At 46.2% G+C, this 72,089-nt stretch overlaps 2 protein-coding genes across 2 annotated transcripts; both read left to right on the top strand.

The window, feature by feature from the left end:
• The first annotated feature begins 14,956 nt into the window (after positions 1-14,956).
• LOC311227987 (E3 SUMO-protein ligase ZBED1-like) lies at positions 14,957-23,099 on the top strand. Its single transcript, XM_084313872.1, has 2 exons — positions 14,957-15,141; positions 20,950-23,099. Exon 2 carries the CDS (start codon positions 20,976-20,978, stop codon positions 23,037-23,039), a length of 2,064 nt encoding a protein of 687 aa, XP_084169998.1. The 5' UTR covers positions 14,957-15,141; positions 20,950-20,975; the 3' UTR covers positions 23,040-23,099.
• Positions 23,100-24,442: 1,343 nt separating this feature from the next.
• Positions 24,443-60,033, top strand: dhrsx (dehydrogenase/reductase (SDR family) X-linked). The gene is made up of 6 exons (XM_084313885.1): positions 24,443-24,689; positions 26,157-26,225; positions 29,247-29,348; positions 31,247-31,454; positions 55,192-55,399; positions 59,702-60,033. Exons 1-6 carry the CDS (start codon positions 24,503-24,505, stop codon positions 59,882-59,884), a joined length of 957 nt encoding a protein of 318 aa, XP_084170011.1. The 5' UTR covers positions 24,443-24,502; the 3' UTR covers positions 59,885-60,033.
• The last annotated feature ends 12,056 nt before the right edge of the window (positions 60,034-72,089 follow it).

The following is a 72,089-nucleotide window of genomic DNA, read 5'->3' as shown; positions in this document are numbered from 1 at the left end:
ATAACAATTTTCTGTCATTGCTGGGGTCAACTTGAGATGTTTGAATTTGTGAGAAAAAGATATATGCAATACGTCTGGCATATATGACCTTGTGCTCATCTCATATTGCAACGAAAAACTCCAATAAACAAAGTTTTTAAAAAAATTATAAAAAAACATATAGGTTTTTTTCACGGATCTAGCGTCTTTTCCTCTTAACACTTTCACTTCACGTATATACGTTATTGGGCGCCAACGTTAACAGCCAAAAACTTATATACTTTTGGATCGTTTTCCCTTTTTTTAGATTTTAATAATCTATTCAATGTCAGGGACCTGTATGTATGCCGTTAAAAGGCATACTGGGACGCGTGTAGCTTATTCCCAGCGGAAGAGTACGTTGCGTGCTTCTGCGTTTTCTCTGATTGGCCATGACGCCCATGTGACCACGGCAGCGCGAGAGAGCTGCAGCGCGGAAATAGGCTGTCTATTGCCATTCTCTAAGACAAACTCTAACCTTAACCAGCTCCTTAACAGCGCCTAAACTTAACCCTTCTAACCATAACCAACTCCGAAACAATGCCTAACCTTAACCTTAACCTTAACCATGCCTAACCTTAACCATAACCAACTCCGAAAGAATATTGCCATTCTCTAAGACAAACTCTAACCTTAACCAGCTCCTTAACAGCGCCTAAACTTAACCCTTCTAACCTTAACCAACTCCGAAACAATGCCTAACCTTAACCTTAACCTTAATGCCTAAACTTAACCGACGAAAGAATGCACGTTAAAAAAAAATTAAAGAAATTTAAGGGATTCGAACTTGTCACCAACGGACCGCAGCGCTGCCAGTTGAGCTAAGCTTCGAATGAAAATCATCTGGGATTACGGCTACATAATGCCGCAAGCTCTGCCGCTCCGCTCCGCGGCAGAGCTCCGCTCTGCGGCTGCCGCGCCTGCCGCAGGGCGTGTTGCAGCCAATCAGGGAAAACGCGGAAGCACTCGGGCGTACTCTTCCTCTGGGAATAAGCAATAAGCTACTGGGACTCCGAAGGTGCAGTACCGGCCAGATCCTGCTAGTAGGCAGTATCGAGAGTGCAGTAAACCCTGTTCCAGACCGGGTATAACACTCAAATGTCTCCGGACAGACTTTTCTAGTAATGGGAAACCATAGGTATTCACTCGATCGCATTGAATCATTTTCGGGACCCCCGATCCATATGTTGTGGTGGGTTATGTCATGGACCAGATGGGCATAGGATGGACCAGATAGCAATCAAATAATTGGAATATTATTTTTGGAATACCACCAACCACAGTTAAGGACAATCTGACGTCAATTTCAGCTTTATCGTGCATGGTTTTCATACCCATCCCCCTGATCGGCGTGTGTTGTGGTAATAATGAATGCCGTTATTGGCAATCAATTAATCAGAAACGACCCCCCCCTTCATGCATTCATGATGAAACATAATACCAATCATATGCATTTGATTTGAAAATAATGGCGTGTCCAGGGACGAAACGCCAATGGATTTAGTAGAATTCACGTTGCGCCCTAAAGCCAGTCTCCCAGGAATTAGCCCGGATCATTCCGAAATTATACTCATATTCACCACGGAATAACGCGTGAACGTATTCATGAGAACATTTATAATTTTTTGCATCTTGAACGGAAGATAGTTGCTGTCAAATGACCATGGTATTGTATCCATAGCTATAATATACAATATAGATTTAGCTCTACAAACAACGTGACCCACGCACAGTGAAACTATGTAATGAAAACGTGGCCGTGCTATAGCTAGATGGGGAAATCGAATGGCCCCGAATGTGTTAAAGTGCACCAGATTGATGTATTTAAATGTTAAATGCATGTACACTACTAAGGTACCCATGTACATGTCAAAATACTTCCCAAAGGTCAGTGAATACCACAACCACAACACCAGAGGGAGCTCCACAAATCATGTTAAACCCAGATTCGGCTCAAACAAGGGATTAAACACGTTTCGCAATTATGCCACATCAATGTGGAACGCCCTACCCACAGATGTAAAGGAATGTGAATCACTACCCACTTTCAAAACCACTCTCAAAGAGCACCTACGGGAGACTGCAACTTGAAACTGGCCCCTGTAAATGTCCAAACCCAACCCCCTCTGTAACTGAGGGGTACAATTCCCTGACTGTATTGATAAGTATGGTATCATTAAACCACTACCTGCTTTATGTACTTTAACTACTGGCCACACAGTACATGATATAGATATGATGAACACTTTCCCACCTGATGAAACGAAGTCCACACAAATGTATAAATCGAATATTTTATATAGCAAAGGGTATATACAACGTTCACTTAATGACATTTATGATTTGAATGCACTTGTAAGGCAAATGAGTATTCGTAGGCAAATCAACATTGAATGTCCAATCTCTGGTTACGCAGGGAGCAAGTATACAACCTGGTTCTTTAGGGAACTATAGCGATGGTACTTAAATGATTATAGCTGGATACACTAAAGGGGGGTCCCGCTGGTTGTAAGTCAGTAGGGGGGGGGTTTAGGAGAGCCGCTGGCGATATCCCATCTGGCCAACGATTTCTTGGGAGAATTCAGAGTGCTGAACACGGTGCCCACAGAACCTCGGTCCACAGATGAATACAGCTGGGCCCTCTTGTAGACGGTAGCTGCCGGTCCACAACGAAGAGACGTGAGGCGACCTCACTCGGGGTAGAGCGCCGTCTCACCTGGACTCCTCTCGGGGGGTAGTTCCAACACTCAGCAGTGTTGGCTGTTATCCATGGCATAATCAAAGCACCCAAAGCAAGTAGATAATCCAAGCCGTGTAGGGCTCGCCGTCGTCCGGGTAAAGTAATCCAATGTGCAGGTCCACTCGTCCTGGCCCAGAACTCCTCGGATGAAAGCACCACACGTGGTCTGCCCAGCCTGGTTAAGACTCTAGATAACGCCAGGAACGATGGGGGGTACTGCTCACTTTATAACTCTAACCGAACGATGAACCATACATAATAGACTATTATTAACTTAATAGAAATACGTCCCACTCGACGGTATAGTGCCAAACTATGACAATTCAACTATTAATCCACACGATGTCTCAATGCCTATTCTGAGGCCAAGTAGGCCATACTGCACCACACGTGGGTCGTGGGTGAGGCTTCACGTCTGTTACTAGGTTGGAGGGTAAAGGACTAATGGACTAAAAGAAAGTTCTACTTTACTTGCGCCATATATATATGCGCTGTGAACAAATAGTACCATTCGTATTTCGCCAGACGTATTCCTACGCGGAACCGGGCTTGTAACGACATGTTCGTCGGCACGATTGAACTTGAACCAAGGGGCTTGGCTGCTGGCGCCAGGTTCTTGTCCAATGGTAGAATGAAACTATTATGGGCTGTTAGTAGACTAAAGGGATATTCAGTGTATATGTACAAGGAATATACAAGGGATATCAAATGATATACAAATACTATTAAATATATATCCATAAGTAAATATATATATTCGGTTTAATCTGATCCTTCACAACAGCCGCCCCCTAATTAGTCCCACCTAATTAGCTAAGCAGAGACAGATTAACCGCACTGTCTACCACTCAAGGTCCGCTGTAAGGGTCAGTCAACTCACAAAGTCGTGGGGTCATGGTCGTCATCGATAGTGTCTGGGAGTCTGGGCAGTTCTATTAGCCTCGCCACGGGTCGTGTGTAAGTTCGCCCTTGGACGAGCACCTCGGCTGCTCGGACCTTGCCATCGGCACCGGTGATCACTTTGCTTACGCGGCCAGCCGGCCACATAGCTCTGGGTAGTGACTGGTCGATAATCATGACGACTGTTCCTTCTGTCAAATTGTCTCTCTCTTTTACCCACTTCTGGCGGGTCTGTAGAGACGGTAGGTAGTGGAGTAGAAAGCTGTTCCAAAACTTGTCAGCTAGTACTTGACTGTACCTCCACATTCTTCGGCCGTTCGCTTCTTCAGGCCTGTACATTGTCTGGGGTAGCGCGGGGTCCAGCCGCCCCATCAAGAGTGTGTTGGGGGTGACTGGGTCGACATCTGTTACATCACTGGAGACGTAGCCGAGGGGCTTGGAGTTCAATACTCCCTCGATCTCCGTGAGGACTGTCATTAGGACTTCTTCCGCCACAGTCTGGGCCCCAAGCACGGCGTACAGGGCTGTCTTTATAGAACGTACTTCTCGTTCCCAGGTTCCACCGAAGTGGGGTGCGTTCGGGGGATTAAACTGGAAGTCAATCTGGGATGGAGCGAGGTGGGTCTTAAGTTCTGGGCCCATAGCTTGGAAGCTCTCTCTCAGCTCTCTTTCTCCGCCTTTGAAGTTTGTCCCATGATCAGACAACAATGTAGACGGTTTTCCTTTCCGTGATGTGAATCTTCGGAAGGCCATAAGGAATGAGTCTGTGCTCATGGTCGGAAGGAGTTCGATATGTATCGCTCTGGTGGTCATGCATTTGAATACAATACCCCACCGCTTCTCGGTTCCTCTTCCTTTCTTTATGTACAACGGGCCAAAACAGTCCATGCCTGTGGAGTGGAATGGCTTGTCGCCGAGTCGGAGGCGACAGGGAGGTAGGTCAGCCATCCGGGGTATGCTGGGCTGCGCGCGCCACTTTCGGCAGTCTAGACAGGTTCGCTGGAAGCGTCGCACTGCTTCTCTTCCTTGAAGTATCCAATAGCGACGTCTGATCTCCGCGAAGACTCTCTCTGCTCCTGCGTGGTGTACATCCTCGTCGTATTTCTTTATGATCAGCTCCGTGACCTTGTGTCGGCTGTTCAAGAGTATCGGGTACTTAACGTCATCCGGTAGATTGGGGGCTCTCCGCAGACGACCACCCACTCTGATGAGATTATGGGCGTCGCTCTCGGGTGCCAGGTGGAGCAGTCTGCTGTCTGATGGGACAGGCTTTCCTCCCTGTAGACAGTCTAGCTCATCGGGGAACGAGTCTCTCTGGGCTCGTTGTAGTAGAAGAAGTTCTGGTTCTTCGTAGTCAGCTGCTGAAATGTCGGCAGTGGGCTGAATCTCTGGGTGGTGCCGCAGAAATGTCTTTAGCTGCGCACTCTGTAGGGTAATGCAATCATCTATGTTGGGGTCTGTGGAGGCGACTGTGCTCAGTCCACAGAACATAGGTTTCTTGTTCTCAGCCTCTTTACTCGCTTCCCGTGGGGTGGGCGTAGGCCACTCTTCTTCCGGGAGCTTGAGGAACTCTGGTCCGTCACTGTAGATGTTGCGACGGGTGAGGTCATCTAGGGACATTCCCCGGGTGATGACGTCAGCTGGGTTGTGTTTGGTGTCCACATACCGCCAGCTCGCTGCTTCTGTTAACTCTTGAATCTCGGTGACTCTGACTCCCACGAAGACCTTGTATCTGCATGAATCAGACTTGATCCATGTGAGTACTGTCGTGGAATCTGACCACAAGATTGTTCTGTGCACCGGAATGGTGAGTTCACGTTGGATTAACGTGGCTAGATGCGCTCCTGCTAGGGCTGCGCAGAGCTCTAGACGCGGGATATATTGTTGCTTTCGTGGGGCTATTCTTGAGCGAGCCAGGATGAAAGCAGTGTGTATCTCTCCTCCCTTCTCTTGGGCACGCAAGTAGGCCACCGATCCATAGGCTACTTCGGAGGCGTCACTGAAGACGTGTAGATCCATCTTGCATGTCTCTGGCCTCACTGTGGGTGGGAAGTAGCTGCGGCGTATATTGACGCCTGGGAGTGAGCGGAGCTCCGTCTCCCACTCTCTCCATGTGGAGGCAAGGGGTGCGGGTATTGGGTCGTCCCAGCCCTGGTCCTTGTCCCATAGTGCTCGTACAATCATATTTGCCCTGGTGGTGTAAGGTAGAATACATCCCAACGGGTCATATTGTCTGGCGAGTGTTCTGTACACACTCCGTCTGGTGGTCGGTATCGCCGTCGACCTTCCCTGCTCCGTGGTCAGGGGTTTGTGTCTATAGTGGAGCGAGTCTGTTTTGAAGCGCCAGACTAGTCCTAGTGTCATTTCTTGGGCTTCTCCTGGGATTGTCGCCATCCAGGTCTCGCTGCTGGCAGCCTTGTCCGCGGGGGAGAGGCTGCGCAATACGTGCGGGTCGCTGCTGGCCCACTGCCTGAGATCAAAGCCGCCTTTGATCAGGGAGGCGCGTAGCTTGAGTAGGAGAACCTCGGCTTCTTCTTGGGTCGAAACGCTTTGTAAACAGTTGTCCACGTAGAAACTGTTCGTCACACTGTGTCGGACCTCTTCATCTGCTGCTGGGTCCTCTGCGACCTCCGGGTTGAGGTTGCGCAATACTGGGGGGTCGCTGCTGGCCCGCTGCCGGAGATCAAAGCCATCTTTGATCAGGGAGGCGCGGAGCAGCGCACGACGTCGCCAGTCAATTTTCTTCTCGACATGCTGCAGGAGTGTGGTGTCTCCTTCTGTCGCTCTGGAGTGGAGGCAGCTAGTGGCTGCTGTTCGGTTGAGAGATTTAGCGAGGGGGCCTTGTAGTGTCCATCCTAGGCGGGTCTCGACTGCTGCAGGACAGCCTCTGGGTCCTGTATGGACCCGGTCTATCGGGACTATGAGGTCTGCATGGTCGGAGCCTATCAGCAGGGTCGGGGTGGCGCCGTCTATGAGCGGGATCGGTAGTTGACGCAGGTGCACATATTTATCCATCAGCTTGGCGATGGGGTAGGTGTACTGTGATAGTCCTATTTCTTGGCTGGTGAACGCATTTGTAATCCTATACCGTCGCTCTGGCTGCCCGCTTGCTGCGATAGTGAAGGAGACATTCTCGCCCTTTATCGTCTTTAAATCTCTTCTTATTGTCCGAATCGTCATTTGGTTCTCGCTCCCCCGCAGTCCCAGCTGGGCCGCAGCGGACGCGAGCAGAAGGGTCTTCTCTGACCCGTCATCAAGGACGGCGTAAGTGTCCATGACTTTATCTTGGTAGCTCAATGTTACACGGACTACCTTTAAGAGCACTTGGGCGCCGCTGCTGCTGGCGGGGTCAATGTACATGACACTTGCCTTGGTGCTGCTCGATGGTGCAGGTGCAGGCTTTCTTCTGTTACTGTCGTGTAGTACATCTAGATGGGCTCCGTCACACCGACTGCACCTCTTCTTTAGGCGGCATTCGGCTGCCATGTGACTGCGCGCACATCGGTAACAGCGCCTGTTGGACTTTATCCATTGACTCACTTCTTCTGCATTCATCTTTGTGAACAGGTCACATTGTGACAGCCAGTGTTCCTTCTCGCAGTACGGGCACACCATATTCCACTTCTCTTTTCTCGAGGGGGTACTGTGGTTCTTACTGCTCGGTACTGATTCTGATTGGTGCATGACAGTCACCGATCTTCTTCCATCGTTTATTCTCCTGGGTCCCTCTCTGGAGCTTGGTGTGCTCCGCACGAACGTATCCAGTCGTAAGCTGCTGACTTCTCTCGCCAGGAAGTCGGCTAGATCGAGGAGGGATGGTTCGGGACCGTTAGGATCACGGTGGTCTCTCTGCCGCCTGAAGCGCTCTTGTCTGGTGGGTGGCAGCTTCTCTAAAATCCTCTCGACGTTAGAGTTGGCGTATAGCTCGTGCATACCCTTTTCTCGTTGCGCTCCCAGCATCCCTACCAGGGACTGCACTTTTATAGACAGGTCGTCTAATGAGCGATTGTCTGTTGCTGGGGGTAGGCGATCAATATGCCTTATCTCTTGGATTACGTAATCCCATATACGTCCATATCTCTGGTCCAGCGCTGCTAGAGCCGCGGTGTATGGGGTCGTAGAGGTGGCATAGGCTAGCGCTATATTGTGCGCTCGCGGTACTTTCAGGTGCTTCAGTAATATTGCATACTTGTGGCGTTCATCAGCGACATCCACCATCATTGTCTCTAAGCACATCCGGAGCTCCGTGTACTGTGCTCGATTCTCATAGGTGAAGTCTGGAAACGTCGGCGTGGCAATGTATGACGCCGTGGATGGCTGATACATCGGCGAGCGTTGGGGGAGAGACCTCCTAGGCGAGTCTCCTCTTGCGCCTCTCTGTGGGCTGGTACCGGCAGGGTACCATGGCCCGCTGGTCCAGGTGCTATTCCTCGGGGCTGGTCGTGCGTCGTGCTCACCCGTGAATAGAGTCGGGGGTCTGTAGCGCAGCGCCGCGGGGGTATAGCCTGGGCTGTACTGGACCTCCTGGTCCGGTGGAGTACTGTGCTGTCGTCGGGCTTGGTTCTCCTCCTCTCCCTCTTCTTCTTCTATCAGGTCCTCTAGATCCTGTAGTCGTTTATTTAGCTTCTCCGCAGTGTATGCCGCTCCTTCCTTGTAGCTGGGTCTCGCTTGGACCGGTCTGGGAAGGGGGTCTGCGGGGGGTATAGGCTTGGTCTGTTGGTCAAGTTCAGGGTCGCTTGCTCGGTTAGGAGACGCTGCCCTTGACTGTTGTCTCGACGAGTTCCTTGAACCCCTGGCGGAGGGAGAGGGTGTTGCCTTGAGGATCAGCTGCTCCATTAGCTGCGCTTGTAGTCTGTCGCGCTCGGCTTCGCGCTTGGTGAGATCTGCTTCTCTTTGGGCACCGGCAGCGGCGCGCTGGGCGTCGGCCCGGTCTCTTGCCATATTCTCTTCCGTCTGAAGGCGTCTCATCTCCAGGCGTATGCGCTCTTCTTCGCTCCGTTGCTGCGCTTGGAGTTGTTCGCGCTCGCTAAGCGTCTGTGCTTGGAGTCGATCGCGTTCACCCTGAAGTCGATCGCGTTCACCCTGAAGTCGATCGCGTTCGGTAGAGGCTGTCAGGCTGGCGAGGAACGCCTGTGATAGCATCCTCTCCGCTTCGCTGGGGGAAGACAGTTGTAGAGGTGAGCCGCTCCTGGCTGTACTCGTTGGGGAGTCCTGGAGCTCTATTTCCTCGGCGCTCTCCTCCTCTTCTTCCGTGCAGAGTTCTCTCTCTGTAGGGTTGTCTTCCTCCCGGGGCTGGTCGGGGACTACTTCTTCGGTATTGGCGGGGGGTAAAGGCATGTCAGCTCCCTCCTGGTCCCCACCGTGAGCTTGGTCAGTTACATTAGAACCCACTAGGGCCTCTGTGGTCGGGGTAACCTGGTCGTTAAGGTCAGACATAATTTTACTTTCTACTTTTACCGCGTTTACCGTTTGTCGAAGGCTAGGTAGTTGACTGACAGCGTAATCCTCTAAGTACTGAGGTGTCTGTCGTCTGCGCTGCGGGCGTTCTACGTTAGGAGGACCGTTTCGTGGAGTGTTCATCATAGGCCATTTCAATATTAATAACACTATATTAATATTACACTAGTTACCCTCCGGCTCGAAGGACCAATTGTAACTGAGGGGTACAATTCCCTGACTGTATTGATAAGTATGGTATCATTAAACCACTACCTGCTTTATGTACTTTAACTACTGGCCACACAGTACATGATATAGATATGATGAACACTTTCCCACCTGATGAAACGAAGTCCACACAAATGTATAAATCGAATATTTTATATAGCAAAGGGTATATACAACGTTCACTTAATGACATTTATGATTTGAATGCACTTGTAAGGCAAATGAGTATTCGTAGGCAAATCAACATTGAATGTCCAATCTCTGGTTACGCAGGGAGCAAGTATACAACCTGGTTCTTTAGGGAACTATAGCGATGGTACTTAAATGATTATAGCTGGATACACTAAAGGGGGGTCCCGCTGGTTGTAAGTCAGTAGGGGGGGGGTTTAGGAGAGCCGCTGGCGATATCCCATCTGGCCAACGATTTCTTGGGAGAATTCAGAGTGCTGAACACGGTGCCCACAGAACCTCGGTCCACAGATGAATACAGCTGGGCCCTCTTGTAGACGGTAGCTGCCGGTCCACAACGAAGAGACGTGAGGCGACCTCACTCGGGGTAGAGCGCCGTCTCACCTGGACTCCTCTCGGGGGGTAGTTCCAACACTCAGCAGTGTTGGCTGTTATCCATGGCATAATCAAAGCACCCAAAGCAAGTAGATAATCCAAGCCGTGTAGGGCTCGCCGTCGTCCGGGTAAAGTAATCCAATGTGCAGGTCCACTCGTCCTGGCCCAGAACTCCTCGGATGAAAGCACCACACGTGGTCTGCCCAGCCTGGTTAAGACTCTAGATAACGCCAGGAACGATAGGGGGTACTGCTCACTTTATAACTCTAACCGAACGATGCACCATACATAATAGACTATTATTAACTTAATAGAAATACGTCCCACTCGACGGTATAGTGCCAAACTATGACAATTCAACTATTAATCCACACGATGTCTCAATGCCTATTCTGAGGCCAAGTAGGCCATACTGCACCACACGTGGGTCGTGGGTGAGGCTTCACGTCTGTTACTAGGTTGGAGGGTAAAGGACTAATGGACTAAAAGAAAGTTCTACTTTACTTGCGCCATATATATATGCGCTGTGAACAAATAGTACCATTCGTATTTCGCCAGACGTATTCCTACGCGGAACCGGGCTTGTAACGACATGTTCGTCGGCACGATTGAACTTGAACCAAGGGGCTTGGCTGCTGGCGCCAGGTTCTTGTCCAATGGTAGAATGAAACTATTATGGGCTGTTAGTAGACTAAAGGGATATTCAGTGTATATGTACAAGGAATATACAAGGGATATCAAACGATATACAAATACTATTAAATATATATCCATAAGTAAATATATATATTCGGTTTAATCTGATCCTTCACAACACCCTCCAATGTACAGTAAATGACCAAGTATGGTTGTCAATATTCCAATGTACAGTTTTGCTTGTACAGTTGTACAGTTTCCCCCCCCCCCCCCACCCCTCCTGCCCAACCCCCCCCCCCCCCCCCCCCACCCCACCCCACCCCACCTACCCAACCTCCCCCAATGTACAGTTTTTACGTCAAATGTATATACTCTTTTCTGGACTCTTTTTGTATCACAAACAGTACTGTATTTTCAAATCTGGTATGTCATAAATGTATAGATGTAGCAGTACTGTATATCTGTATGTCATATATGTCCTGATGAATTGAAAATGGGGGACCCTGATGTAAACAAGATGAAAGTCTTTCTCTGGTCTGCATCCCCTTAACAATTGTGTGTATTGAGCTGTACTGTATTGTACCCATTCTGCAATCTGTTAATAAAGTTTTCAATCAATCAATCAATCAATGTGTCAGGCCTTGATTGAAGAGATATGTGACGCGGTGATCAATATCCTCCTGCTCCTTTAGCCCCTTTTGTGATCACAGTCACGAAAGGGGCTATACCTGCTCCTATGACATTGCGACACTGAATGATGTTTCCTGCAGTGATCTAATATATACTAGACTAGCGTTTCGTTTTCTCAAGATCTCGAGAAAATTATCCCGTTATCACGAGAAAACAAATTAAATTAACTCGTTATCACAGGAAAACGGAGTAAATAAAATGTATGAATGTACGGCCTCTTAGGGCTACCGTAGTATTGTACCCATTCTGCAATCTGTTAATACAATTTCCAATCAATCAATCAATCAAACCTTAAAGGGGAGATGAAGCAGTGAACAATGTGATCCTAGTTTGTTTGTTGTGTACCTTGTGTAAGACAGGGTCCTATAATAAAATGTGAAATCCTGCTTATTTGTCTGAAAAATCAAATATAATTTCCCTGTTTTCGCCATGGGCGCGGCCATTTTGTTGCTGACGTCATGGGGCTGGTTTGGTGTATACACTGCTGGTTAGCTGCCTATAGTGAATGGGTCAGTCAGTAAATAAAATGTTGCCTACAAAACAACGGGACCGCGGTGGTTCTGTTTGTATTGCTCCTGGCTGTTCAAACTAATTTTACCGTGTGAAAGAGAGGAAAGTTGGTTAATTTCCACAAACTACCAGTGAAAAAAACAGTGTTGTTGGCACGTTGGCTCAGGCTGGCTGCACTCAGGCGGCGCGACCAGCCTGTTGGACAGGGAAGGAGGATCTGCAGCGAACACTTCATTGCCTCGGATTATGTTGTTGGGGTGGGATGTTTGTCCAGAAGACCACTAATCAGCTGAAGCCGGACGCGGTTCCCTCAGTCTTCGACAGACAGACCGGCCCAGGCAGTTCAGCGTCGCGGAGCATTCAGCCTGCTGGCTACCTAGATCCACTTCAACCAGCGTCGCGGAGCATTCAGCCTGCTGGCTACCTAGATCCACTTCAACCAGCGTCGCGGAGCATTCAGCCTGCTGGCTACCTAGCTCCACTTCAACCAGCCGAGCGTCGGGAGCTCCAGCAGCTTGTCGATGTGCTAATAGCCTGGAGCCAGCTACCGTTAGCTTGCCGAGGCTCCAGCACACCGACAAGCTGCTGGAGCCGGCAGCTACCGTTAGCTTGCCGAGGCTATTAGCACACCGACAAGCTGCTGGAGCTAGCTACCGTTAGCTTGCCGAGGCTATTAGCACACCGACAAGCTGTGTAGCCAGCTACCGTTAGCTTGCCGAGGCTATTAGCACACCGACAAGCTGTGTAGCCAGCTACCGTTAGCTTGCCGAGGCTATTAGCACACCGACAAGCTGTGTAGCCAGCTACCGTTAGCTTGCCGAGGCTATTAGCACACCGACAAGCTGTGTAGCCAGCTACCGTTAGCTTGCCGAGGCTATTAGCACACCGACAAGCTGTGTAGCTAGCTACCGTTAGCTTGCCGAGGCTATTAGCACACCGACAAGCTGTGTAGCCAGCTACCGTTAGCTTGCCGAGGCTATTAGCACACCGACAAGCTGTGTAGCCAGCTACCGTTAGCTTGCCGAGGCTATTAGCACACCGACAAGCTGTGTAGCCAGCAGGCTGAATGCTCCGCGACGCTGGTTGAACTGGAGCTAGGTAGCCAGCAGGCTGAATGCTCCGCAACGCTGGTTGAAGTGGATCTAGGTAGCCAGCAGGCTGAATGCTCCGCGAGGCTGAACTGCCTGGGCCGGTCTGTCTGTCGAAGACCGAGGGAACCGCGTCCGGCTTCAGCTGATTAGTGGTCTTCTGGACAAACATCCCACCCCAACAACATAATCCGAGGCAATGAAGTGTTCGCTGCAGATCCTCCTTCCCTGTCCAACAGGCTGGTCGCGCCGCCTGAGTGCAGCCAGCCTGAAGGCCTCTGCATGCTACAGAAACTTCAGAGCAACTGCAACACAACATCGGCGCGATTTCAGCGCGGTTGTTTTAGAGGGTCTTGTAGACTGTGTTGCTTGGACGTTGCGTACATGTCCCTCAAATCTAACCTAAACAACCATTGCGTTGATATTGCGTAGCAGTGATTGGTTGGTTAGCGAATGGGGGCGGGGCTGTCATAGAATAATATTAGTCCCGCAGAGAATCATCCTCCATTGTTGTTTCCAGCGTTGACGCTAAATAATTAGCGTCACATAGCTCGCCTTTTTCTGAAAACCCAAGCACATATTGTTCCATAGCATACGCATTCAGTTGATCATGACAAATCCTCTCTTACCTTGACGATTAAAAAGCCTCCATAATTTAGTAAATAAAGCTGTAGCCAGCCAGCTAGCATTGGGTCTATTCAAAATGCTATCCACATTAGCTACATAGCTAACCAAGTAAATACAATGGTATCCGTCCTGAGGTAACGTTAAATACAACGTTTGCTAGTCAAAATGACTGGACACACACAGGGACAAGTTAAACATCAATCAATTAATTTATTCCAATAGGTAGTTTGAGCTGCATGTGAGCCGAGGTCCTCTCCATTGGAAACTAATGATGTTACGGTAACGTTAGCTCGAAAAGCACAGAAAGTTAAGCTGCTAGCAACAGACACTATAACACTTCCGGTCGGGGGTTTTCAAAATAAAAGAGCGACGTCTAAAATCACCGGAAATACGTTTATTTTGTACATTATCTAATGTTAACACGAACCTAAACTAACTTTAGTTAAACTAACTTTGCGCGTCGATGTTGCAGAAGCATAAAGGCAGAGTGTCTAAAACACCGTTGCTTTGTCGATGTTGTGTTGCAGTTGCTTTGAAGTTTATGTAGCATGCAGAGGCCTTGAGCCAACGTGCCAACAACACTGTTTTTTTCACTGGTAGTTTGTGGAAATTAACCAACTTTCCTCTCTTTCACACGGTAAAATTAGTTTGAACAACCAGGAGCAATACAAACAGAACCACCGCGGTCCCGTTGTTTTGTAGGCAAAATTTTATTTACTGACTGACCCATTCACTATAGGCAGCTAACCAGCAGTGTATACACCAAACCAGCCCCATGACGTCAGCAACAAAATGGCCGCGCCCATAATGATAAATGCTTCAAAAATGCACATAACAAATCGTTTTTTCTTAGAAACTGCTTATTTTTATAACGTGATTTTTTCTGTGGCTTATCTAAATACTAATGTGATGCTATGAATATGTATTTATCGCTATGCTTCATCTCCACTTTAAGGGTTTGGAATGGAATCCCCCCCGCAGGCATGCGTTCTTCATGGGACGGGGTTGCACTCTGTGTGCAACCCCAGATAAGTACTCGCTATTTGCATATCAATAGCGCCGGTCGTCAGGTGTGTTAAATACGTTCTCAGATACATTCACACCTAACTTGTTGTGAATGACATGTGTTACATTCCATTCGTAGAGGCAATTAGGCACTGTCTTTAGTCTGTGCTCAAGCGAGGGGACATTAAATGCGCATTCGCGGGAGCGCGCGCACGTGGCGTGCATTAGGTGCGTGCAACCCCAGATGATTTCAATAACGCACCACTGCCCCCCCGCCATAGTTTCACAAAAGAGGCCCCCCAGACAACATTTCGTTAAGGGCCCCCAAAAAGCTAGAAACGGCCCTGTGAGAGAGGGAGGGGGAGGAGAAGAAAGTAAACAACGGTTGGGTTTCATCTCTTGCCATGGCAGTCTCGTGCTGCTCGTTAGAAGAGGGTGGAACTGTGGAACGGGTGGTCGAGGCACTAACACGGAATCCATGGAGTGACACACACTTACACTTACACACACACGCACACACACACCGACACACACACACACCTATGCACACACTGACACACACACACTCGACGGGAGTCGGAAGCGGACAAAAAAGGATGTCGCTGCTGTCATTCATTCTGCCCATGTTGAGGCTGTATCTCATCGGGGTTAAAGTTCTTCTGTACCAGCTATTCAATAAATCGTTCACGCTACCAGGTCAGGTTAACTACTCTCTCCATTTTTACAAATGACCGTAATGTTATTATGCTAAGTTCACTTGCTTAGCGTTAGCAAGGCGAGCAGACGCAGTAGCTCCACTGTGTACTGCATATTAGCTAATGCGAGCTACTTTAACATCACTGTGTGACTGTAAATGTAACGTTACTGTATGACTTATTAATGCAACTTTACTGCCCGACTGTTAATGTAACGTTACTGTCTGACTAACGAATGTAACATTACTGTCTAATTAACAGCAACATTTAATGCAGAAGCATGCTAGGTAATTAACCATTTCATGATCTATGTTGGTCTATGGATATATACAACTGTTGGATATATCTGTGTATCCCTGTTCCCATACCTGTATTATCTGTATACATCCCATACCTACTACTCGTATTAGTTATACACCACCATAGTGTACGTATACCTAATATCACTGTACATAATAATACTATGCATATATCAGTCTTATCAATAATACTCGTAGCTTGTTATATAGGCTATATCACATTTAATCACCTGTACATTGTATATTGTTATTTGTTAATGCACTTTACTGTTACATTTGCACTCTGGTTAGATGGCAACTGCTTTCCGCTGTAGCCTACTTTACTTGTGTGATGTGCTGAATACATTTTAATCTAATGATTAATCTAATGTTACTGAGGAACGCAAATAATACACAGTGAGTATCTAGGATGTCTACCTAACGTGCTATGTAGCCTTATTATGGTCTTTGTCTATCTGGTGAACTTAAAGGTCCAATCCTCAATCAAAACATCAAGAAGATCGGGCAGCCCCAGCACTGAAAACAGAATATTAAGGAGTTATTATCATTATTATTATTATCATCAAATTGATTGACATAGGTCTTGATTCAGGTACTGACTGACAGTATATAGGATACAGCTAAACCAACGCCTTTCTTTTTGGTTTATAAAAAATGTGTTTATATGAAATGTGAAACTCTTCAAAAACATATTTAAATAGTAGCCATGGCTAATATCGCCAAATAAATAGTTTGACAAATTCCAGATTGTAGCCGTGAGTTATTGAAAATATAGATAGCTGTTTGAAATTAACGCTTGTGAAATGTGAGTAAGCCTACGCTTAGCCTGAAAAGCTGTATTGCAATCGATGACCTTCAGCCTAGATCTTTCTTGGCATCACATAATGATGTCGTAATCTACAGTAGGCCAAAGTCTTTTAATAAGTGGCGTACCAGATGAATTTCAGCATTCAATTCACAGTAATTGTTGTGACTTGGGATGGTTTGTTCTATATTAAACAGTAGGGATGTCCCGATATCTATACCACAGTCCGATACTGTGCTCTCGTATTCATACTCGTAAAACTACTCGGATCAGAGTCTTGGTTCTCTGGTTTCTAGCTTAGAGGGAGCTTTACTGTGTTCAGTGTTTCCCCTGAAAAAAAATTCAGCAGCGGTGCTGTGCCTCTAGGGGGGTCCGGGGGCATTTTACATTTTAAAGTTAAATGCATCAATCTGGTGCATTTTGAGAGCAAAATAAAGAGGCTAGATTTATGATGAACTTTGTGCTCAAAACACAAAATCGACTAGACTGCAGTGCTTTCTCCCTGCAGCCTTTTCCTCAGGTCAGTCTTTTAAGCACCCCCACAGCCCAAATGAAATGATAAAAAAAAAATTAATAAATTTTTTTAATAGTCTAGTTCAGGGGTCAGCAACCTTTTTGACATGGAGTGCCTGTTTGAAATATAGTTGTAACTAGTGTGCCTCAACAATATTCCATGCATCGTAATATTTTTTTCTCATAATCAGGTCTTTTTAATGATCATTTTTACATTATTACATCATTATTGTTATTGTTATTATTAACAATATTATTATGATGGTTGTATCAACCCTAAATCTGAGTTGGGGGGGGGGATGCAATGCAGACAAACCGCTGCATACAGTGCGACCATTTCACTCACATTTGCCCATTCATTTTTGGACACATCACACACCATTGGTGTGTGTACTGTACGTGTGCTGTCATAGCTCCACCTACAGGCCTAATGGAGAACACCAGGATGTGAATGGAGGGTGAATGTGAGGTATATCGTGTAAATAAGTTTTAATTGATCGCAAGACTACACTGTAAAAAAAATATATAATAATAAGTTACCAGAACTTAAAAATATTGAGTTCAGTTACTGTGCATTAAGGTTTTCAGTTTTCAATCCATAATAAGTTAACAGAAAAATAAGTACACAACCACATTATTTCAACCTAATAAAACTATGTTTATTGTCATTGTTTTAAGAACACAAGTTGACTTGGTAATACTCACATTTTGAGTAAAAAAATTGCTTTTAACATGTGCAATGTTCAATGAAATAGAAAAATAAATAATACAATTTGTTGATTAATCCCACTGGTCACAATGGTGACCGTAATAATGTTTTTGTTATAAGGCTCTGCAAATGTTACTGAATGATGTAGCAATGTATTTCCAGCTAAATTGAAATAATAAACAAATAAAGGGTCTCAATTAAATATGTGGTAGTAAAAAGAACCTGTGGGAGGATTTCAACAAGATAAATGCGACAACAGTGCAAAATATTTCACTATAATATTTCAATTTTTTTTTTTTTTTTTTTTTTTTTTTTTTTAACTGCTGCCCCCTGTGCCTATGCAAATGCCCCAGCGTCCTAATTGCGACGCTGCTGAATGCATATAGGGGAAACACTGGTGTTGCATGCTGACACACAATCACAGCTATTGTCTCTCTCAACAGTGCAAGGTAGCCATTATCCTCTGGAGCAGGGGTGGGCAATTATTTTTCCCGGGGGGCCGAATGAGCAACTGAAAATATGTTGGGGGGCCGGGCCAAAATTCCAAACTCAATTATGCATAATATACATTTTATTTCTATATAAAAAGCAGTAAATGGCATTGTTTTGACCCCTGGTAAGAGTGTATGTTATTATTTGGCAATTAAAAGGTGAGGTTAGCTTTCAAAAATATAATTTATTCAAATAGAATTTATTTCCAAAATGATAAACAAAATGTGAAACATTAATAACAAAGGGCATTTTGAGTTTCATATACTATTGAAACAAGGATTTTCTTAGCTTTCTAAAGACATCACATCATCTTATAGCAAAAATAAACAAGACATGTCACTGAACTGTGTAAAGAAAAGTGTCCCAGTTTTGTAGCCTTTTTTTTACTTTACATGCCTATATTAAACATTTAATGTTTTCAGAACTGCAAAAAAAAGAAAAAAAAAATATCAATTGTCCCATTTCACTTGTTATATTTCCACATTTTAGTGTTCTTCAGTTCTTTTTTTTTCATTCAGTGTGAGAAATCCAGTCTCTGTTGAGCTTTAACAAGTCCATCAAAGTCAGGTTGCATGTCTGAGGTGGAGATGCGAAGCACAGCTGCCAGATGTTCATCAGTGAGAGAGGATCTGTACCTGGACTTGGTAAACGTCATGACTGAGAATGTCTGTTCACATATGTAGGTGGATCCAAAGAGAACCAACATCTTCTGAGCATGTCTCCTAAGCGTATACTGTGCGTGTGAACGTTGACATGAAAAAAAAAAAAAAAAAACATTAAAAAAAATATTTTTTTTAATTTTTTTTTAATTTTTTTTTATTATCATGTAATCTTTCGCGGGCCGGTCAGAATCATCCGGCCCGCGGGCCGTACAATGCCCAGGTCTGCTCTGGAGTATGCTTGTAATTAGAGCCCGATCGATACCAGACTTTTGGGGCCAATGCCGATATTAGGGAGTAAACAATTCCGATATTGATATATGCTCATGCTGATATTCTTTATATATATAGATGTCTTGATGTCCTCTCTACTAACCTTAAACCATGTATTCTCGACTCAAGCTAGACGTCTGATGTCCTCTACTAACTTTAAACCAACCATGTATTCTCTACTATATCAAGCTAGACGTCTGATGTCCTCTCTACTAACTTTAAACCATGTATTCTCTACTCTCTCAAGCTAGACGTCTGATGTCCTCTCTACTAACATTAAACCACATATTCTCTATCAAGCTATGAGATTCATGCAGACAGTGCTGCTGAGTCTGCTAAGTAAGTAGTATTGTAAACTGACTGAGCATTTTATGACTGAGTTATATGTAAACAATGACTGAGCATTATATCATGACTGAGTTATATGTAAACAATGACTGAGTATTATGACTGAGTATTATGACTGCGTTATATGTAAACAATGGAGTCAGAGTGCACTCTGCTGGACACACCGTGATGACACCATTTCTAAATTAGCCCACGCATTTTTCTCTGCATTATGTTCTGTAAAAAGTTTTTCATACCGGTGTCTATCCGCCAACATATACACTCATACCGTTATGTCTGTGACAGGCCAATATGGCCCTGATTGTGATCTGTTAACTGGTAGTTAGGACATGAGGCTTAGCCTCTGTTGTATTTGGGCATATCTTTCACCATGGAAACAGGCTACACCTGACCAACACTAGCTGGTATACCCAACCTCTACTAGGCTCAACCGCACCTGCAAATGCAATCGTGCATCAGATTGTGTAGCTCTGTTTATGATTTTTTTGTAATGGCCTATTCAAAACGTTCTAAAAACGTGACTGTTTCCCAAAATAGCATATTAAAAATAAAATAAATAAATAAATGGGAGAGTGTAGTGTAATTTTGTAAGCAATTGAAATAACAATGGGGGCGACAGTGGCTCAGGAGGTAGAGCAGTCGTCTGGTAATCCGGACGTTCCCCAGTTCGATTCCCGCTCCTCCCAGGCAGCCTGTCGAAGTGTCCTTGAGCAAGACACCTAACCCCTAATTGCTCCCGATGAGCAGGTTGGCACCTTGGATGGTTGCCTCCGCCGTCGGTGTGTGAATGTGTGAACAAATTGTAAAGCGCTTTGGATAAAAGCGCTATATAAATGCAGCCATTTACCATTTTATTTTAACAAGGTGGCAGCTTAGACTCATTTTATGTAGGTTGCTGTTCCACTTGTTACCGCTAGGTGCTCCCCTATAATAAGGAATGTAAAAGCCTGTACTTTGTGCATTGATTGCGCTGCATTGATTGAACTCTCTAAACTGCGTCCTAAGTTGTAACAACAATACTTAGAGGTCAGCCTAATATGATAGTAAGTAATACTTGATGAACTGAAGTTAACGGGAGGCAATATTAACAACAGCCAACGTTTATCAAAACATCCGTTTACAAACACATTGTGCAGTATAATCAAAGCCTCGTTTATCCAGTCGTATGCTCAGTACCTTCCAAACACGTGCATTTCCGCTAAAACCTTGCTAAGAAAAACATTTTGGGAGAATTGCCCAATTGCCTAGCAATGTTGTCCTCACGACTTTGACCACTTGAATGCCACCAATTGTATGCTCGATACTTCCCAAACACACGGCATTTTCGCCTTGCTGCCTTCAAATGGAACATGTGAGTTTGCAGTCTCGACATGGGAAGTACATGAGACTTGGATTATACTGCATGATGTGTTTGAGAGTTTGTAAACAGATGTTTTGATTTAGTTTAGCTGTTGACCCTGTTAACTTTATTTCATCAAGTATGGATACCGTATTTGGATTCTCCTTGGCTTTCCACCATGGAGGCGCGAGATACAAAAAATGACGGGAGCGAGTAATTAATACACAAATTATAATGTTTGGGTGAAGTGTTCCTTTAATTTGAATTGAAAGCTCTTATAGGGATTTAAACTGTAGTTAAGCCTAGGTTTAGGTTGACAGTGTGGTCCAGACTATAGTTTTTACCATCTTTTGTTTATTTCATTATTGTTAGGTACTCTAATGAGCCACGCCGTCTAGATGGATTGCTTACCGAAGGAACCAATGGAAGGTAGAAGTACAGGATCATCCTCTGGAGTCCATCTTGTTGCACACCCACGGGCGAAAAGCAAAGTCTGGAAATACTTTGGTTTCGACACGGACGCAGATGGGTGCATATTGCACTGGAAGAGGATATACTGTCGCGTGTGCATGACCCAAATCGCCTACTCCGGGAACACCTCCAATCTGTCATACCACCTGGAGAAGAATCACCCGGTTGAGTTCAGCGAGTTTGTGAGGATCAACACGGATCAAATGCGTGAGGCGTTCGCCACGGCGTTCTCCAAGATCAAGCCCGAGCCGTCTTCCAGCCTGCGTATTCAGCCCTTCCAGGATGTGAACCAGAGGCAGAGTTTAGGCTACGATAACAGGCGGCACAACGATCTAACGCTGGCCGTCCTCAACTTCATCTGCGAAGGGATGTATCCACTATCTGTAATCGAAGAGCCTACTTTTAAGACCTTGCTGAGGACTGCCGATCCAAGGTACGCGCCTCCCCGCAAGAGCGACCTGGCACTTAAAATGCTCCCACAGATGTACTGTCGCACCCGCGACGTCGTCCTGGCCGAACTAGCCGGGGTCGTCAACTGTGGTGTCACCACGGACCTTTGGCAAAGCCAGACGCAGAATAGGACTTACATTTCACTCTCCATGCATTCTGTCAACCAGAACAGTGCGACCAGCTTCTCCATGAACAGTAAATGCCTTAAAACCTTTGAAGTGCAGGAGGACAACACAGCAGAGAACATCACGAGAGCTATGTACGAGGCCTTCGTCGAATGGGGCATAACTCACAAGGTCAGCGGCGCTACCACCAACGGTTCGTTGGATATCGTGAAAGCGTGCTCTCTCCTAGAACTGTCAGTGCAAATGCCTTGCCTCGGACATGCCATCAATCGCGGCATGGACGAAGCCTTTGCGCTGCCTCGGATAGACGGCTTTCTGGGATGCTGCCGCAAGCTCGTCGCTCATTTCCAAGAGACGGCGATGGCGGTGTACCTGCTAAGAGAGAAGCAGAAGCAGCACGGTCTGGCTCAGTGCCCCCTCACCAGGGACAGGGGTAGGTCTTGGTTGGCTACGCTGGCAATGCTCCAACGGCTTCAAGAGCAGCAACTCGCCATAACTTCGACACTCACAGAGCACGCGGAGAGCCATAATCTGAGCTTCGATAGCGCCAACTGGGCCATGGTGGAAGGACTGGTGGAAGTACTCCAGCCCTTTAAAGTGGTAGCGGACATGATCACTTCCTGCAGGTATCCAACCATTAGCATGGTCAGGCCCGTGCTGCACATGCTGCTGAACACGACCCTCAAGGTGAAGGACGGTGACCTCAAGGAGATCAGCATGACCAAAGAGGTCGTCTCGAAAGTGTTGACCGGCACGTACTCGAAGACGCAGGAGATCTCCACGTTCCTCAACATCGCCACGTTTCTGGATCCGCGGTACAAGAGGCTGCCGTTCCTCTCCCCTCAGGAGCGCTCGCAGGTGGAGAGTAACGTCATAGAGGAGGCGAAGGCCATTCTCGAGAAGCAGAACGCCGAGCAGCCCGGCCTCGATGACACCTCGCAGGTGTCCGACGAGCCGCCGAGCAAGAAGGCCGTAACCGAACATCCGGGTGGCGGCGCAGCCCAAGACAACCCGCTGGCCGCCATATTTTGCCAGTCCGACTCCGATCAGAACCAGGAGGAGCTCCACGCCCAGGTGGTGGAGGAGCTCAGTAACTACAAATCCCAGCGGATCCTCGGTCTAAACGAAGACCCTCTCTTTTGGTGGTCGAGTCACGTGGCCCTCTTTCCCACCCTCCCCAAAGTGCTCCAGAAGTACTGGTGCGTTCCCGCCACCAGCGTCCCGTGCCACAGACTGTTCAGCACCTCGGGCACCGTTCTCTGCGGGAAGAGGAACCGCATCGCCCCGGCTTTGGTAGACCAGCAGATCTTCTTGTATGAGAACTCGCGGAGCTTCTACGAGCCTGAGCCCAGTGAAGATGATCTGGAGGACGGCGCCTGGGACAGCGCCTGTATCATGGGCCAGCCACTGGAGTGACCGCATGCCCAGGCCGTGGCATAACCCTGTGACATTTGATTCTTTATTCTTTATTACGCATAGCTTGCAGTCAAAACCTTGTGACACACTTGAACCTTGAAATCACCACAACTAGAATGGGCTTCATTTACAAAAACCTCTGACTTTGTCCTAGATTTGATTATCTAATATATAGGCTATACATTTAACCTGCAGTCATTGCCATCACACAAATCACTGTTGCCATTAAGATAAATCTTCCATAAATCATAACTTTGGCTCGTATTTGGCTTTATGTACTGAATTTGTTCTTAAAGCAACATGCTGCTACTTCTATGTAAGAAAAGCATGCCTGTCCTTTAATATTTTCGTTCTGGTTGAGCTGCTGTGTCGGGGTTCGTAATTTGCACCTAGTTTCCCAAGTAGCAGAGTGTTGCTTTAAGAACCTTTCATACATGAGCTTTATTGAAAACAAGCATGACCAAGTGATGTAGAACTTGCAGTAATGTCTTTATGTAACCAAGGAATGTATAATGTAATCACAGATTAATACATAAAGGAATGTTAGCTAACATGCAGCCATAGTCTTCTTTGGTGTTTTAAGTCACATCTGGGCTGAATAGTTTTGCTTGTGGTATATCTTTGTTATTTATTTCTGGCAAGTTATTCCTGAATCGTGAAAATTGTTTGCTATTGTAAATTACTTCATAATGTGCCAAGTGTCACAAAATGTCTGTTTATAAAAAGCACTTAAAACTTTGAAAACCTAAAGAAAACTTCCCTTCAACAGTTTGGCCATTTCTCTCTATGACATTTTGAATTACAACATATGTACCTTTTTTATGAATATGACTTACACTGTTCCTTGTTGCATGATCAGACACATTATTAACACAAACCTGCAATTTGTTGAATCTGTCTTGTCATTGTTACATTATAGGCCTAGCAACAAGACTGGGTATAGGGTATTAAAGATGCTGTAAGTAATCTTTTGGGTTGTTAAATAGCTCTACATTCCGACAGCCATCACTGATATAGAGTGTTTGGTCAGTAACATGGGTCTCCCAGTCCCTCCGCTCTTCAGTAAGCGGTAAATAAATGTCCCAGTATCCCGTTCTCACTTTAACCAATCTGCTCACTGCACTGGCAGATAATTATACTTGTTTCAAGCACATATTTGCTTAAAACTAGTATTTATTTCTTATTTTTGTCTGGAGTTCTCTGAATGAAGTGGGAACAGGATACCCGAACATGTTACTGACCAAACTATATATCAGTGATGTCCTTCGGAATGTAGAGCTACTATTTTAACATGTAGCCCACTTATTTCCCATAACATTGTCGTGTTCCTTTTAAAGAGTTTCCTCTGCATTATTGCATGTGGGAACATTTTATTTTTCATATTTGTCTAAATAAACAAATTGATTAGTCAACAAATAATGTCTTCAGTGGAGGAGGACACGCTGTTTGTTTGACTGTCATGGATGAAGGTGATTGGGCTACACTCCCCTTTGTTGTCCGAAGGCAATTTTAAGGACATTCTCCTTCTCTCCTTCAACACAGTTTTACCCAAGCAAAATGGAAGGGTTGCCATAGTGACGGGGGGTGCCCGCGGAATGGGATATGACACCGCGAGACACCTGGCAAGTCTCGGCATGCATGTTGTAATAGGTAGGCTTGTACCCGACGCTACCCGGTTAATCCCGGGGACTAACCCACATACAGGACAGATCAAATGTTGTTTGATGTGATTTATTTAGATTTGTGTGATTTCTTTATTTTTTTATGATTCATGTGATTGTTTTGGATGATTCGAGCTGATTGTCCCTTGAGCTTAATTGTCCCAAGCCTAACTCGATTCCTAAGACAAGAACGTTCATTAAAACGGTCAAAAGAAAATAAGCCTGGATAATTTGTCCAGAATAGTGAAAATGTTGGATTATAAAATGTTATTGTGAAATCCTTACGTAAGAGTAGAAATTCCATCCTGTCACTCATCTCATCTTCATTTCATTTAAACTTTACCTGATATTCTCTTAGTGAATACGTACCTTGTTATTGTATTTAGCTGGTTTTGTTCTGATTTTGTGTGTACTGTGCAGAATGATTCTAATCAAGATATATATATTTTAAAGCCTTCCGTGGTGTTCTGGTGACCCGTTTTCAATGTTCTAAAAGAGAAATCATAAAATTAATAAGACTCAATGGCCTTTTTCTGTGAAAATGTCTGTAAAATAACACGTCCCCCCCCCCTCCCCCCTCATTATATTACACACATGGTGTGTAATATGGACCCAAAAGGTAAAAGGTGTTGTAGGTGAAAACAAGTAAATATGGTAAAAATGAAACAAAAAGGTTCACTGTGTCCCTTCACTGTCTGTCTCCACCTTCTTTTATTTATATTTGTCAAGATAAACATGATTTATTCCACCCGTGTCTTGATTATATTAGATATTTTTTTCTATCACAAAACACGAATAGCACCTTTATTGATAAATGTGATCTAGCATAGGTAAATGGCAGATATTAACCATATATTCTGTCTAGATTGCTTGTACTTGAGATAAAGTTGACATCTGTTATTTTTACATGAATTGTTATGGATTTATTGTTTTAAAATCCCAGTGATGTTGTGAGTCCACCAGACCTGTGAACACTGGGTGAGGAACAGAAACACCAACACCACACAAGGGTTAAAAGAACACGCCAACATTTTGGGAAATTAGCGTATAGTCTTCTCCAGAGAGAGACAAGAAGATAGATACCAGTTTCCTCTCTGTGAGTTCAGTAGAAAGCTATCTGGCTGCATGTTAGCCTAGCTTAGCATAATGAATGGAAGTGGACATGACCGGTTAGCCTTCAGGAGAGGTGTTAGTTGGACAATGCCTAGGCTAAACGGCCATGTCCGCTTCCATTCATTGTTAAATTAAGTTCCCAAAATGTTGGCGTGTTCCTTAAGTAAAAAGGCTGAATGTATAATAATAGTTGGCCTATAAAATCATAATTTGACCACCAGTATTCATATGTAAATCAAGCTTCAAACATGCCTTTGAGTCCATGAGGCTGTCGTAAGGCAGTTGATTTGAGGTTGATCTGGATGACTGCCCACCCAGCTCCTCTCATCTCCGTCTCCTCCAGCTGGGAACGAGGAAGAGGAAGGCCAGGCAGCTGTCGGGAAGATCCACAGAGAATGCCGTGAAGGAAAAGGTCATTCTCTCCCTGTGTCTCTCATAGTCACACACATCTTTCCTGTTGTCACCTGGTCTTAAAGGGGCCTCTTCACCAAAAGACAATGCTGATTTATTTTGCACATAATCTAAAAAACAACTGAAGTTTGAATGTGGCCACCAGTGATGTCATCGGGGGCATTGAATCCTAGTGTTGCGTTAATTACAGCTCAATGAAATTATAAGGTAGCAGTCCTTATAAGACAAGGTATTGCTATTTCTTCTATCTACATAATTTCATGGAGCTGTTATTTACACAACACAAGGACTCAATATCCCTGATGACATCACTGGCCATATTCAGTAATTTACTCAATAACTAAATGAATGTGTGCAAAACTGTTAAATCGGCAATGTCTTTTGGTGAAGTGCCCCTTTAACCTATTACCTTAGCTCCACCCTAATACATACAATCACATGTTGCACAAACATTGTTTTCAAATGTCTGCGAATGGAAGCCAATCACTATCCTCCAGTTGAGGGCAGAATAGTGCATGTAGATGTCAACTAGAGACCAATGCTGGTACTGGTATCGGATAGGAACACACTGAGTGAGCATAATGAACCATTATTAGCGCAGAGTTCATGATCTATTAACAAACATATTTATGCAAATTAAAGGAATAGTTTGTGTACAATTTTTTTTTTAATTATGTTGGCATTTTGTATTATTATAGGAACTATTTCTCACTTAAGATGTAGTTTGACCAACCAGAGCCATGCAATGTTTCAAAAAGAGTTCTAGAGTGTCAGTGGCTTATGATGACTCACTATTATAAGGTGGCAACAACATGGCATTCATACTGTCCAACCTGGCTAAACTCTGGTGAAAAATGGCTCTGTGCCAGGTTGGATAGTATGGACCCCATGTTGTGGCCATCTTATAATAGAGGTCAGAGCATCAGAGTGAGAGTAGCATGTATCAGACTCAGTAGATAACCCACCAAGCTTTTACTTTGACACTTTGTGTCTTCTGACATTGGGATTGTGAAGCAAAAAACATAAGAAAACATTTTATATGGATACTTGGCAGCACTGTATCGATATAATATCGGCAAGCAAATTATTGTGATATACCGCTGTATCTGGTTCTTCCCCCTATGAACGCCACACGTCCCAAAAACTCCTGGCTTTGAAATTGTATCTATGAAAATACCATAGGCCAGAAAACAAATGCTCGCCAATTAGGCGCAATGTAATGTAAAGATGTGAAATTAGTTACATTGTTGGTATTGTTATGACACTACCTTGGTAGCGCTGATGGTGCTAAGTTGCAATATTCAGTTGATTGTTTGTAAAGTGGAATGATTATAATCCTAGCACTGCATATGGGTTTTCCTCAAACGGAGCTACGCATTCTGACATGTGACTGCATTTGCAAGTCAGCTGCCAGGCCAAAATGTGGGTTCCTGTGGGTTTACTTATTGGAAGTTACCTGCCAGCCCAGCAGTGTTGTAGTATTCGAGTCCGAGTCCTGACTGATTTTCAGGACTCGTGACTCAACTTGGACTTCAAGAGAGTCACTTTATTGTCCCATCAGCTGGGAAATTTGTCAGCTTGAGCACCGATGACTCGGACTTGGACTTGGACTCGAGCATTGACTGCATTCGGCCTCGGAAGGTGCAGACGAGGACTCTGACTTGTTAAATATAGTTATTTCTTTAAATTTTATTTTGTAATAGGTCCTAATCATTTGGCATACGATATTGATGGCTAGTGCATTTGTTTGGCTATTTTGTCACAAAGTAAATAAACTCCCTCCCGTTTTAGACTTTTTTTTATTTGTATGTCAGCTCTTTGACTGCCCCGAGTGGAGGTGACTCAACCTTGATGACTTGGACTAGGGTAATGGGGACTCGACTCAGGCTCTTCTTTGGTGACTCGGACTTGAACACTGGGGACTCGAGGCTCGAGATTTAGTGACTCAACTACAACACTGCCTGCCAGGTCACTTAACTCTTTGGACGCCACTGACTTGAGCATCGTTTGTTCCTACCACGCCAACGCTCTAAATGATAGGAATAAGTGGCGTGTTTGCAGGGCTATATATATATTTATATTATAGCTATGGCTACAATACTATGGCCCATTTGACATCAACTATCTATCCTTCAATATGTGAAAAAGAATAATTTTTTTCATCAATACGTTTGCGTGTTATACCGTGGTGAATATAAGTATAGTTTTAGAGTGATCCTGTCTAATCCCAGAAAACGACGATATGCAGCAAAACGTGAACTTCACTAAAAGCGTTGCCGTTTCTTGCCTGGACACGCTACTATTTCCAAATCAAATTTATATAATAGGTATTATGTTTCATCATGAATGCATGAAGGGGGGGGGGGGGGGTCGTTTTTTGATGCTTTGATTGTCACCAACGGCATACGTTGTGGAGTAACGTTACACATACATGTTGCAAAGTGAAATCATGGTTGGATCAAAGCAGGATTGATATAATTTAGTCCTTACCTTCACTAGGAGGTACCCCAAAAAGAATATTCCAATTGTCTGATCGCGAGTCCAAGTATTGGTGTCCATTGTGTCGCCAACATAATCCAACACAACAGATGCATCAAGGGCATTTGACGCTTCTCAATGCGATCGGGATACCCGCTCGACTCGCCTGACAAAGAAAAGTGTGCCCGGAGACATTTGAACATTGCACAGGCCGGTAATACACTTTGGCATTCTCAGGATGATTCCCTATGTTAACCCAGAGGCTGTGTGCCTGGGATGAATAGAAATATAGAATAAAAGATATAACGATGAAAACCCGACTATACTCGGGTCTGGCGCTGAACGGGTGGCGAGATAACCCGACTATCCTCGGGTCTGGCGCTGATTGAGTTAATGTTTACATGACAAGTCACATGCAGTCACGTATTAGAGAGGAAATTGGTATCTACCTAATTTCCCATCCTAACGCTCGTATGCCAGATTCCTCAGTAGTATCTGTTTTGAATAGTCGATGGTTGTTGTTGTTGTTGTTTTTTTCCCACAGCTGAATTTCTGTTCCTGGACTTGGCCTCCTTGAAATCCATCCGCCAGTTTGTCCTGAAGTTCAAAGCTCGGCGCCTGTCACTTCACATCCTGGTTAACAACGGTAGCTGTTTTATGTTGCTTTTTAAATCACCTTTATGTCTCAAATAACACATTTTAAGCTGCGAACAAGCAGCTAGTATACGTATCTTTTACTTCTCCCAGAGCTTCCACACCGCAGTCACAGGTAACACCTCAAATGTAGCGGCTTCATCAGTGACAGTGTTCTATTGAGTTGTGGAAAGTTTCAGCGCACCGTGTGGGAATGATTTGACTCTTTCTAGGGCAGCTTTGCCCCATAGAAGTGAATGGCAGAATGTTCAAAATCTAGAGTGTGGCAGTTTGTTTGCAAACTAGGAATTCGTTTTTCTAAAACATTCACCTGTTTGTATTCTCACTCACAATTTTTTATTTTTATAATAATAATAACCCATGCCATGTTTCGTTTTTTCATCTTTTCGTCATTCATGTTTGTTTGACAGGTGGTTTTAAAATGTAATTTCTAGCTGGATAGGGGCAGCTAATCACCGTCAGTAACCCAGGGGGTTGCAGCCATAATAAGAACAATTCTTAAAGGAAAACTCCAACATTTTGGGAAATTAGCTTATTTAACATCTTCCCTGGAGTTAGACAAGAAGATACATACCTTTTTTGTCTCTGTGCGTGCATTTAGCTTTGGGAACAGTCGCTCCGTTAGCGTAGCTTAGCTTCATCACTGGAAGTGGGGGAGATCCGGAGCTTCATCACTGGAAGTGGGGGAGATCCGGAGCCTGACGTTCCCTTACACTGTATACAGTCACGAAATACACTCCAAATACAACTCCAAAACGTTCATGTAAACATGTTGTGACCTGTGTATTCACCACGTGGAGAAATAAAAAATAATTGAATTAGACAATTACGTTTTATAAGCAAATATACTTGGAACTATTTTTTGCTTAACCACTCCTCTCTGAGCGCAGCCAGTGATTTCAACGTGTCGTCGTGATTGTTGACATTCTCATTCATTCAAAGGATCCGAACCGATTGAAGTTTATGGATACCATGACTTAAAATCCTCTTACCTTGACGATTAAAAGCCTCCCCAATTTAGAAAACAGTAATCCAATGGCTGGTATTGTTATACCGGACGCTCTGAGCTAACCGGAGCTAACACAGATCAGGATGGTAAAGCATATATAATGACTTCCTTTCTGGGGTTTTCAAAATAAAAGTGCGACGTTTATAGCAGCGGAAAGCGTTTATGTTGTACATTATCTAACGTTAACACGAACCTAAACTAACTTTAAAAAATAGTTCAGAGTATATTTGCTTATAAAACGTAATTGTCTAATTCAATTATTTTTTATTTCTCCACGTGGTGAATACACGGGTCACAACGTGTTTACATGAACGTTTTGGAGTTGTATTTGGAGTGTATTTCGTGACTGTATACAGTGTAAGGGAAAGTCAGGCTCTGGATCTCCCCCACTTCCAGTGATGAAGCTCCGGATCTCCCCCACTTCCAGTGATGAAGCTAAGCTACGCTAACGGAGCGACTGTTCCCAAAGCTAAATGCACGCACAGAGACAAAAAAGGTATGTATCTTCTTGTCTAACTCCAGGGAAGATGTTAAATAAGCTAATTTCCCAAAATGTTGGAGTTTTCAAAGGGGCCACACCTCCCCCCTTCCCTTTTCCTGCTTCCCATATCCCGACTTGTGAGCCTAGTTTAGCACAAATGAATGTTAGTGGATACGGACTACTAGCCTAGAGCTCTGGGAGAGGTTTTTTTGGCCAACAACTAGGCTTCCATTCATTTGTGCTAAGCTAAACTAGCTTGCAGCCTGATAACTTTCTACTGAACGCACAGAGAGGAAATTACTATAACTTCTTGTCTGACTCTGGAGGAAGCGCATTTCCCATAATGTGTTCCTGCCTCAATTAATTTAGCTACTCTACTTCCTGTGGTTCTCTCCTCTAGCTGGTATTATGTTGGTTCCTGAGAGGGTGACAGAAGATGGCTTCGAGCTCCACTTTGGCCTCAACTACCTCGGCCACTTCCTGCTGACCAACCTCCTGCTCGATACGCTGAAGAGGTCGGGGAGGCGGGACTCGTGCGCTCGCGTCGTCACCATGTCCTCCGCCACTCACTACGGTGGTGTTCTCAACATGGCTGACTTACAGAGCAGGTAAGAGGATAGGGTTTTAAAATACATTTTCCTAATCGAATTTCATTCCCGTTAACACTTTGAGTGCCACGCTGTTTGGTTAACACTTTAATCGCCGTTGACGCTGAAACACGTCTTTCCCCGCCATGCTCATTCTGCCGAAGACACTGGACAGCGTCTTTGATATCAATATTTCAAAAATCTGTGATCTAAATCATATTTCTCCCCCGGAGACATGAGATGTACTGGTGAGCCCCTCTCAACTCTACAACGGTTCAAGAGCGCCATCTGGTGGCCGATCGGCGGATCGCCGAGGGCATTAACAGGAAGTGGAAGCTGGTGCTCATTTCAATTCGGTCCGATCACTCGCTAATAGTCCCAGGACTCGAGCTGATCACAACGGATAGTGATCCGTTACCAATAACTCGATAAACAACATGATTTGGACGTATATACTATTATACAACCTGGAAATGGATCGGATATTTCGACATCCCATAATAGAAGAAATTCTGTTCCACGCTCATCTCCCAACAGCGAGAGGAAGCTACGGTGAGTTTCAGCGTTATTTTTAAATGTCTTCTATACTAACTGCTCTAATGATCATATCACCCACACTAGATGAATGATATAACGTTGCCCACGGAATTATAAACGACCCCCCCCCCCCATCGGTCATCATCAGATCATACGTAGTAACTTCTAGAAGTACGTCCATTTGAATTTTTTTTTTCTCGCACAGATTCCTACCAAACTGTATTTGATCATCAATATAATGCATTTAGGGCTATAAATCAAGTTCTGGAGAAAGCTGCAGAAAACGATAAAAACATACTTATACTTTAGACCGTATTTTAGTATGAATATGTGAATGAAAAAGTATAACGTTGCTACACCCTGAACAATAGATATAGGACGTTGAATGGGCCATAGTAATGTCAATTTAGCAATACAATTTAAAAAGTTATAGCCCTGCAAAGAAGGGGAACTTCTCCATGTTAAATAGGGCTGGCGAGGGATGGTAAATTATGAATTTAACCCCGGTGATCAAAGTGTTAATTTACCTTTAGAATGCCAGCCTTCTAGTCGTTTCCATGGTCGTTGCACTATGTTTGCGAAGCTGTGTGTGTTCTGTATTATAGCTGTATGAGACACGGTGTGGCTCATTTTGACAAACATTACTTGTAGTCCAGCATGGGAATAATAGTTTGTTTCCACACGCTGTAGTTTGTAGTTTATTACATGCTAAACATTGCGCATTTCCAAGATAATACAGTATTTTTTCATAGATTGCGAGATAAAATACGTTATGTGCAATAAGCCCAAACCGTTCTGGCTGATCCCCTGAAACCCAGAATACTCTCATATCAAAGGTATATGACTTGTATATATATGTATCATCACAAAATCATCAAGGGGGGGGGGGGTCATTTTAACTCAAAACTATGAGTTATGAGCATGTTCTGTTTCGTTAAGGCTTCGCTCAGCACCAGTTGCACTGTACCTCACTTCGTGCACGAGCACTGAATAAAAAATTCCACCATGTACCTTTACATCCCAATATTCGTCTGACCACACCCCCATCCGCTTACCTTCATAAGCAGGTGTGTGGTCACCTACTCGCCTCCTTCACTTTCACCACAAGGAAGTGCCTTCGGTAGATCCCCACTTGACGAGGTTGTTAGTAGAAGAAAGTTGGAAAACAAAAGAAGATACGTTGACATCATATCTTTATTTTCGAGAAAATACGGCGATGTTGTCTTCGTAACTGGAGGTCATTCCGACCTTCAACAGCTTTTTCGTATTAGGAGCTCACGCCGCTGACATGCTCCCCAGCTACAGTCCTCCTTGCTGCGGCTGGATGGGGTTGCCCTTCGGCCACACAGCTGGACTGTGGGAAGCACCGACTGTTGTGAGAAGCGGTTGTTTCCAGGTTGGGTACGTACTGTTTTGCTTGCGAGCTCTGGTTGTTGTTGATGCTGTGGGGGTTAGCTGACAATTTACGAAACGCCGACTTCAGGCTGGGGTCCTCTGCTCGGCTTAAACGGCGGTCGGAGGATCTTGGTCTGACGCCCATGATGGTCAATCTAGTGGGCCCCGACCAGGACCTGGTGATCCCAGGATTCTCGAGCGGATGCTTCTCTGTCCCGTGCAGGCCCCATCTTTCATATACAAATGAAAGTATACCCTAACGAGGAAATGTGGGATCTTCTTTATCGGGAGTTCCATGCTCAAAGTCGGCTGCAGCCCGAAATGGGAACTGTGCTGGCCCCCCGCTGCATGTCTGGATCACCGTTGACAACTGTGTTCTGACATTCTTTTTCTTTTCCCTCTTAGGGGAGGGACTTGGACAGCGGCCTGTCTGAAGTGTGGCTTGTTATGTGTGTACAGTTCGGGTGATAGCTGCTTAGCTTGCGTGCTAGTTGTGGCCTACTGTGTTAGCCAGTCAGCTGTTAGCTGCGGCGTTAGCTCGCTGTGTTTACCAGGCTAGTAAACGTTAGCTTGTTGCTATCAGTCGATCGGCTGTTAGCTTAATGCTACACTGTTGAACGTTTCTATGACTATAACATGCCTTAAACACTCTGACTACGACGTCATCTTGACAGAGGATGTTAGTCTAGGGTGACCATATTTTGATTTCCAAAAAAGAGGACATGCCCCCCCAGCCTCGAGATACTTAATGATACTCAGGCATGCGTTGCTCATGGGACGACTGGTTGCACTATGTTTTAATGACACCGCGCGCGCTCCCGCGCATGCACATAGATGTTCCCTCGCATAGCACAGACTAAAGACAGTGCCTAATTGCCTCTACGAATGGAATGTAACACATTTCATTCACAAGTTTTGTGTGAATGTATCTGAGAACGTATTTGAACACACCTGACAACCGGCCATATTGTTATGCAAAGTAGTACTTAGCGAGTTGGCGCATCAGTCGGGTGCAGCGCATTCCTGTGTGCACGTGTGTGCACATCCGTGCATGTGCGTGCTTCTGCTCACAGACTGTTTGCACGGCGTGCAACCCCGTCCCATGAGCAACGCATGCCGATACTCAACGTTTACTCAAAGATGCATTATTGTTTTAATATATTTAAAGTATGCCTCCTCTCTATGGATATACAATTATTATTTATATTATTTTACTGTATATAACACAACACTATCTCTCTATAACCAAAGACACACCAAACCAAAGTTAACAATCAGCATGCTTGATGATTATGCCTAGAATTATCTGACAAATCTCAATGGCACAATAATTACTTAAAAATCAACCTGTAACAAAATAATAGCTCTCTTTTCAAGTCTTACTGGACAAAATTAAATAACAAAATATATGAAATAATAGAAAATAGAAAATCCTGTTAACAAATATCTTTTTCAGACAAATCGTTTTTTTTGCCATGTTTCAATGAGATATTATGCAATGGTTTCTGCTGTCTCATTTGGTGTATTTAACCTCGATTCATTTTGTTTGCATGCCACCCATCTTCCAGTCAAAGTACTATTATGATTGGGAATATTGTCACTGCTCCGTGGTTACTCCTGTCTGTAGAAACACCACAGTACTGGATTTGATTTGAGTGCTTCATGTGCGACATCAATCGAGTCGAGTGGGGCGCTATAACACATTGGCTTCGGATTTAGTGCGCGCACTAGTGAACTTCGCCTCCCATTTGTTCCGACGGGTCGGTACATTTGGAATTCCTTCTGCAGTTCAAAAAAGTACATTATTTGGCATTGTGAATGTGAGCTGCGCTCCACTCTGTCCCCTCTTGCTCTGTTTGTGTGTGAGTGTAGTTGTAGAGCCGCCCACAAAGCTTCTCAGGGATTACGTCACACACGCAACAGATTACCGTAGTATTCTGTGCAATGCGCCAGTCAATTTAAGTATATGCAAACGGTCCGTGAAAGCCGGACATTTTCATGCATTTATAAACCCCCCCCGGACGGCCCGGACAGGGCGTGAAAAGAGGACATGTCCGGCCAAAAGAGGACGTTTGGTCACCCTATGTTAGTCGAACCTACACCGGAGCCCTGCCAGCGAGGACTGCGTCAAACATGGAGAAACGTAGCGGCTGGGTGGCGCAACGACGTTACCCTCATCGTCAACACAGGGATGCTGTGTTCAACTTCGGTGCCCCGTTAGCCAGATTGCAGTTCGCTTGGCCTGCGTTCAGGGTAGGAAGGTCCCGACCGGACCTTAAACACTTCTTATTTCCTTCCCTTCTAGATGTTTTGTAATAACGATGTTTTCCAAAACGTGTGTTGCTGCAATACATTGAGGATACGACGCGTGTTGTGTGTGAATTGTCTTGTCACTGGTATAGCTTCTCTCTCCATAGAAATCGGGTTGTTGTTTTACATGTGTAAAAATGATCTGGTTAGTTGTGATGTGAACATGTGTGTTCATGTAAACGTGAACTCACAACTAAGGGGGTTATTTAACCTATAAAGCTATGCTTAGTGACATGTGATTAAGGAATGAATTATTTTCTCAGCCTGTAATGACAATGAACAGTGTGTTCACATATTAACAGGGTTACCTGTTCAACTTGGTCGTATCAAGGGTAAGGAAGGAGGGGTGATCCCCCCGGTTCCCTGGGGCTTCCCCACCCTCCTCTCAGACATGTTGTTTACAATATATTGTGTCACTGTGTTTATGGGGATACGATGTAACCCTCAGGTTAATTGCTGGGGTTGTGCTAACCGCTTGAGAAACTATATTTTCCTAAAGAAAAGATTGTTTGGTCACTTATCGTGTGTGCTTAGCAAGGCCTGTGGCCAATACATAATTGAGGATTCTGTATTCTCTCGTTATGAAAAACGGCGTTCCTCTGTAGAGAGTGTACTTTTGCCATTTTTTGTTGTGATAAAGGGTTGTATTAAAGGAGCTCCCGTCTTATACGGAGCTACTGAGCAATTTTGATCCCGTAGTTAGACTGGCTAACGCGCCGTTATATTCCTGATCATACAACCAAAACAGTCCTTGTCCCAATGACACAATGCAGGCAGCTTACTTGGAAAATGATATTTATTTGCTTCACCGTGCAAACAGAATATCCTTGCTTTTGTTCCTTAAACTGATTAAATAATAATGAATACGATATCTAATTGCCTACAAACATTTCGCCCTGTGGCGTGTTCGTGCGTGCGTGCGGTCAAAAACCATTGCCCTTTTCCGGGTCAAAACTCCTCCTCCTACAGGTTTACCTGACGCTTAAATAAAAGAAACGCCACCTTCTGGTCACATAAATCCACTGCACATTAATCCATTTTGGCCGTTACAGGTTGTGTGTGTCTTGTGATCTACAACTGGGTTAGGTTTGGCCACAGAAGCACATGTGTAAGTCTGGTACCGGGGCTCTTAAAGGGGGCCCTCTCTATTCTGTGTTTTTTCCTTAGTAAAAATCAGATAGCAGGTTAGCACATGAGCTATGTGAAGCTGTTAGACACTTCATGTAGCTGACTATGACTGTGTAATGCTCTTTTTTGTCATTACATCGTATCATGGGTGTGGGGTCGTAAAGGGGTGAACTGGTAATCCTTTCCTCCCCTTTTCTGATTGCTCAGGGGTTAAAACCTCCTGTCCTTCAAGGTTCCTGTCACGTTGCTGTTCGGCACGTTACAGGGTAAGAGGGGGGGGGGTTCCTGGTCCCACGCCCTGGAAGATTGGGCGTGTGCACCGCAGAAATTCCCCCGCCATAGAGTACGTCACTGTGCGCGTCTCTGTTGGTAAGACTTCCGTGAGTTGTTCAGGTCCATGTTATGGATCTGTTTCAGGGAGTTGTCAGAGCTCCTCCTCACAAAGCTCCTCCTCGGGCCTTCTGTGAGTTCGGACTCTCATTCCCTGTGAGGGAGCCTCCTCAGAGTTCAGAGCCTCCTCCTCAGATTGTCAAGGTGAGTAGAACTTCAAAAAGGAGTTCTGCTCTATTGTGTGTGTATTCGATTCAATTCGATTATTGAGTGTGTATTGGTTCAGTGCCTCCTCCTCGGAGAGCCCTAACCCAAATATTACATAGCTCAATGTTGCAATATATTCTTTTCAATCTATACAGCTCGCGTGGGAAGTCTCTCTGGGGATTTCCGTCTCCTCCCTATGGCGAGGGTGGTGGGATGTAAAAATGTAAACGATTTTTACCCTCAGCTGCGTCACGTGGGATTCATGTCAGTCTGTGTTTTTTTCTTTTTTGGATAAAAAGAGGAAGGTACATGAAGCACGATGGCTCCGTGTCGTTCTCCCAGGCGACTTGGAGGAACAATGTTTGGTGTCTTGCTAGACTATCCATTGATGTGTTTGGGTCTCTACGCATACATAGTGCTGGCTCGGTGTGTTTCTGTTAAAGAAGTGCGCCTTGGTTGCTTGTTAAAACAGCGTTTTTATAGGGCAACTGGGATGGAGTTTTGTCTCTTCCGAGCGCCAGTTTACTAGGTTGTCTCGATGAATTCTCGTTCATATCCCCACATATTCCCACAGCTGGACTGTGGGAAGCACCGACTGTTGTGAGAAGCGGTTGTTTCCAGGTTGGGTACGTACTGTTTTGCTTGCGAGCTCTGGTTGTTGTTGATGCTGTGGGGGTTAGCTGACAATTTACGAAACGCCGACTTCAGGCTGGGGTCCTCTGCTCGGCTTAAACGGCGGTCGGAGGATCTTGGTCTGACGCCCATGATGGTCAATCTAGTGGGCCCCGACCAGGACCTGGTGATCCCAGGATTCTCGAGCGGATGCTTCTCTGTCCCGTGCAGGCCCCATCTTTCATATACAAATGAAAGTATACCCTAACGAGGAAATGTGGGATCTTCTTTATCGGGAGTTCCATGCTCAAAGTCGGCTGCAGCCCGAAATGGGAACTGTGCTGGCCCCCCGCTGCATGTCTGGATCACCGTTGACAACTGTGTTCTGACATTCTTTTTCTTTTCCCTCTTAGGGGAGGGACTTGGACAGCGGCCTGTCTGAAGTGTGGCTTGTTATGTGTGTACAGTTCGGGTGATAGCTGCTTAGCTTGCGTGCTAGTTGTGGCCTACTGTGTTAGCCAGTCAGCTGTTAGCTGCGGCGTTAGCTCGCTGTGTTTACCAGGCTAGTAAACGTTAGCTTGTTGCTATCAGTCGATCGGCTGTTAGCTTAATGCTACACTGTTGAACGTTTCTATGACTATAACATGCCTTAAACACTCTGACTACGACGTCATCTTGACAGAGGATGTTAGTCTAGGGTGACCATATTTTGATTTCCAAAAAAGAGGACATGCCCCCCCAGCCTCGAGATACTTAATGATACTCAGGCATGCGTTGCTCATGGGACGACTGGTTGCACTATGTTTTAATGACACCGCGCGCGCTCCCGCGCATGCACATAGATGTTCCCTCGCATAGCACAGACTAAAGACAGTGCCTAATTGCCTCTACGAATGGAATGTAACACATTTCATTCACAAGTTTTGTGTGAATGTATCTGAGAACGTATTTGAACACACCTGACAACCGGCCATATTGTTATGCAAAGTAGTACTTAGCGAGTTGGCGCATCAGTCGGGTGCAGCGCATTCCTGTGTGCACGTGTGTGCACATCCGTGCATGTGCGTGCTTCTGCTCACAGACTGTTTGCACGGCGTGCAACCCCGTCCCATGAGCAACGCATGCCGATACTCAACGTTTACTCAAAGATGCATTATTGTTTTAATATATTTAAAGTATGCCTCCTCTCTATGGATATACAATTATTATTTATATTATTTTACTGTATATAACACAACACTATCTCTCTATAACCAAAGACACACCAAACCAAAGTTAACAATCAGCATGCTTGATGATTATGCCTAGAATTATCTGACAAATCTCAATGGCACAATAATTACTTAAAAATCAACCTGTAACAAAATAATAGCTCTCTTTTCAAGTCTTACTGGACAAAATTAAATAACAAAATATATGAAATAATAGAAAATAGAAAATCCTGTTAACAAATATCTTTTTCAGACAAATCGTTTTTTTTGCCATGTTTCAATGAGATATTATGCAATGGTTTCTGCTGTCTCATTTGGTGTATTTAACCTCGATTCATTTTGTTTGCATGCCACCCATCTTCCAGTCAAAGTACTATTATGATTGGGAATATTGTCACTGCTCCGTGGTTACTCCTGTCTGTAGAAACACCACAGTACTGGATTTGATTTGAGTGCTTCATGTGCGACATCAATCGAGTCGAGTGGGGCGCTATAACACATTGGCTTCGGATTTAGTGCGCGCACTAGTGAACTTCGCCTCCCATTTGTTCCGACGGGTCGGTACATTTGGAATTCCTTCTGCAGTTCAAAAAAGTACATTATTTGGCATTGTGAATGTGAGCTGCGCTCCACTCTGTCCCCTCTTGCTCTGTTTGTGTGTGAGTGTAGTTGTAGAGCCGCCCACAAAGCTTCTCAGGGATTACGTCACACACGCAACAGATTACCGTAGTATTCTGTGCAATGCGCCAGTCAATTTAAGTATATGCAAACGGTCCGTGAAAGCCGGACATTTTCATGCATTTATAAACCCCCCCCGGACGGCCCGGACAGGGCGTGAAAAGAGGACATGTCCGGCCAAAAGAGGACGTTTGGTCACCCTATGTTAGTCGAACCTACACCGGAGCCCTGCCAGCGAGGACTGCGTCAAACATGGAGAAACGTAGCGGCTGGGTGGCGCAACGACGTTACCCTCATCGTCAACACAGGGATGCTGTGTTCAACTTCGGTGCCCCGTTAGCCAGATTGCAGTTCGCTTGGCCTGCGTTCAGGGTAGGAAGGTCCCGACCGGACCTTAAACACTTCTTATTTCCTTCCCTTCTAGATGTTTTGTAATAACGATGTTTTCCAAAACGTGTGTTGCTGCAATACATTGAGGATACGACGCGTGTTGTGTGTGAATTGTCTTGTCACTGGTATAGCTTCTCTCTCCATAGAAATCGGGTTGTTGTTTTACATGTGTAAAAATGATCTGGTTAGTTGTGATGTGAACATGTGTGTTCATGTAAACGTGAACTCACAACTAAGGGGGTTATTTAACCTATAAAGCTATGCTTAGTGACATGTGATTAAGGAATGAATTATTTTCTCAGCCTGTAATGACAATGAACAGTGTGTTCACATATTAACAGGGTTACCTGTTCAACTTGGTCGTATCAAGGGTAAGGAAGGAGGGGTGATCCCCCCGGTTCCCTGGGGCTTCCCCACCCTCCTCTCAGACATGTTGTTTACAATATATTGTGTCACTGTGTTTGTGGGGATACGATGTAACCCTCAGGTTAATTGCTGGGGTTGTGCTAACCGCTTGAGAAACTATATTTTCCTAAAGAAAAGATTGTTTGGTCACTTATCGTGTGTGCTTAGCAAGGCCTGTGGCCAATACATAATTGAGGATTCTGTATTCTCTCGTTATGAAAAACGGCGTTCCTCTGTAGAGAGTGTACTTTTGCCATTTTTTGTTGTGATAAAGGGTTGTATTAAAGGAGCTCCCGTCTTATACGGAGCTACTGAGCAATTTTGATCCCGTAGTTAGACTGGCTAACGCGCCGTTATATTCCTGATCATACAACCAAAACAGTCCTTGTCCCAATGACACAATGCAGGCAGCTTACTTGGAAAATGATATTTATTTGCTTCACCGTGCAAACAGAATATCCTTGCTTTTGTTCCTTAAACTGATTAAATAATAATGAATACAATATCTAATTGCCTACAAACATTTCGCCCTGTGGCGTGTTCGTGCGTGCGTGCGGTCAAAAACCATTGCCCTTTTCCGGGTCAAAACTCCTCCTCCTACAGGTTTACCTGACGCTTAAATAAAAGAAGCGCCACCTTCTGGTCACATAAATCCACTGCACATTAATCCATTTTGGCCGTTACAGGTTGTGTGTGTCTTGTGATCTACAACTGGGTTAGGTTTGGCCACAGAAGCACATGTGTAAGTCTGGTACCGGGGCTCTTAAAGGGGGCCCTCTCTATTCTGTGTTTTTTCCTTAGTAAAAATCAGATAGCAGGTTAGCACATGAGCTATGTGAAGCTGTTAGACACTTCATGTAGCTGACTATGACTGTGTAATGCTCTTTTTTGTCATTACATCGTATCATGGGTGTGGGGTCGTAAAGGGGTGAACTGGTAATCCTTTCCTCCCCTTTTCTGATTGCTCAGGGGTTAAAACCTCCTGTCCTTCAAGGTTCCTGTCACGTTGCTGTTCGGCACGTTACAGGGTAAGAGGGGGGGGGGTTCCTGGTCCCACGCCCTGGAAGATTGGGCGTGTGCACCGCAGAAATTCCCCCGCCATAGAGTACGTCACTGTGCGCGTCTCTGTTGGTAAGACTTCCGTGAGTTGTTCAGGTCCATGTTATGGATCTGTTTCAGGGAGTTGTCAGAGCTCCTCCTCACAAAGCTCCTCCTCGGGCCTTCTGTGAGTTCGGACTCTCATTCCCTGTGAGGGAGCCTCCTCAGAGTTCAGAGCCTCCTCCTCAGATTGTCAAGGTGAGTAGAACTTCAAAAAGGAGTTCTGCTCTATTGTGTGTGTATTCGATTCAATTCGATTATTGAGTGTGTATTGGTTCAGTGCCTCCTCCTCGGAGAGCCCTAACCCAAATATTACATAGCTCAATGTTGCAATATATTCTTTTCAATCTATACAGCTCGCGTGGGAAGTCTCTCTGGGGATTTCCGTCTCCTCCCTATGGCGAGGGTGGTGGGATGTAAAAATGTAAACGATTTTTACCCTCAGCTGCGTCACGTGGGATTCATGTCAGTCTGTGTTTTTTTCTTTTTTGGATAAAAAGAGGAAGGTACATGAAGCACGACGGCTCCGTGTCGTTCTCCCAGGCGACTTGGAGGAACAATGTTTGGTGTCTTGCTAGACTATCCATTGATGTGTTTGGGTCTCTACGCATACATAGTGCTGGCTCGGTGTGTTTCTGTTAAAGAAGTGCGCCTTGGTTGCTTGTTAAAACAGCGTTTTTATAGGGCAACTGGGATGGAGTTTTGTCTCTTCCGAGCGCCAGTTTACTAGGTTGTCTCGATGAATTCTCGTTCATATCTGGGGGATGTTAACGGAATAGATCAGAACATAGGTAGAGGGGTCTCACACCCTTGGGGTGGGCCACTGAGCACGGTCCAAATGGGGACCGTTTTAGATCGACACGCATACCTACCCCCTCTTCTGGAATGGGCATGTCGGCGTGGTTAGGACACGGGACTGGTCTGGTCGCGCTGGTCCTGGTCAGTTAACCCGTTGTCCGCCGGGGATGCAGATCTGCTGTTCTGGTACCCTGAGGGACTTGTGCTTTTTTCGGGGGGAAAAATGCCGGGTCGGTGTCACATGGTTAGGCGTTATGGAGACCCTTTGTTGGGTACATGTTGTACTCTGCACTATCGTAATGGCTTACAGCCATACCAACCTGTACACGCCCGATCTCGTCCGATCTCGGTAGCTAAGCAGGTTCGGTCCTGGTTAGTACTTGGTTGGGAGACCGCCTGGGAATACCAAGTGCGGTGTACTTAGGGCTGGTTCTCCATTCTTTTCGCTCCTCTCTCACGCGTGGCGAAGAGGGGGCTGTTGGGGTGGTCTTGGACCTCCTCTGGTAACCCTGTGCTTCCCGTGCCGCCGGGCCCGGTCCGAAGTAAAGTTTCGTTGATACCGTAGGCCTGGGATAACCCTTGTTTCTTGAGGGGTTATAGGAACAACCACCGTCTGTCCCACGAGGGTGGTTGATTCCCTGGTGTGTTGGAGCAGAGTCAACTCCCGGGTTACCTGGTTGAGTGTGCCCCTGCACGTTCATGACGTCTGCCAATCATGTCAGCCTTCTCTGCCTCGACCCCTCTGGGTGGGTTTTTTTTAATGGAGGTTTTGTCATGGTGATCAACAACGCCAGCATACGCCCCTTCCGCCGGGGGGGCTGTTTTCAGCTGACTCCTTTGGCGCCTGTCTCGTCTGCAGTGCTCCAGGCTCAGGTTACAGCCTGCTGCCTGGTTTCCCCGGTGCGCTGCCTGCTTCCGTTGGTTAACCTTTTGAGTGCTTACGGCCATGCTGACTGCCTGTTCTGCAGGGTCAGTGTGCTATTGGGGGGAAAGGGCCCGCTCTTGGAGGGGCCCTATCCGAATACGCTGGCGATGTGGGGGGCGGTGTCACTAAGTGACCACCTGGTGGGGTCTTGATGCCTGGCGTCATTGACCTCTCCAGGCCCCCTTTTTCCAGGGGATCCAGTCCCTTCAGTGGGACTGGGTCTTCCTTCGCGCTCCGCTGCTACGGCCTTGCCACAGGGTTGGGGTTGCTCTTGACCCCGTGATTTTGGGGGCAGTAACGAGGTTGTTCCTTCCGTTCGTTCCCTGGTGGCATGCAGGTTGTGCGTGTGTGTAGTCGTGGGGTCAAGCCACGGTCTGCTCACCCTGTGCGTTGAGTTGCTTGAGTTCCTCTTCGCCTGGTCGGATCCGTCTCCCTCCCGTAAGCCTCCAATAGGGGGGGTACCCTCCATTAGGGAGGGTCGGGGGGGCTGGGTCCTCCCCGGTCTGATGGTTGTGGGGGGCCTCAGCGGGGTGTATTTGTCGGGCTATGGCTCCCGCTCAGCCCCTGTTGTGCAACTGGTGCTGAGCGAAGCCTTAACGAAACAGAACGTAAGGTTATGTATATAACCAAGTTCTGTGAGTTATGGTGCGCTCAGCACCAGGACGCCGCTGCTGCCCTTGATCTCGCCTTGTGGTGAAAGTTTGGGAAGGAGGCGAGTAGGTGACCACACACCTGCTTATGAAGGTAAGCGGATGGGGGTGTGGTCAGACGAATATTGGGATGTAAAGGTACATGGTGGAATTTTTTATTCAGTGCTCGTGCACGAAGTGAGGTACAGTGCAACTGGTGCTGAGCGCACCATAACTCACAGAACTTGGTTATATACATAACCTTACGTTTTTCGTCCGTTGAAACACAGAACTGTGATCGTTAGAAAAACACGTTTCAGATTAGGTAAAATAGACATAGAATGTACCTTACCTTAGCCAGAAGGTATTCCAAAAGAATATTTCCAAGTGATCGCATCGCCATTGCAATTACCAGTGTATATGTCTATACACGTTTCGATGGTCAAATACGCTTATGCAACGGAATCCTGAGGCGAGGACTGTGAATTTCTGTCCCAGGAGAAGGAGGGGCCACTCGCGAGGAGAAGCTGAAAGTGAAGCTGACTATCACCCCAGAGCCCCATCCAGTTCAGACACGGGATGATACTGCCACCTGGTGATAGTCGATCAGAATGCAGTTCCAATGTGTCAGGACGTGCCTAAATGATGCAGATCGCTCTGGGCAACTGTGTAGAGCGGGGATCAAAGTAAGAAGATCAAACGATCCAAAAACAACTTTTTACATTTATGGCACTCAACTGTCGGCCGGCCAAACACGTAAAAAGCCGTTTTTGGCAGATTGTGTTAACGATTGAAAATCGATGATCATTAGGGAAAACCTACACCTGCCACCATGGTTATAACGTTAGCTCCATGATCATAACAGCCAAATGCTTGCGTCTATATCCAATCCGCTTCCTCTGAAATATTGCGTAATACACACAGGTTACTCTTGATTGGCCCATCACTCACATCTAGCTGCTCTAATTGGTCCATCAGTCACATCTAGCTGAGTGGTGTGACCTTGTCCTGCATCTATATAGTGTCTTATCTCTTACAGAATGACCTCCTAGACCCCAATCAGTCTGGCTTCCGGACTGGCCACTCCACAGAAACGGCCCTCATTGCGGTCACAGAGGCACTTCACTTAGCAAAAGCGAAAGGCCTCTCCTCTGTCCTGATTCTCCTAGATCTATCTGCAGCCTTCGACACAGTCAACCATCAGATCCTCCTCGCGGCCCTCGCAGGAATGGGAGTGGCTGGATCTGCGCTGACATGGCTGACATCATACCTCAATGACCGCTCCTACCAAGTGTCATGGAGAGGGACTCTGTCAGCCACCCGCCCCCTCCGGACGGGTGTCCCCCAGGGCTCGGTCCTAGGACCCCTTCTCTTCTCCCTCTACACTAAATCACTGGGTAACATTATCACGTCTCATGGCTTCTCATATCATTGTTATGCCGATGATACTCAACTCTTCCTCTCCTTCCCTCCCTCAGATATCCACGTCTCTGAGCGGATCTCGGCCTGTCTGTCCGACATCTCCGCCTGGATGACGACCAACCACCTCAAACTGAACCTAAGCAAAACAGAATTGCTCCACCTGCCGGCCAAATCCTCCCCCCTGACCGACCTCTCCATCACAGTCGAGAATGCAGCTGTGACCGCGTCGCCGACCGCCAAGAACCTTGGTGTTGTCCTCGACGACCAGCTGAACTTCTCTGCTCACATCGCAGCGACAACCAGAACCTGCAGATTCCTCCTGAGCAACGTCAGAAGGATACGCCCCTTCCTGACAAAAGAAGCCACCCAACTCCTCGTCCAATCAACAGTCATCTCCCGCCTCGACTACTGCAACGCACTGCTAGCTGGCCTCCCGGCCACTGCCACCAAGCCTCTTCAACTCATTCAAAACGCAGCGGCCCGCCTGATCTCAAACCTACCGAAGTCGGCCCATGTCACCCCACTTCTTAGGGACCTGCACTGGCTCCCCATTGCTGCACGTATCCGCTTCAAGGCCCTCGACCTAGCATACCGTGCGGCAAAGGGAACCGCTCCCGCCTACCTCCGGTCAATGGTCTCTAACTACACACCCTCAAGACCCCTACGCTCTGCATCTTCTGGCCGCCTCAGATCTACTCCTATCCAAGCTCCCGGAGGGTCATCAAAGAGAAGCCGCCTATTCTCAGTCCTTGCCCCACAATGGTGGAATGAACTACCCATCCCAGTTAGGACAGCCGAATCCCGTCCAATCTTTCGCCGTCGACTAAAGACTCACTTCTTCAACCATTATCTGAAATGTAAAAAAAAAAAAAAAAAAAAAAATCTAACCCCGACTAACCTTAATGTCATGCACTTGTCCTAATAAACTAACCTACACTGTAACACGCAACACTTTGATGAACATTGTTACTCAGCTGATAGAGTTATACCCTTCTTGCTGTCTTGTCGCACAGAACTTGTAAGTCGCTTTGGATAAAAGCGTCAGCTAAATGACTAAATGTAAATGTAAATGTAGTGAACAGAAGGCCACGCCCCCTCAGCCTACTGAGAGTTAAGAATCTATAGTTTCTAGTGGACAGAAGGCCACGCCCCCTCAGCCTGCTGAGAGTTAAGCATCTATAGTGTCTAGTGGACAGAAGGCCACGCCCCTCAGCCTACTGAGTGTTAAGCATCTTTAGGGCTTGTGTCCATAGGGGACGTTTTATGAGTTGTCAGCTCCTTTCTGTCATTCATTTCTATGCTGGAGAAGCGTCAGGCGCGCTCCTCTTCCCGGCGACGCGCCTCGCGTTTTATGAGCTCTGGGCGGCAGCGTTTTTGGTCGGAGCGCTCTCAGCTCATAAAGTTGAAACTCGTTCAACTTTTTTGGAAAGGAGCGCGCTCATCAATGTAACTCATCGAGGAAGGGGCGGAGCCGCGGCTGGCGCGAGCTCTGGGGAGACCCAGAAAGACGCTCGAAGATTTTTTTTCTTCTTTTTTCAAAGCGGTCCGCCTTGAAAAAAAGGCTTTGAGTGGACACATAGCCTTACAGTGTCTAGTGGACAAAAGGGCATGCCCCCTCAGCCTACTGAGAGTTAAGCATCTATAGTGTCTAGTGGACAGAAGGCCACGCCCCCTCAGCCTACTGAGAGTTGGATGTGCTCAGAGAGGGTGACCTAAAACACTTATATCAAAACAAATTATACTTCTGAAGCTGAAAACATTAACATTCAGAGGGGCTGTAATGTGTCAGTGGGCAGGGTTAATGTGTGAGTTGAAGAGAGGGCAGGGTTAATGTGTGAGTTGAAGAGAGGGCAGGGTTAATGTGTGAGTTGAAGAGAGGACAGAGTTAATGTGTGAGTTGAGTGTGCAGGGTATATACAGCATCATTTAATGGTTATTATTCATACGGTATATGCAGCAAATTATACAGCAAATTATATAATATTGAAATGTTTATGCTGTTATCAATCCCTAACTGTACAATGTGGTGTTAGTATGTGATGTCTTGTCAAAGAAAAATAAGATGATTGTGGAAAAAACCAATAAATCTCTGTAGTATGAATACATTTTAACGCATAATTGCGAGAGTAACACCCCTGCACAAAAAGGGCAGCAAATTAGACCCAGGCAACTACCGCCCTGTTTCTATCCTTACCGTTAGGTTATGACTATAACCAAGTTCTGTTAGTATAGCGACGCTCGGCATCGCTCTCTGCACTATCTCGCATACGTGCACGCGCACTGAATAAAGACCACAATGTACCTTTAATCCCAATATTTGTCTGACCACACCCCTATCAGCTTACCCATATAAGCAGGGGTGGGGCCACCCACTCTCCTCCTTCCCAAGCTTTCGCCACAAGGCGAGGTCAAAGGCTGCAGCGGCGTCGGATGCCGAGCGTCGCTATACTAACAGAACTTGGTTATAGTCATAACCTAACGTTCTGTATCGTATCGCTCTCGCTCGGCATCGCTCTCTGCACAAGGGAGGCCGAGCGAGAGCCAACGGCCGACAAATACACCCCGCTGACAGCCCCCCACAAACCATCAGAACAGGGAGGGCCGAGCCCCCCCGACCCACCCTAATGGCGGGCACCCCCCCTATTAGGGGCTTCACGGGAGGGCGACGGACCCGACCGTGCGAAGAGGCACTCAAGCAACTCAACGCACAGGGTGAGCAGACCGTGGCTTGACCCCACGACTACACACACGCACAACCCGCATGCCACCCGGGAACGAACGGAGGAACAACCTCGTTACTGCCCCCAGAATCACGGGGTCAAGGGCAAACCCAACCCCGTGGCAAGGCCGTAGCAGCGGAGCACGAAGGAAGACCCAGACCCACCAAAAGGACTGGACTCCCTAGAATGGGGGCCCGGAGAAGTCCATGATGCCAGCATCAAGACCCCACCAGGTGGGCACGTAGTGCCCCGCCCCCCACATCGCCAGCGTATTCGGACAAAGGCCCCTCAGTTACTGCACCTGGTATTCCCAGGCGGAATCCCATCCAAGTACTAACCAGGCCAGAACCTGCTTAGCTTCCGAGATCGGACGAGATCGGGCGTGTTCAGGTTGGTATGACCGTAAGCCGAGCGGGCCCCGTCCCCCCAATAGTACACCGCCTGGCACACTGACCCTGCAGAACAGGCAGTCAGCATGGCCGTAAGCACACAAAAAAGGTTAACCAACGGAAGCAGGCAGCGCACCGGGGAAAAACCAGGCAACAGGCTGTTAACCCTAGCCTGGAGACTGCGGACGAGACAGGCGCCAGAGGGGACAGCTGAACACAGCCGCCCCGGCGGAAGGAGCGTAAGCTGGCGGTGTTGCATGACCAAGCCTCCATTTAAAAACCCCCACCCAGAGGGGTCGAGGCAGAGAAGGCTGACACGATTGGCAGACGTCATGAACGTGCAGGGGCACCCTCAAACGGTGAACCCGGGAGTTGACACTGCTCCAACACACCAGGGAATCAACCACCTCGGTGTTACCCAATGCGGTGGTTGTTCCTATAACCCCTCAAGAAAAAACTCCAAAACACACCTGCGGGTATACACCGGCTATACCGCAGTACAAGTGTTTCAGTTTCCAAAAAGGGTTAACCCAGGCCTACGGGTCGCAAACATCACTTCGGACCGGGCCTGGCGGTACGGGAAGCACAGGGTCACCAGAGGAGGTCAAAAAACCACCCCCACAGGCCCCTCTTCGCCATGCGTGAGAGAGGAGCGAAAAATAATGGAGAACCAGCCCCTAAGCACACCGTACCTGGTATTCCCCGGCGGTCTCCCAACCAAGTACTAACCAGGACCAACCTGTGTAGCGGCCGAGATCCGACGAGATCGAGCGCGTACAGAATGGCATGGCTGTAAGCCATGACGACAGTGCTGAGTAAAAACATACCCAACCAGGGTCTCCATAGCGCTTAACCCTGTGACACCCAGACCGACCTGGCATTTTTCCCCCTGAAAAAAGCCCAAGTCCCTCAGGGTACCAGAACAGCAGATCTGCATCCCCGGCGGACAACGGGTTCAACTGATCTGGACCAGCGTGACCAGAACCAGTCCCGTGCCCTAACCACGCCGACATGCCTACTCCAGGAGAAGGGCAGATATGCGTGTTGATCTTAACATGAAAAGAAGGCGCCACCCAGACGTTCGGACGAACCGCGCCTGGTGGCCCACCCCAAGGGCGTGAGACCCCACCACATATGTTCAGATCCATCCCGTCATCATCCCCCAGACATGAACGAGAATCCGTCGACAACCCACCCAGGTCATGGGATGTGGTCGTCGGAAGAGGAAAAACCCCCATCTCAGTTGCTTTATAAAAACGCTGTTTCAACCACAAGCAACCAAGGCGTGCCAGTCAATCGCCTGTTTACAGCGAGCTAGCACTATACGTGCGTCGGGACACACCCCCATCAATGAACAGGCTAATTAGACCTGTCATTGAATCCCCAAGGCGCCCAGGGGAACGACAAGAGGGGTGTGACACTCCCTAACTCCAACACTTCTGGAATAGAAAGAAGGAAGCATCAACAGTATGTATCCCAGTCTACACAGCCGGGGTAAAAAATGTTCACATTTTTACATCCCACCACCCTCCCATAGGAAAGAGACGGGGATCCCCAGAGAGACTTCCCACGCGAGCTGTACAGATTGAAAAGAATATATTGCACCTTGAGCCATGTAAAAAACTGGTTTTAGGGCCTCCGGGAAGAGGCACTGAACCCATACACACTCAATAAACGAATTGAATCGAATATACATACAATAGAAAAGGACCCTTCTAGAGGGTCCACTCACTTTGACAATCTGAGGAGGAAGGCTCTGTACTCTGATGGAGGCTTCCTCACATGGAAGAAGGAGTCCGAACTCACAGAAGGCCTGAATAGGCGCTTGGTGAGGAGGAGCCCTGACCACCCCCCCTGAAAACAGATCCATCACATGGACCTGAACAGCACACGGAAGTCCTACCAACAGAGACGCGCACGGTGACGTACTCTATGGCGGGGGAATTCCTGCGGTGCACACGCCCAATATACCAGGCCGTGGGACCAGGAACTCCCCCCCCCCGTAACGTGCCGAACCGCCACGTGACGGGAACCTTGAAGGACAGGGGGTGTACCCCTGACCGACAGAACAATGGGGAGAGGAAAAGTTACCAGTTCACCCCTTTACGACCCCACACCCATGATACGATGTAACGACAAAAAGAGAATATGACACAGTCATAGTCAGCTCTATGAAGCGTTTCACAGCTCCACACAGCGCATGAGCTAACCTGCTATCTGATTTTTACTAAGGAAAAACACAGAATAGAGAGGGCTCTAAGAACCCCGGTCCAACATACACATGTGCTTCTGTGGCCAGTACAACCCAGTTGTAGGTCACATGACACACACAACCCATCATCACCTACAAAAAATGGCAAAAACACTCAACAGAGGAACGCCGTTTTTTTCACAATGAGAGAATACATCATTCTTGATTAGTATCGACCACAGGCCTTGCTAAGCACACATGACAGCAACCAAACCAATTTCCCTTTAGGAAATAAGTTTCTCCAGCAGATTTAGCACAACCTCAGCAATCAAGCTAAGAGTTACATCGTATCCCTACCACACAAAAGACACAATTAATGCACAACATGTCTGACAGGAGGATGAAAAAGTCCCCAGGGAACCGGGGGGGAAACACAATCCTCCTATTTTACCCTCAATACGGCCAGTTAAAACAGGAAAACCTGTTAATGTGTGAACACACTGTTCATTGTCATTACAGTCTGAGAAAGAACATTCTTTTACTCACTTGTCACCAAGCATAGCTTCATAGGTTAGTTCCTTAGTTGTGAGCATATAAACACCATGATGTTTCTCACACAACAACCAGATCCGATTTGCACGGAGAAGCTAACTGCCAGTGACAAAAAACAGCTCACACATAACCCGCAACGTATCCTAAATGCATTGCAACAACACACGTTTTGGGAAAAAACACCGTTATTCACAATACACTTAGCAAAGTAAAACCAGAAGACGTGTTATGAGGTCTGGTCAACCCCGTACCTACCCGGAACGCAGATCAGCGAAGTGCAGTCACAGACACCGTAGGAAACACAGCCGCTCCTGTGTTGTCCGAACTGGGTAGCGTCACCGCCCCAACCCGTACTACAGTCCCCCGTTGATGCAACCTTGCCGTCCAGGCTCAGGGCAGGGTCGACGAAACATCCCCTGTCAAGGATGACGTCGCGGTCAAGAGTGTAAAACATGTTAAAATCAAAGCACGTTCAACAGAATAGCCTAACGACGCACGCGATCAGAAGCGAGCTCACGGCGGCGCGCGAGAAGCTAAGCTACCCCGCGCCAGCCATGGCCCATAGCAGCAAGCTAACGTTACCTAGCGACCACGACATGCTAGCCCCGCAGCTAACAGCTGACTGGCTAATAGTAGGCCCTAAGCAGGCCATGCAGCGATCCAGCAGGCTAATGCAGCAGTTAACAGCTGACTGGCTAACCGTAAGCTATGAACATGTAAACAATGACATAACACTCACCCAGACAGGCCGCCGTTCTGAACCTCTCCTCACTTTTTAAGAGAAAAGAGAAAACAAGATGTCAACACCGCTTCACAACGGTGACTTTACCACATCCGACGGAATCAGCACAGTACCAACTGGCCTGTGTAGCTGACTTTGAACATGAATCTGCCGCTATCGCACATTACATGCACATATCCCCTCGTGAAGGAATACTCTCATTTGGATATGAAAGATGGGGCCTTAACACGGTGACAGAGAGAATCCACTCGTCCAGAACACACAGGGATCACCAGTGTCAATGGTCGCGGCCCACTAGTTAAAACTATAATGGTCTTCAGACCAAGGCCTTCTGTCGCCTAGGTGGCTAAACAAAGGACCCTAGCCTGGGGCCGGTTTCCATAAACTTTGTCAAGTAGCCCCCATAGCACTAACAGACAAGTGGAGCCCGCCAGCAAACACTACTCACCCAACCTGGAACGCACCGCTTCTCACAACAGCGGCATGTCCGACAGTTCAGCTGTGGCCTGACAGGTTTCACCCCAACAAACACAGCAAGGAACTGCAGTTGAGAAGCATGCAGCGGCGTGCTCCCAATACGAAAACCGGTGGAGGGTTTTTAGAATGATCATCATCTTCCAGACACTCCAGTACGAAGACAATATCGCCGTATTTTCTCGAAAATAGTGAGAGAGAAAATAAAGATATGATGTCAACGTATCCTTGTTTCCCAAAGCTGCTCCTAAACCTTTCTTCCATCATGGTGTCAAGTGTGGGGATCTACCGAGGCACTTCTTCCTTGTGGTGAAAGCGAGAAGGAGGAGAGTGGGTGGCCCCACCCCTGCTTATATGGGTAAGCTGATAGGGGTGTGGTCAGACAAATATTGGGATTAAAGGTACATTGTGGTCTTTATTCAGTGCGCGTGCACGTATGCGAGATAGTGCAGAGAGCGATGCCGAGCGAGAGCGATACGATACAGAACTCCATCTCGAAAGTCATGGACATTTTTTTATACGAACAGGTCGAAAAAGTACCTTGCAGAAAAAATCGAATCTACGAATTCCAATCTGGCTTCAGAACATCCCACTCCACTGACACATGCCTTCTCTATTTGAATGACCACATCAAACAAGAGGTGGACGAGGGCAAATACTGCGGCATGGTCATGCTGGACTGACAAAAGGCCTTCGACACTGTCAATCACTCCATTCTGATTGACAAGCTAAAAGCAATTGGTTTTGATAGTCTATCAGTGAGCTGGATGCAATCCTACCTGGAGGGGAGAGAACAGATGGTGGAGGTAAACGGTACCCTATCCCCCCCCCCTCCCAGTGAGCTGTGGTGTTCCACAAGGAAACATACTAGGACCGCTACTGTTCCTAATTTATGCAAATGACATGTCGTCAGCTGCAACTTGTTCCTGTTCACGGACGACTCAGCCCTGCTGGTCCCTGACAAGAACAAGTTACAGGGTGAAAAAACCCTCAGCTCGGAACTAGGCAAAATCTGCATCTGACTCGCTGATAACAAACTATCATTACACCTTGGTAAAACAGAGTCCATTCTCTTCGGTTCAAATAACAAACTCAGCAAGACCGACGGCTTCTCAGTTACAGTGGGTGACGATACTGTCACAAGGAAAGATGAAATTACCTACCTAGGTTCCATCCTAAAGGCAAATCTTTCCTGTGACAAAATGGCATCCAATGTAATAAAAAAAAGTCAACCAACGAACTCGATTCTTGTACCGGATCTCCTCTCTGGTAAACAAGAATACCCTGAAGACTCTGGCAGGAGCACTCATTCAAGGGTACTACAACTATGCTTGCACCTCATGGTACCAAAGAACCTCAAAGGCGCTAAAAACAAAATTACAAACATCTCAAAACAAAATTACAAACATCTCAAAACAAACTGGTCAGACTACTGCTTGATCTTAGTCCTAGAACCCACCTCACCCCTGCCCACTTTCACAACCTAGGATGGCTTAGAGTAGACAACAGAGTACAGCAACTTGCAATGGGCCTGGTCTACAAGATACACTACACCACTAAGGTACCCATGTACATGTCAAAATACTTCCCAAAGGTCACACAAATCATGTTAAACCCAGATTCGGCTCAAACAAAGGACTAAACACGTTTCGCAATTATGCCACATCAATGTGGAACGCCTTACCCACAGCTGTAAAGGAATGTGAATCACTACCCACTTTCAAAACCACTCTCAAAGAGCACCTACGAGAGACTGCAATTCGAAACTGGCCCCTGTAAATGTCCTAACGCAACCCCCTCCAATGTACAATAAATGTCCTATTAAACCCAATAATACACGAGACCCTCTTCTTGGGACCAAGTAAGGTTTCGTCGATAATCCAATGTACAGTTTCCCCCCCACCCCACCCACCACCTCTTATGTACAATTTCCCGCCACCCCACCCCACCTACCCAGCCCGCCCCTCCACCCCACCTACCAACCTCCTACCTACCAACCTCCTCCAATGTACAGTTTCTTCATCAAATGTATATACTCTCTTTTTTAGACTCTTCTTGTATAAAAACAGCACTGTATTTGTAAATCGGGTATGTCATAAATGTATATAGATGTAGCAGTACTGTCTATCTGTATGTCATATATGTTATGATGAATTGAAAATGGGGGACCCTGATGTAAACAAGATGAAAGTCTTTCTCTGGTCTGCATCCCCTTAACAATTGTGTGTATCGAGCCGTACTGTATTGTACCCATTCTGCAATCTGTTAATAAAATGTTCAATCAATCAATCAATAAAGATTTTAAAATTGATTCATGACCTCAAAATCTAAATTGGTATAGAATTTTAAGATCTCGAAAACAATTAACAACTTTTAGTGGCTAGTATTTCAAATTCTCCACATTTTGTGGCTTTTGGCTGTGGCAAACTTCCACTTAAAACACATTTGTTTGTCATTAATCATATAGCGTCCTGCCAGATTTCATCAGTGTTTCATATCTTGTACCAACATTGGCCATCCGTGTTTGAAAACGAGGCCTTCCTTCACCTCCTCTTCCTTTACCTCCCCCCCCCCCTCTCACCCCCTCCCCCCTCTCACCCCCTCCTCCCCCCCAGGTCCGGCTACAGCTCCCACGGTGCCTATTCCCAGAGTAAACTGGCGCTGGTGTTGTTCACCTACCACTTGCAGGACAGAATGTCAGCCGGAGGTTTCCCAGTGATGGCCAATGCTGTGGACCCTGGAATGGTGGACACGGCTTTGTACAGTAACCTCTGTGGTCCGGCGCAGGCAGCCAAGAGGCCAGTGGCCAAGCTGCTGTTCAGGGTGCGTTCGCCTGCCTCACGTCCTGTGCGTTCGCCTACCTCACATCCTGTGCGTTCGCCTACCTCACATCCTGTGCGTTCGCCTACCTCACATCCTGTGCGTTCGCCCGCCTCACATTCTGTGCGTTCGCCCACCTCACATCCTGTGCGTTCGCCTACCTCACATCCTGTGCGTTCGCCTGCCTCACATCCTGTGCATTCGCCCGCCTCACATCCTGTGCGTTCGCCCGCCTCACATCCTGTGCGTTCGCCCGCCTCACATCCTGTGCGTTCGCCTACCTCACATCATGTGCGTTCGCCTACCTCACATCCTGTGCGTTCGCCTACCTCACATCATGTGCGTTCGCCTACCTCACATCCTGTGCGTTCACCTACCTCACATCCTGTGCGTTCACCTACCTCACATCCTGTGCGTTCGCCTACCTCACATCCTGTGCGTTCGCCTACCTCACATCCTGTGCGTTCGCCTACCTCACATCCTATGCGTTCGCCTACCTCACATGCTGTGCGTTCGCCTACCTCACATCCTGTGCGTTCACCTACCTCACATCCTGTGCGTTCACCTACCTCACATCCTGTGCGTTCGCCTACCTCACATCCTGTGCGTTCGCCTACCTCACATGCTGTGCGTTCGCCTACCTCACATCCTGTGCGTTCACCTACCTCACATCCTGTCCATTCGCCTACCTCACATCCTTTTTTTATGATCAAATCTTTTTATTTTTCCTTTTTCTTTTACATGAAATATAAAACAACACAAGACACCACACAATACAATAATAATAGACATGACTTCACAGGACAATAATAACACTAACAATAACAATAATGACAGTAGAATCACAAAAATAATAAATACAGAACCTAAAAATAAAAACAATTATATTACCACAGACACCACAAAAGACATTTCCTCCCCCACTCTCGCCCTCCCACCCCAGGACCCCCAGACCCCCCAGGAACAAACACCCCAATCCCGTTCAGCCGCTATATGGTGGTCTTAACCTTCCCGGCCGCCGCAACCCACAGCTCAATGCTGGCCTGTCCCACTCCAACTACACGAGCAGTCGAGATCTCCAAATAAATAACATCCAGCAATGTCAGGGACCAGTTAATTACTGTGAGTCTCTCTGGTTCTTTCTATCTCATTGCAATCAGCTTTTTGGCTGCTGTAACGCCTGCCAGAATAATTTGTTTCTGTTGTATGTATGTTGGTAGTAAAGAAATATAGTTTAGAAGTAATGTAGCTGCCGTGAGTGGAATTGATATATTACAGATGTTTGAGATTTTAGTTGTTATAGATTTCCAAAAATGGGCTACTGGTGGGCAATCCCAGAACATATGCATATACGTGCCAGTACCGGGAATCGGCCACCAGTCCCATAGCAAACAGCTTCCTAGGTGTGAGATGCATCCTATGAATATAATTAAGATGTATTTGTTGGTGATTAGGGTTGCGGGAGGCTAATATAACATTTGTCCAAACGTCGTCCCAGTCAAACTCAGGGTCTAACCCTGGGATGTCCCCTCGCCAGACTGTATCTAATGTAAATTTTTTATATGTGGATTTGATTAAACGTGTATAAAAATCTGAGACAAACCCTCTTATGGTTGTCCTGTCACAGATAAGCCAGACAAAAGGGTGTGGGTGCAACGCCTGAGCCCACGGTACACCGTGAGCCCTGAGCACCGACCTTAGTTGTAGGTAAAGGAAGAATAATTCGCCAGGTATATCATAAAACTCTTTTAGGTCCTGAAACGCTCGAAGACCGTTTTTATCATATATATCTTCCAAAGTATGAACTCCCCTCCTCTCCCATTGAGGAATATTAATATAGAATATTAACAAGTAGTTGCTGGTTATGAAAATGTGGAGAGTCGAGGTGCCACGGGCATTTAACCGCACAGGACCTCTCTACATTACGCCACGTTTGAATCATGTGGGATATGATATCCCGCCTACCTCACATCCTGTGCGTTCGCCTACCTCACATCCTGTGCATTCGCCTACCTCACATCCTGTGCCTTCACCTACCTCACATCATGTGCGCTTGCCTGCCTCACATCCTGTGCGTTCGCCTACCTCACATCCTGTGCGTTTGCCTACCTCACATCCTGTGTATTCGCCTACCTCACATCCTGTGCCTTCGCCTACCTCACATCCTGTGTCTCACTTGTCACCGACACCTCCGTTATATGTCAAATCATTAACACTTTCTTTGCCACGCTTATGTACATCCTTATACCATCCTCTGCCAGCTCTATTTGTCTATGGAGAAGTTCCCCTTCTTTGCAGGGCTATAACTTTTTTAATTGTATTGCTAAATTGACATTACTATGGCCCATTCAACGTCAATTATCTATCGTTCAGGATGTAGGAACGTTATACTTTTTCATTCACATATTCATACTAAAATACGGTCTAAAGTATAAATATGTTTTTATCATTTTCTGCAGCATTCTGCAGAACGTGATTTATAGCCCTAAATGCATTATATTGATGATCAAATACAGTTTGATAGCGATCGGCGCAAGATAAAAAATTTCAAATGGACGTGCTTCTAGAAGTTACTACTTATCATCTGATGTTGACCGGATGGGGGGGTCGTTTATAATTCCGTGGCTAACGTTAGATGATTCATGTGGTGTGGGTGATATGATCATTAGAGCAGTTTGTATCGAACACGGTAAAAATAAACGCTGAAACTTACCCCAGTCTCCTCGGGCCGTTGGGCGATGAGCGTGGAGCAAACAGATTCCTATTATGGGATGTTGAAATATGCGATCCATCTCCAGGTTGTATAATAGTATATACGTCCAAATCATGTTGTTTATCGAGTTATTGGTAACGGATCGCTATCCATTGTGTCGCGCTCGAGTCCCGGGACCTATAGCGAGTGATCGGACCGAATTTGGATGAGCACCAGTTTCCGTTTCCGGTTTGGGCGATCCACCGATCGGCCACCAGATGGCGCTCTTGAACCGTTGGAGAGTTGAGAGGGGATCAACAGTATATCTCAAGTCTCCGCGGGAGAAATATGATTGCGATCACAGATTTTTGAAATATTGATCTCAATGACGTGTTACGGCGTCATTGGCAGAATTAGCATGGCGGGGAATGACGTGTTAAGGCGTCCTTGGCGATTAAAGTGTTAAGGGTAGAATCTGTGGGGCGCGCCGCCACGTATATACGTTCAGCGTAACCGCAGCGTCCTGGGTTCTAATCCGGCCCAGGACATGTGCTGCATGTCCTCCCCATCTCTCTCTCTCTCCCAATTTCCAAACGGTCCTATCCACAAGAAAGCAGAAAATGCCATAACATTTTTTTTAAAGAAGAAGGGTAGAATCTGTAATGCAGACAGACGGTGACCAATGGACAAAAGAGCCCAGCTTGGTTTTGCACTTTGTTTACCTTTTTGTTTTGATGTGTGGATTGGAGTTTAGAAACGTATTATTCTGTGAATTTCTCCAGACCTCTCTTGGCAGAGCCCGAGGTGTGGCCAGCAATGGCATCCCGTCCCCTTTACCCACTAAACTCCAACCCACACATCAGACCGAAAATCTTTGTCAACAAAGTGCAATACCAAGTGGTGCTCTGTTGCCTAGACTAGAGGTCACTGATTGACAGCATTACATATTTAAAGGAACATGCCAACATTATGGGAAATGTGCTTAAACAAGATAAACAAGAATATGCTGTAGTTACCAATTTCCTCTCTGTGCATTCAGTAGAAAGCTATCTGGCTGCAAGCTAGCCTAGCTTAGCACAAATAATTGTATATGCTAGGCTAGCTTATCCGTATCTGCTTCCATTAATTTGTGCTAAGCTAGGCTAGCTTGCAGCTGGATAGCTTTCTACTGAACACACAGCGAGGAAACTGGTATCCATCTTCCTGTCTGACTCTGGAGAAGACGGTGGGTGCATTTCCCATAATGTTGGTGTGTTCCTTTAAGTCAAGTCAAGTGTTTTAATCAATCCCCTTGGGGAAATTCAGGTGTCATAGCAGCATGGGGGATGGGGGAGGGGGAGGTACAGGCAGAAAAAAAGACAATAGTAATAATAATAGAGTAGAACATAATAGTGGAATGGCAGTATATTCGATCAATCATAATAATAATAGTAGGCTATACATGGTATATATAGTAGTAGCACACTGCGCCAGAGTCTGTCCAGTCTTTAGTAATTAAGAGTCAGACAGTCCTAACAGTTCTCACGTAGCCTGTTAGTTCTTTGTCAGTATGTGACGTTCCCTGTTTTTCCTTCTGCACCCCCCCCCCCCCCCCCCCCCCCCCCCCCCCCCAGACACCAGCGGAGGGAGCGTCCACCGCTATATACGCATCAGCGGCCTCTGAGATGGAGGGCGTGGGAGGCTGCTACTTGTACAACGGGGACAAAACACAGTCGGCTGACGTTACTTACAAGGCGGACGTACAAGCCAAGCTGTGGAAAAAGAGCTGTGCTCTTGTGGGCCTTCAAGACACCTGAGATCCTTTAACAGGGATCAGTTTCCCTTCAGTCTCTCCTTCTCCCTCCCCAAGTCAGAAATCTGTACATTCCTCCATTCTGAAAGTCTAAGTTAGACTTTATTAAGTGTGTTAAAAGTAATCTTTCTACCCATATGTACTTTTCTGATAATATACTTGCTATGTATTTGAGGTACTTCTTATGTGCTTTCATGTACTAATTCAAAGCACATGTTTAGTATTATATATGTGCTGTAAGTGTAAGTACACTTTAAAAAGATTTGATGTTTACCAAACTTAAAAGAACACGCCAACATTTGGGGAAATTTGCTTATTGTCTTCTCCAGAGAGAGACTTTTGAATTGATTGATTGAAAACTTTATTAACAGATTGCAGAATGGGTACAATACAGTACGGCTCAATACACACAATTGTTAAGGGGATGCAGACCAGAGAAAGACTTTCGTCTTGTTTACATCAGGGTCCCCCATTTTAAATTAATCGTAACATTTATGACATACAGATAAACAGTACTGTTACATCCAGACATTTATGACATACAACAAGATATACAAATATACAGTACTGTTTAAGAGACAGAGTTTCTAAAAGAGAGTATATACATTTGAGGGGGAAGATGGATACCAATTTCCTCTCTGTGCGTTCAGTAGAAAGCTATTTGGCTGCATGTCAGCCTAGCTTAGCACAATGAATGGAAGTGGACATGTACGGGTAGCCTTCGGGAGAGGTGTTAGTTGGACAATGCGTAGTTTACCCATACATGTCCACTTCCATTCATTGTGCTAAGCTAGGCTAACATGCAGCCAGATAGCTTTCTACTGAACGCACAGAGAGGAAACTGGTATCTATCTTCTTGTCTCTCTCTGGAGAAGACGGTAAGCTAATTTCCCAAAATGTTGGCGTGTTCCTTTAAGTTGTATTTTAGTGAAAATGTACTATGTTGGTAAGCAAAAGTAACCAAAAATACATAAAGTATCATTTCAATGTATTTAAGCATATCTTAAGTGCAATTTTTAACACACCAAGTACAACTTAAGTGGTTAAAATGTTTACACAACTTTAGTATACTTTCTGAATACATAACAAGTATACTAAAGTATACGTAAAGGTGCTATAGATACTATTCAGCCACTAGATCACACTAGAGCACCAGAATGTCATTTATCCAATCAGGTGCATTCCACGTGGGGAAATTGGAAGTAGGGAGGGGATACATGCACGCAACATACATTTTGGACCCGCACTTTTTTTTTCTAAATGATTATATTTTTGGGGAGGAGAGGCTATTTAAAAAATCTATAGCACCTTTAACTTTAAAGATCTGTATGACAGAGAGCAAAAAGTAGAACTTACTTGGTAGGAGAGACTTGAGTGCTGCTACAGTGTCTTTCAGTAATGAATTGAATACATTACTAAATTGCATCATTTGATGACATCACCGGAAACTGCCCCGCTACGACGGTCATTTCATGTATGCACGACGAGATATAATAATGATAATCTAGCGTTGATTTCAGGATGATTGGATAATCAGCCGAAAAATTACAACGTGATGACTGGATTACAGTAAAATGCCTTTTTCTCGTCTTTTTCCTGGAATTACTCAAAAGCACCCAAACCATACTCTATTCAAAACGGTATAAAACGGAAATGTACGGATGAAAAAACTGTTTTGGGCATGTTGACTGGAAGCAACTCACTCACAGTCGACGGCGTTATTAGACCCATAGATATAATATAAGATATATTTTAAGCACTCGCAAATGTCGCAGTCTAAAACTATATCAATTGAATAAAGACCTGGCGATGAAGGGGGATCAGCGCCCCCTGCTGCTGGCGGTCAATGTGTTAAGGCAGTGGTTCCCAAACTGTGGTGCGCGCACCCCTTGTGGTGCGTGACATGAAAAGGCTAATGGTGAAAAATAAAAAATTTACAATAAAATGTCATACAAATCTTCAAACCTTTAGTATTATGGATATTAAACATGCTGGCAGAGTACATGCATCCATGTTGTCGTGAACATTTTAATTAAATAAAGAAATTCCCTATCCATAGTCGCCGTGGGAAGAGATAAAATAAAAAAATTAATCTGTGCACGGAGACCAGCAACAATTTTTTCTAACAGAAACCCATTGGGGGGTGCGTCAGCTAGGTCGGGAGGTGACAGGGGGTGCACGGCCAAAAAAGTTTGGGAACCGCTGTGTTAAGGTAATAGTAATGCAGTGCCTGTACTATCTTGTAGGATATGAGTATTTCAGTAGGAAATTGTATTCCCAAGAAAGTTTGTTGATTCTATTGCACACAAACGGTTTACCACAATCACTGTGAACAATGTATTGTTGATTTATAGTGCCATATGTTTTGTTTTCTAATTGATTCATGTATGTCTCTATTTACGTTGATTATGTTCATATTACATGCTGGATTTTCATGTCATATGCAAATTAGTAATAAACAAATTGCCTAGAAAGTTTCAGGCTCCAGTTATTACTCATGAACTATAGTAACTCTATTGGGGCGACAGTGGCTCAGGAGGTAGAGCAGTCGTCTGGTAATCCGGAGGTTCCCGGTTAGATTCCAGCTCCTCCCGGGCAGCATGTCGAAGTGTCCTTGAGCAAGACACTTAACCCCTAATTGCTCCCGATGAGCAGGTTGGCTCCTTGCATGGTCACCTCCGCCATCGGTGTGTGAATGGGTCAAATGTGAGGAACAAATTGTAAAGCGCTATATAAATGCAGCCATTTACCATGTATTGCACCCTAAGACTTTAAATGCAATGTTGATTGATTGATTGATTCAAATACCAAGGTCATGAGTCATAGATTTGAGTATAAATCTATGCATTTGAATGCATTTTGAGAGCAACAATAGTTAAATGATGTCAAAACAAACTAGGCAGACGATCACAACGGCAGTTTCTTTCAGACCTGAAGTGTCCTCAGTCATTATTCTAGTAAGTTTATCCAATCAATATGAGTTACACATGGCATGATAGTGAAAAATATGTATACAATATAGTAGAACAATGAGCGTTTGCTGATAATGTGATAGTCCTGCAAGAAGTACGAATTCCAATCTGGCTTCAGAACATCCCACTCCACTGACACATGCCTTCTCTATTTGAACGACCACATCAAACAAGAGGTGGATGCGGGCAAATACTGCGGCATGGTCATGCTGGACCTACAAAAGGCCTTCGACACTGTCAATCACACCATTCTGATTGACAATTGGTTTTGATAGTCTATCAGTGAGCTGGATACAATCCTACCTGGAGGGGAGAGAACAGATGGTGGAGGTAAACGGTACCCTATCCCCCCCTCTCCCAGTGAGCTGTGGTGTTCCACAAGGAAGCATACTAGGACCGCTACTGTTCCTAATTTATGCAAATGACATGTCGTCAGCTTGTGACTGCAACTTGTTCCTGTTTGCGGACGACTCAGCCCTGCTGGTCTCTGACAAGAACAAGTTACAGGTTGAAAAAACCCTCAGCTCGGAACTAGGCAAAATCTGCATATGGCTTGCCGATAACAAACTATCATTACACATGGGCAAAACAGAGTCCATTCTCTTTGGTTCAAATAACAAACTCGGCAAGACCGACGGCTTCTCAGTTACAGTGGGTGACAATATTGTCACAAGGAAAGATGAAATTACCTACCTGGGTTCCATCCTAGAGGCTAATCTTTCCTGTGACAAAATGGCATCCAATGTAATAAAAAAAAGTCAACCAACGAACTCGATTCTTGTACCGGATCTCCTCTCTGGTAAACAAGAATACCCTGAAGACTCTGGAAGCAGCACTCATTCAAGGGTACTACGACTATGCTTGCACCTCATGGTACCAAAGCACCTCAAAGGCACTAAAAACCAAATTACAAACATCTCAAAACAAACTAGTCAGACTACTGCTTGACCTGACTCCTAGAACCCACCTCACCCTTGCACACTTTGACAACCTATATGGCTTAGAGTAGACAACAGAGTACAGCAACTTGCAATGGGCCTGGTCTACAAGATACACTACACGACCAAGGTACCCATGTACATGTCAAAATACTTCCCAAAGGTCAGTGAATACCACGATCACAACACCAGAGGGAGCTCAACAAATCATGTTAAACCTAGATTCGGCTCAAACAAGGGACTAAACACGTTTCACAATTATGCCACATCAATGTGGAACGCCCTACCCAAAGCTGTAAAGGAATGTGAATCACTACCCACTTTCAAAAACACTCTCAAAGAACACCTACGGGAGACTGCAATTCGAAACTGGCCCCTACAAATGTCCTAAACCAGTTGTACAGTAAATTACCAAGTATGGCTTTGTCAGTATTCCAATGTACAGTGTACAGTGTCCCCCCTACCCAACCCCACCTCCAATGTACAGTCCCCCCCATCCCACCCCACCTACCCAACCTCCTCCAATGTACAGTTTCTACGTCAAATGTATATACACTCTTTTCTGGACACTTTTTGTATCACAAACAGTACTGTATTTGCAAATCTGGTATGTCATAAATGTATAGATGTAGCAGTACTGTCTATCTGTATGTCGTGTGTTATGATGAATTGAAAATGGGGGACCCTGATGTAAACAAGACGAAAGTATTTCTCTGGTCTGCATCCCCTTAACAATTGTATGTATTGAGCTGTACTGTACCCATTCTGCAATCTGTTAATAAACTTTTCAATCAATCAATCAATCAAAAGTGGCAGTGGGTAGAATGTTAAAGACACTGTTATGGAAAATGATACTCCTTGATGTTTGGCCAGGGTTTGAAGTCTTCTTAACAAGCAGTTCAGAATTATTTCCCTTGATGATGTCACAATGGCAGTGAATTGGCTTTTGATTAATCAGTTACTGTGCTTTTCGGAGCCAGGAACACTGCTTACGCAATGTAGTACTCTCGGGTTAAGGGTAGCCAGGCAGGGGAAATAAATAGTTAGACATTTGGTGTGTTGCTAGTACACCCACCACTCAACACAAGGGAAGAAAGGGGTGCTGGAAAATAAACAATTAACATACAAGTGTCCCCCCCTCTTACTCTGCCCCCACAGACTCTGGACTAGGACCCCCCCCCCCCCCCCCCCCCCCACAGACACACACTGCCACTTTACTAACTCACTGCCACTTTATTTTACGATGTACTACTGCTGCTAGGAATATTTGCACTACTGTAAGTTCTCTTTTATTTAATTCACTCATTCACTTAATTTTAGCTACTGTTTATATTGTACATCATCCTGTATATTGTGTGTTGTATAGTGTGTCCTATATGTAACTTTTGTGTTTTATATTGTCTCTAGATCTTTTTATATACACCATGGGAAGGGGGGATCGTCATTTCAATTTTCTGTATTTCTTGAAATGTCTTGAAAATTACAATAAAGTTGACTTTGACATATACCATTGGACAGCTGGGACCCTGAGGAATCATTTGAGATGCAGCTCAACACTGTATGTCAATATTCTGTCTATTAATATGCAATACACATTATGTTTTGAATGTCGCCTGTATAGAGGCTTGGGACATTATATCTATGTCTAATGACAGCCACTGCCATGCTCAATTATGTGTCGTCATTTGTTGCAGCAATTTTCGGGTTGATATTATTTGTTACACAAATTTGGTGCAACATTTCATGCTATGTCATGCTATGATTTGGTTTAAAAAAAAATTACATCTGGAGATTTGCATTTATCAGTGATTGGACGGCGACCGCATCTGTTCTTAAAATGGCTCAGAAAGCCCACCTTTTATGTCGCTCTGCTGATTGGTCGGTTGGTCCACAAAATTCCCCACCCTCCAGTGGCCAAGTGTGTGGGGGCATGGCAATGGGAGTGGCCTATCACAAAAAAGGTACATAACCTCCAAATGGACTCCCAGACGCGCACAGCTGATTATCTGTTCATGTAACCTCGTTCCCAGTTTTATATCCTCCGTGAGATAAACTGTTCATGCCAATTGGCCAAAAAAGGGGAGTGACAGTGGGAGTGGCCTAGAACAAGAAATCTGTCTAAAAAGCACCAAATGTGCCCAGATGTGTAGCCCAGGGCTGTAATGATTTAGTGAGGGCGCCTGAGTCAGCGACCGCTGGAGGCATGATATTAAAGGCAACCAACTTGTGTTCAGCTTTTCTCTGATTGGCCACGACCCCCCGCCCCCTTTTGCCGCGAGCGGTCCCTGCAAGCGACAGAGGTCCCAAATGAATTGAATGAAGCGCAGAGCATAATGTATAATGTTATTTCGCGGAGTATAATGTATAATGTTATTTCGCGTGTGTAACGTCATAACATCAGTGGAGGCTGCTGACTGATTAATAATAAGCTCTCTTTATTTCACGGAGCATAATGTATAATGTTATTTCGCGTTTGTAATGTCAAAGGAAAAGGGAGTATATACATTTGACGTAGAAACTGTACATTGGAGGAGGTTGGGTGGGGGGGGTTGGGTACACTGGGATATTGACAACCATACTGGGTAATCTACATTGGAGGTGGTTGGGGGGGGGGGGGGGGGGCACACTGTATAAACAAGCAAAACTGTACATTGAGGGGGGGGGGGGAGACACTGTACAAACAAACAAAATTGTACATTGGACTATTGACAAAACCATACTAGGTAAATGACTGTACATTGGAGGGGGTTGGGTTAGGATATTTACAGGGGCCAGTGTTGAATTGCAGTCTCCCGTAGGTGTCCCTTGAGGGAGGTTTTGAAAGTGGGTAGTGATCCACATTCCTTTACAGCTTTGGGTAGGGCGTTCCACATTGATGTGGCATAATTGCGAAACGTGTTTAGTCCCTTATTTGAGCCGAATCTGGGTTTAACATGATTTGTGGAGCTCCCTCTGGTGTTGTGATCGGGGTATTCACTGACCTTTGGGAAGTATTTTGACATGTACATGGGTACCTTGGTCGTGTAGTGTATCTTGTAGACCAGGCCCATTGCAAGTTGCTGTACTCTGTCGTCTACTCTAAGCCATCCTAGGTTGTCAAAGTGGGCAGGGGTGAGGTGGGTTCTAGGAGTAAGGTCAAGCAGTAGTCTGACCAGTTTGTTTTGAGATGTTTGTAATTTTGTTTTTAGCGCCTTTGAGGTGCTTTGGTACCATGAGGTGCAAGCATAGTCGTAGTACCCCTGAATGAGTGCTCCTGCCAGAGTCTTCAGGGTATTCTTGTTTACCAGAGAGGAGATCCGGTACAAGAATCGAGTTCGTTGGTTGACTTTTTTTATTACATTGGATGCCATTTTGTCACAGGAGAGATTAGCCTCTAGGATGGAACCCAGGTAGGTAATTTCATCTTTCCTTGTGACAATATTGTCACCCACTGTAACTGAGAAGCCGTCGGTCTTGCTGAGTTTGTTATTTGAACCGAAGAGAATGGACTCTGTAACTGAGGGGTACAATTCCCTGACTGTATTACTAGATATGATACTTACTACCACTACCTTTGTACTTAATATTCGGCCACCCAGTACACGGCATAAATATATTATGATGAACACTGTCACGTAGATGAAACGGATCCAACACAAATGTACGAATTAGAAATAGGTCTTTATTTCTACACAGCGATGGTGTGTAGAGCAAGCACTTAATCAAATCAATCACATTTATGAATGGAATTAGTATGCACTTTTATGGCAAGAGTATTCGTCGGTATATCAATAGAGAATGTCCAATCTCTGAAGGCGCAGGTGGTACATATACGACCTGGAATAGTTTAAGGAATAACAGCAATGATACTTTAATGATTATATACTGGACACACTAGGGGGGTTAATCCGGTCGCTTGTAAGCCGACAGGAGTAGGAAGGGGGGGGGGGGTAGAATCCGACTGCCTCATCCGGCCAAGGGTATCCCAGGTGAACCCACTGTAGTGCCGTTCAATGCGCCGGCGATCCTTGGACCACAGATGAAAGCAGGTGGACTCTTTGTGGGCCGGCGTCATCCGGTCCACGGAGGAGAGACGTGAAGCGACCTCGTCTTGCAGAGCGTCTCCTCACCTTGCGTCCTCTCCAGGGGGGGGGGTTCCAACACACGGCAGTGTCGGGGGTCTTTATCCATGGAATAATCAATGTATACAAAGCATAATCCGTGCCTGGGAAGGCGGGCTGTCGTCGGTAGAATAATCCGGTATACAGGTCCACTCGCTCGTCGGCTCTGGGGCTCCTCGGGTGCAGCTTCACGTGGGGTCAACCACCCTGGGTAAGCAGCCAGTTCTCTGCCCGAAACGATGGGGTACTGACTACGGTAGTATTCTCACCGCACGAAGCACTATATATTAACAGACTATTATTAGCTTAATAGACTACGTCCAACTCGACGATATAGTGCCAAATATGACTATTCAAATATTAATATACACGATGTCTCAATACCGATGGTAGGCGAACTTGGCCTTACTCCCACACGTGGCGTCGCGGGGAGGCTTTACGTCTGTGACTCTATTGGAGGGTAAGAAACTGGACTGAAAAGAAAGTCCTACTTTAGTAGCGCAGTATATATACGCACTATGAACAAATAGTCCCATTAGTGGTGCGGTAGTCAGATTCCTACGCGGAACTAGGACTTGTTCGTACATGTGGAGCGGTACGTTTGAACTGGGTCTGAGGGGTATGGCAGCCTGGCACCAAGGTCTCGACCAATAGTAGAATGGAGACTATTATGGGATGTTCAGTAGGCTAGAATGGATATTCAATGCATATTGTACAAGGAATATACAAGGGATATCAGGGAATATTAGAGAATATACAAATACAATTAAATATATATAAATAAATAAATATATATATTCGGTTTAATCTGGCCCTTCACAACAGCCACCCCCTGATTGGTCCCAGACCTAATCAGTTAAACAGAGACAGATTAATCGCGTTGTCTATTTACACATAAGGGTTTGCTGTAGGGGTCAGTCAACTTCACAAAGTCATAGGGTTGTAGGGTCATGGTCATCATCGATTGTGTCTGGGAGTCGAGGCAGTTCTATGAGCCTCGCCACGGGACGGGTGTAAGTGCGACCCTGGACGAGCACTTCAGCTGCTCGGACCTTGCCGTCGGCACCGGTGATCACTTTGCTTACGCGGCCGGCCGGCCACATAGCTCTGGGCAGTGATTGATCAATAATCATGACGACTGTTCCTTCTGTCAAATTGTCTCTCTCCTTTACCCACTTCTGGCGGGTCTGTAGAGACGGTAGGTAGTGCAGTAGGAAACTGTTCCAAAACTTGTCGGCTAATACTTGGCTGTACCTCCACATTCGTCGGCCGTTCGCTTCTTCAGGCCGGTACATTGTCTGGGGTAATGCAGGATCTAGCCGCCCCATCAGGAGTGTGTTGGGGGTAACTGGGTCGATATCCGCCACATCACTGGAGACATATCCGAGGGGCTTCGAGTTAAGTACTCCCTCAATCTCCGTGAGGACTGTCATTAGGACTTCTTCCGCCACAGTCTGGGCCCCAAGTACTGCGTACAGGGCTGTCTTTATGGAGCGCACTTCTCGTTCCCAAGTGCCACCGAAGTGGGGTGCGTTTGGGGGGTTGAATTGGAAATCAACCTGTGCTGGAGCGAGGTGGGTCTTAAGTTCTGGGCCCATAGCTTGGAAGCTCTCTCTCAGCTCTCTTTCGCCGCCTTTGAAGTTTGTCCCATGATCGGACAATAGGGTAGACGGTCTTCCTTTCCGTGATGTGAATCTACGGAAGGCCATAAGGAATGAGTCTGTGCTCATGGTCGGGAGAAGCTCGATGTGTATCGCTCTGGTGGTCATGCATTTGAATACAATACCCCACCGCTTCTCGGTTCCTCTTCCTTTCTTTATGTGCAGCGGGCCAAAGCAGTCCATACCCGTTGAGTGGAATGGCTTGTCACCGATTCGGAGGCGACATGGAGGAAGGTCAGCCATCCTTGGTATGCTGGGCTGCGCGCGCCACTTGCGGCAGTCTAGACATGTTCGCTGGAAGCGTCGTACCGCCTCTCTTCCTTGTAGGATCCAGTAACGACGTCTGATTTCCGCGAACTCTTTCTGCTCCTGCGTGATGTACATCCTCATCGTATTTCTTTATAATCAGCTCTGTGACCTTGTGTCGGCTGTTCAATACGATCGGGTATTTAATGTCATCCGGTAGATTGGGGGCTCTGCGTAGGCGACCACCCACTCTGATGAGGGTATGAGCGTCGCTCTCGGGGGCCAGATGAATTAATCTGCTGTCGGATGGGACGGGCTTTCCTCCCTGTAGACAGGCCAATTCATCGGGGAACGAGTCTCTCTGGGCTCGCTGCAGTAGAAGCAATTCTGCTTCCTCGTAGTTAGCTGCTGACATATCAGCGGGGGACTTGCACTCCGGGTGGTACCGCAGGAATGTTCTTTGTTGTGCACTCTCTAGGGACGTGCAATCGTCTATGTTAGGGTCGGTGGAGGCTACGGTGCTCAATCCACAGAACACAGACTTCTTATTTTCCACCTCCTCTGGACTTGCTTCCCTCGGGATAGGCATGGGCCACTGTCCTTCCGGGAGTCTTAGGAATGCGGGGCCGTCACTGTAGACATTGCGACGGGGGAGGTCATCCAGGGGCATCCCCCGGGTGATGACGTCAGCTGGGTTCTGTTTTGTATCAACGTAGCGCCACTCTGTTTCTCCGGTTAACTCTTCGGTTAAGTCTTGAATCTCGGTGACTCTGACTCCCACGAAGACTTTGTACTTGCATGAGTCCGATTTGATCCAGGCGAGTACCGTCGTGGAATCTGACCACAGGATTGTTCTAGACACCGGTATGGTGAGCTCACGTTGGATGAGCGTGGCTAGGTGCGCTCCGGCTAGGGCTGCGCAGAGCTCTAGACGTGGGATAGATTGTTGCTTGCGTGGGGCTATTCTCGAGCGGGCGAGGACAAATGCTGTGTAGATCTCTCCCCCCTTCTCTTGGGCCCGTAAGTAGGCTACTGATCCGTATGCGACCTCTGAGGCGTCACTGAAGACGTGTAAGTCCATTTTACATGTCTCTGGCCTCACCATGGGTGGGAAGTAGCTTCGGCGCATATTAACGCCTGGGAGTGAGTGGAGCTCCATCTCCCACTCTCTCCAGGTGGATGCAAGGTGTGCGGGAATGGGGTCGTCCCAGCCCTGGTCCTTGTCCCACAATGCTCGTACAATAATTTTTGCCCTGGTGGTGTACGGTAGAATACATCCTAGCGGGTCATATTGTCGGGCGAGTGTTGTGTACACACTCCGTCTGGTGGTCGGCGCCGCCGCCGGCCTTCTCTGCTCCGTAGTCAGGGGCTTGTGTCTGTAGTGAAGCGAATCTGTTTTGAATCGCCACACCAATCCCAGGGTCATCTCCTGGGCTTCTCCCGGGATTGTAGCCATCCAGGTCTCGCTGCTGGCTGCCTTGTCCTCGGAGGAGAGGCTGCGCAGTACTTGCGGATCGCTGCTGGCCCACTGCCTGAGATCAAAGCCGCCTTTGATCAATGAGGCGCGGAGTTTAATTAGGAGAGCCTCGGCTTCTTCTTGGGTTGAAAGGCTTTGTAGACAGTTGTCTACGTAGAAGCTGTTCTTTACGCTGTGTCGGACCTCTTCGTCCGCTGCTGGGTCCTCTGCTACATGTTTCTGTAGTGCAAATGTAGCACAGCAGGGGCTGCACGTCGTTCCGAAGGGGAGGACTTCCCATTGGTAGATGGCTGGGTGCTCATCTCCTGGCTTCTCTCTCCATAGGAACCGTAACAGGGGCTTGTCCGCCTCTACTAATCTCACCTGCAGGAACATTCCTTTAATGTCCCCGCTGATGGCCACCTTTTCCTGGCGGAAGCGGAGTAGAACGCCGAGTAGAGAGGGGCCGAGTGTGGGACCGGGCAGTAACTCTTTATTCAGATTTTGGGATCCGATCTGGTAGCTGCAGTTAAATACTATGCGGTCTTTACCGTTGTGATGGACCTTGTGGTGAGGCACGTACCACGATTCAGTGGTCTGGTCAGCCTCTTTAATGTCCATCTTTGTGACGTGTCCCGCTGTGATGAGCTTCTCAATCTCAGCGCGGTATACACTCTCTTGGGCGGGGTTCTTGGCTAAGCGCCGCTCCGTGTTCAGCAGGTACCGTTCTGTGGCGTCTGTCTTGGTGTGGAAAGTAGGCATTCCTTCTCGCCGCAGGAGTGGCGTGGCGTATCTCAACACGCCGTTGACCGGGACTCTCTTGGTCCCTGTCTCGA

The sequence above is a fragment of the Notolepis coatsorum genome (assembly GCF_963971535.1).
Source record: "Notolepis coatsorum genome assembly, chromosome: 1".
NCBI lineage: Eukaryota > Metazoa > Chordata > Actinopteri > Aulopiformes > Paralepididae > Notolepis > Notolepis coatsorum.
The sequence above is the reverse complement of the archived record's forward strand: the minus strand, read 5'-3'. Positions and strand labels throughout refer to the sequence as shown.

What these genes read in the sequence shown, in the direction of transcription:
- LOC311227987 (XM_084313872.1), top strand. Translation starts at nt 20,976, where the DNA reads ATGGATTGCTTACCGAAGGAACCAATGGAAGGTAGAAGTACAGGATCA.
- dhrsx (XM_084313885.1), top strand. Translation starts at nt 24,503, where the DNA reads ATGAAGGTGATTGGGCTACACTCCCCTTTGTTGTCCGAAGGCAATTTT. An exon ending in TCACATCCTGGTTAACAACG is followed by an intron (nt 29,349 to 31,246) that starts GTAGCTGTTTTA and finishes TCTCTCCTCTAG; the next exon opens with CTGGTATTATGTTGGTTCCT. An exon ending in ATGGCTGACTTACAGAGCAG is followed by an intron (nt 31,455 to 55,191) that starts GTAAGAGGATAG and finishes CCTCCCCCCCAG; the next exon opens with GTCCGGCTACAGCTCCCACG.